The 71118-nt window shown below is 37.9% G+C and overlaps 6 protein-coding genes across 7 annotated transcripts; 4 read left to right on the top strand and 2 right to left on the bottom strand.

The window, feature by feature from the left end:
• Positions 1-36467: 36467 nt before the first annotated feature.
• LOC122036915 lies at positions 36468-38065 on the top strand. Its single transcript, XM_042596354.1, has one exon. It carries the CDS (start codon positions 36724-36726, stop codon positions 37807-37809), a length of 1086 nt encoding a protein of 361 aa, XP_042452288.1. The 5' UTR covers positions 36468-36723; the 3' UTR covers positions 37810-38065.
• Positions 38066-40622: 2557 nt separating this feature from the next.
• LOC122036900 (polycomb group protein EMF2B-like) lies at positions 40623-57284 on the bottom strand. 2 transcript variants are annotated; one of them, XM_042596336.1, is made up of 22 exons: positions 57119-57284; positions 54529-54728; positions 54212-54377; positions 54014-54069; positions 53357-53471; positions 53115-53274; positions 52925-52993; positions 51099-51235; positions 49494-49553; positions 49293-49411; positions 47772-47836; positions 46263-46315; positions 46001-46054; positions 45859-45918; positions 44440-44486; positions 44139-44341; positions 43774-44047; positions 43598-43646; positions 42362-42445; positions 42130-42209; positions 41324-41413; positions 40623-41008 (listed from the first exon to the last, which is right to left on the bottom strand). In XM_042596336.1, the coding sequence occupies exons 2-22, from the start codon at positions 54561-54563 to the stop codon at positions 40885-40887; spliced, it is 2100 nt and encodes a 699-aa protein (XP_042452270.1). In that variant the 5' UTR covers positions 54564-54728; positions 57119-57284; the 3' UTR covers positions 40623-40884. The 2 variants fall into 2 exon arrangements, with proteins under 2 accessions (XP_042452270.1, XP_042452277.1); XM_042596343.1 differs by lacking the exons at positions 54529-54728; positions 57119-57284 and having other exon boundaries at positions 53995-54069; positions 54212-54266.
• A 257-nt stretch (positions 57285-57541) lies between these two features.
• LOC122004371 lies at positions 57542-59118 on the top strand. The gene is made up of 2 exons (XM_042559271.1): positions 57542-58023; positions 58089-59118. Exons 1-2 carry the CDS (start codon positions 57542-57544, stop codon positions 58741-58743), a joined length of 1137 nt encoding a protein of 378 aa, XP_042415205.1. The 3' UTR covers positions 58744-59118.
• A 3120-nt stretch (positions 59119-62238) lies between these two features.
• Positions 62239-64029, top strand: LOC122004363 (alcohol dehydrogenase-like 3). The gene is made up of 6 exons (XM_042559266.1): positions 62239-62250; positions 63095-63157; positions 63299-63374; positions 63505-63566; positions 63686-63781; positions 63853-64029. Exons 1-6 carry the CDS (start codon positions 62239-62241, stop codon positions 64027-64029), a joined length of 486 nt encoding a protein of 161 aa, XP_042415200.1.
• A 245-nt stretch (positions 64030-64274) lies between these two features.
• Positions 64275-66920, top strand: LOC122036878 (alcohol dehydrogenase-like 4). Its single transcript, XM_042596314.1, has 10 exons — positions 64275-64428; positions 64502-64638; positions 64746-64795; positions 64881-65224; positions 65354-65436; positions 65564-65639; positions 65816-65877; positions 66041-66136; positions 66238-66405; positions 66498-66920. The coding sequence occupies exons 1-10, from the start codon at positions 64356-64358 to the stop codon at positions 66612-66614; spliced, it is 1206 nt and encodes a 401-aa protein (XP_042452248.1). The 5' UTR covers positions 64275-64355; the 3' UTR covers positions 66615-66920.
• Positions 66921-67047: 127 nt separating this feature from the next.
• LOC122036889 lies at positions 67048-67623 on the bottom strand. The gene is made up of 2 exons (XM_042596325.1): positions 67451-67623; positions 67048-67367 (listed from the first exon to the last, which is right to left on the bottom strand). Exons 1-2 carry the CDS (start codon positions 67559-67561, stop codon positions 67242-67244), a joined length of 237 nt encoding a protein of 78 aa, XP_042452259.1. The 5' UTR covers positions 67562-67623; the 3' UTR covers positions 67048-67241.
• Between the last annotated feature and the right edge of the window lie 3495 nt (positions 67624-71118).

Raw genomic sequence — 71118 nt, 5'->3', positions numbered from 1 at the left:
TATTAATGGACTTAGTGTCAAGTAATGGTAAACACTTAGACACATCTATTAGTATCCTCCCCAACGGAGTCACTGCTATTATTTGTGTGACCAAATGATACCAACTATTAATTTTATTTGTCAAAAAGTTAGGTTGACAAGATAATAAAATTAATGGGTTAAAACCCTCCTTTTACAAATGTTGAATTTGTATACGTCCACACTAACGTGGCATACAAAATTCACGGTGTTATGAGGTGTTGGTTAATTTAAAATAGTATTGTTTGAGGAATCAATATTATTCTAAATTTAGAGTTCTGACCAAAAGTTATTTGTGATTCTTAGGATGTCTTTCAACCCACTGTCCATCATACTTCAACAGAATAGACTTACTGGACCAAACTACATAGATTGGAAAAGAAACCTGGACATTGTTCTTACTGCTGAAAGCTATAAATTTGTACTGAATGAGTAGTGCCCTGATGCACCTACTGGTGAATCTACCCAAGAGGAGATTGAATATCATAGGAAATGGGTAAAAGTAGATGAGATGGCGTGGTGTTACATTTTGGCTTCAATGTCAAATGTATTGCAACATCAGCATCAAGATTTACCAACAGCCTATGATATTATGAACAATCTCAAGGAACTCTTTGGTCATCAGGATAGGGCTTCCAGGCAAGAAGCCATGAGAAAGATAATGACAGCCACCATGCAAGAGGGTACTCCTGTAAGGGATCATATCCTAAAGATGATGGCTTATCTGAACGAGATACAGATCCTTGGAGGAGAAATTGATGGGAAACCCGATCGATATGATTCTCCAAACGCTACCTAGAAGTTTTGAGCAGCTGAACTATAATATGAATAAGAGGGTTTATTCATTAGCGGAACCACCGACGGAACTTCAGCCGAAGGATTATTTCGTCACAATGCTCAAATTCACTATGTCGAAAATGGTTCTACTTCTAAACCGAAAGGAAAGAAGAAGAAGAAACAAGTCGGTTCAGCAAAGAAAGTGAATAAATCTCAGAGTACGGGATTTAAAGCTGAAGAAGCCGAAGGGCAAGTGCTTCATCTGTAAGCAGGCAGGACATTGGAAGGCGGACTGTCCTCGAGGAACCAAAACAAAGGTATATCTCATACTCTAGTTGTTGAAACATGTTTAGCGGTGTTATCTACCAACACCTGGTGTGTAGATACGGGAGCCACTGATCATGTCTGCAATTCCTTGCAGGGGTTCCAGGAAACCCGACGACTATCTGAAGGAGAAATTACCGTCTACATGGGCAATGCTACTAAGGTGGCAGCTGTTGCAGTGGGAGACGTCTACTTATCTTTTAGTAGAAATAGAAATTTGATTTTAAGAAATTGTCTTTATGTACCCAGTTTTAGAAAGAATTTAATTTCAGTTTCTAAACTGTTTTTAGATGGATATTCAGTTTCTTTCAGTAACGATGTAGTTATTAAAAGAAATAAAGTGATTATCTGTTCTGGTACATTAGTTGGCAATTTGTATACTTTAAATCCAATTTCTTCCACAAAGCAAAACATGGAAATTTATAACTCATCTTCTAACTCTAAGAGAAAAGAACCTTCGGAAATGAATCAAGCATATCTTTGGCATCTAAGGCTTGGTCATATTAACTTAAGTAGGATTCAGAGGCTTATAGCCGATGGACTTTTGAGTTCATTTGAGTTGGAAAATTTTCCAACTTGTGAATCTTGCTTGGAAGGTAAAATGACCAAGAGGCCGTTCAAGGCCAAGGGGTATAGAGCCAAAGAAATGTTAGAGTTGGTTCACTCTGATTTGTGTGGTCCTATGTCTGTTCAGGCAAGAGGAGGTTTTGAATATTTTGTCTCTTTCATAGACGATTATTCAAGATATGGATACATTTACCTAATGCGCCGCAAGTCCGAGTGCTTTGATAAGTTCAAAGAATACAAGGCTGATGTGGAGAAACGACTAGGTAAAAGTATCAAGACACTACGATCAGATCGTGGTGGCGAATACCTCTTGGGAGAGTTTAGGAATTACTTATCAGAGGCCAGGATTCAATCCCAATTGTCTGCACCTGGAACACCCCAATAGAATGGTGTAGCAGAACGAAGGAATAGGACTCTTATGGAGATGGTTAGATCAATGATGAGTTATTCAGAATTACCAAATTCGTTTTGGTATGATACGAAACAAAGAAGATATCGCTCGAACTTAGTACCTTCTAAATCAGTTTCTTCTACTCCCACAGACTTGTGGAATGGGCGAAAGCCCAGCCTAAGACATATTCAGATTTGGGGTAGTCCAACACATGTCGATAAGTTAGAATCCCAGAAGTTCATGTGTTTGTAGGATATCCCAAAGGAACGAAAGGTGGTTTATTTTATAGTCCTAAAGACCGAAGGTCATTGTTAGCACCAATGCCCGCTTTTAGAAGAAGACTATATAATGGATCACAAGTCCAGAGCAAAGTTGTTTTAGAAGAACTTAGAGAGGACATGTCTACTTCAGTACCAACAAGACAAGATGAAGTACCACAAGAGACGCAACACGTGTCACACATGATACACAACCACGACAGTGCCTAGTGGGAGGGTTGTCAGCAGCCTGAAGATTCATGTTTTTGGGAGAGTCTTCGACTTGATCCGTGAAAAATGAACCTGATCCACGAACATACGACGAAGCACTCCAAGATATAGATGCAGCATCTTGGCAAAAGGCAATGAATTCTGAAATAGAGTCTATGTACTCTAATAAAGTCTGGGAGCTTGTAGAACCACCTGATGGTGTAAAAGTCGTTGGATGCAAGTGGATCTACAAAAGGAAAAGAGGGACAGACGGGAAGGTAGAGACCTTCAAAGCTAGGCTTGTTGCGAAAGGGTACACTCAGAAAGAGGGAATCGATTATGAGGAGACCTTTTCACCGGTAGCCATGCTTAAGTCTATCCGGATACTCTTATCCATTGCTGCTCATATGGATTATGAGATTTGGCAAATGGATGTCAAGACATCTTTCCTTAATGGAAGTCTTGAAGAGAACATTCATATGAAGCAACTAGAAGGGTTCATTGAAAAAGGCAAAGAGCATCTAGTGTGCAAGCTCAATCGGTCCATTTATGGACTAAAGCAAGCTTCAAGGTCTTGGAACATCCGGTTTAATGAAGTAATCCATATGGATTTATTCAGTGTCCGGATGAGTCTTGTGTATACAAGAAGTGTAACGAAAACGTGGTGGTATTTCTTGTACTATACGTAGATGATATTTTGTTAATTGGCAACAATGTCAAGGTATTATCAGACGTAAGGGTATGGTTGTCCAAACAATTTGATATGAAGGACTTAGGAGAGTGTGCACACATTCTTGGGATCAAAGTGATAAGGGATCGCAAGAAAAGAATGTTGTGTCTGTCCCAAGCTTCATATATAGATACAATCCTTGCTCGTTTTAGCATGCAGGATTCCAAGAAAGGTTTCTTACCTTTTAGACATGGAGTAGCTCTGTCTAAAGAGATGTCTCCAAAGACGTCGAAAGAGATAGAAGACATGAAAGCAGTTCCTTATGCTTCGGCTGTAGGAAGCCTAATGTATGCAATGCTATGTACGAGACCGATATCTGTTTTGTCGTGGGCATATATCGAAGTAACCTGGACAAGGACATTGGACTGCGGAAAGCATATATTAAAGTACCGAGAAGGACTAGAAATTATATGCTAGTTTACCAAGCAGACGATCCGCTCCCTGTGGGTTACGGATTTCCAATCGATAGGGATAATAGTAAGTCTACATCGCTATGTGTTTACTTTAGGAGGTGGAGCTATTTCATGGAGGAGTGTTAAGCGAAAATGCGTTCGGACTCAACCATGGAAGTCGAGTATGTAGCAGCCTCTGAGTAAATAAGCAGTATGGCTCAGAACTTTCTAATGGACTTAGATGTGATTCCTGGTTTGCCCAAAATCATCACAATTTATTGTGATAATAGCGGTGCAGTTGCAAACTCGAAGGAACCACGAGCTCATAAGGCAAGTAAACATATAGAGCGCAAGTACCACCTGATACGAGATATCGTGAAGCGAGGAGAAGTTGTCATCGCCAAGATTGCATCAGCAGATAACCTGGCAGATCCTTTCACTAAGGCCCTTCCGGCGAAAGCTTTTGATCGGCATGTGGAGGGAATGGGAATCAGATGTATGGTAGAAGATATGGCAGCTTAGTCATTAGTATAAGTGGGAGATTGTTGGAGTGTATACTGAGGGCCTAAGCTTTGTAAACATTCATTATGAATAAAGAATCACATTTGGTCAAATTATCTACATTTGTTTGTAGTTGTTCAATTAATTTATATTGAAGATAACATAGCATGTGGTGTCACATGCAGAAGATAATGTTATCAGTACCTTATAAATTATAAACAGTAGCTCACGACTAAAATGGAAAGGAACAAACCATTAGAAGGTCGTAGTGTAATTAGGTATTAGTTTATCTTGACTATATAATTACACTAGTACACTCAGAGTGTATTGAGTAGGACCATTAGAGGTCGTTTCTTTTATACTGACTTTATAAAGGAACAAAGACCTCAGTTATTATGCAAGTGTGTGCTCTTAATCCTAATATAATAACAAGCACATATGTTTGATATTTATTTCTTTAATTTATCAATGGGTGAGATTTAGTTCGATGAATCAATAAACCCGATAAGTTGGAAAATGGTATCACTTATAGTGTGTGTTGTTGATTATAGAAGGAAACTGTGTCCTAGAGATACTAGGTTGATAATGTCCTCAAGAGGAGCTCATAAAGATTGTCATGTTAAACCCTGCAGGTGGACTTAGTCCAACATGATAATAAGGTTGAGTGGTACTACTCTTGGACTTAGATATTAATTAAATGAGTTGTCAGTAACTCACTTAATTAGTGGACATTCGATATCTTAAACACAGGGAGACTAACACACTCATAATAAGAAAGAGCCCAAAAATGTAATTTGGGATTGGTGCGGTAGTTCAATGATAGTTCTCTAGTGGAATGAATTATCATTGATAAAATTAAGTTGTGTGTTCGGGGCGAACACGGGATGCTTAATTTTATCGAGAGACCAAAACCAATTCCTCCTCTCGGTCCCTATCGTAGCCTCTTATTTGTAGAGTTCTATACCCACCTATACCCACCTTTTATACCCACCCAATAGGGGTCGGCCAACCTAGCTTGGGAACAAGCTAGGGTCGGCCTAGGTATGAATTTGGGTGGCCGGCCCTAGCTTGAACCCAAGCTAGTAGGGCCGGCCAAATTAAATTAAAAAAGAATTTTAATTTTAATTTTTATTATGTGGAAGAAATAATTTATTAAAGAGAATTTAAATTAAAATATCTCTCTTATAAAAGATCTACAAAAGATTAAAGAAAGAGATTAGATCTCTTTCCTTATTTGTAGATTGGTGAGATATTTTATTTTCTCTTTAAAATTATTCACATGTTGATAAAATTAAAATTATAGAAATTTCCTTTTATCAACCATGAAGAGATTTTTAAAGAGAAATTTTATTTTTTAAAATTTCCGAAAACAAATTAGGAAGTTTTAATTGTTGATTGAAACTTGTCCAATTTGTTCTCCAATAATGTGGCCGGCCAATGTAGGTTTATTTGGGAAATTTTATTTTATTTTTCTCAATTAAATCATGTCAAGGAAATTGAGGAAATTTTATTGTAATTAAATTTCCTAATTTGCCTAGGCCAAGGAATATAAAAGAAGGGGTGAGGGTGCCTTCATGAGACACAACATCTATTATTTTCTCTCCCTCTTTTCCTTGGTGTTGTGGCCGGCCATCATCTTTTCTCTTCTTCCTCTTTGTGGTGGCCGAAACTTTCTTTTGCTTGGAGTTCTTGTGGAGGCCGGATACTACTTGGAGAAGAAGAAGAAGAAGGAGAGGAAGCTTGCATCTCTTAGAGCTTGGTTGGTGTTATTTTCTTCTTCCTTGGTGAAGCTTTCTTGTTTTGGCCGAACCTAGCTAGGAGGAGAAGAAGGTGCTTGGTGGTTTCTCATCTCGGAAGATCGTTGCCCACACAACGTCCGAGGTTAGAAGAGGAATACGGTAGAAGATCAAGAGGTTTTTCTACAAGGTATAACTAGTAATTTTTCTTTCCGCATCATGCTAGTTATTTATGGAAATAATACCAAATACAAGAGGCTTACGTTCTAGAATTTCGAATATGTTTTTCGATGTTGTGTTCTTTTGTATTTTCTTTTCCTTGTGATTTGATTGTTCTCTTTGGTTAACCTAAAGTTATTTTAGGAAATTAAATATTAGCTTTCTATAAAAAGTTTTGTCTAGTCGGTGGTGGTTGCTCCCATATCCAAGAAGGCCATGTGCCTCGTCACGTCAGTACTGGGAACCAATTATGGAAATTAATATTTAATGGAATTAATAACTTAAGGAGACTTGGGTCGAACGTGTTAAGTTCCGCAGGAGATCCAAGTCAAAACCTAAAAGAACAAATAGATTAAGTTTTGGATCAAACGTGTTAAGTTCCGCAGGTGATCCAAAATTTAATTTAAAAGAACACATGGTAGCTAGGAAAAAGGTTCAGACCTTTGTGCAAAATTTTTGTACAGTAGAACCTATAGGTTTTCCGTGTAGCAACCAACAAATGTCCCCAAGATGAGCTCATAATGATTGTCATGTTAAACCCTGCAGGTGGACTTAGTCCGACATGACGATAAGGTTGAGTGGTACTATTTTTGGATTAAGATATTAATTAAATGAGTTGTCAGTAACTTACTTAATTAGTGAAAATTCGATATCTTAAACACACGGAGACTAACACACTCATAATAAGAAGGAGCCCAAAAATGTAATTTGGGATTGGTGCGGTAGTTCAATAATAGTTCTCTAGTTAAATGAATTATTATTTATAAAATTAAGTTGTGTGTTCGGGGTGAACACGGAATGCTTAATTTTATCGGGAGACAAAAACCAATTTCTCCTCTCGATCCCTATCGTAGCCTCTTTTTTATAGAGTACTATACCCACCTATACCCACCTTCTATACCCACCTAAAGGGGGCCGGCCAAGCTAGCTTGGGAATCAAGCTAGGGTCGGCCTAAGCTTGGTTTATGGGTGGCCGGCCCTAGCTTGAACCCAAGCTAGAAGGGGTCGGCCATAATAAAATAAAAAAGAATTTTAATTTTTTCTTATGTGGAAGATATAACTTATTGGAGAGAATTAAAATTAAAATATCTCTCTTAAAAGGATCTACAAAAGATTAAAGAAAGAGATTAGATCTCTTTCCTTATTTGTAGATTGGAAAGATATTTTATTTTTTCTCTTTATAAAATTATTCACATGTTGAAAAATAAAATTATAGAAATTTCTTTTTATCAACCATGAAGGGATTTTTGAAAAAAAAAATTATTTAAAATTTCCGGAAACAAATTAGGAAGTTTTATTTTGTTGATTGAAACTCTCCTAATTTGTCTATTTGAGGTGGCCGGCCATGATTAATAGATTAAGAAATTTTATTTAATTTTTCTTAATTAATTTTTGTCAAGGAAAGTTAAGGAAATTTTATTATAAATAAATTTCCTTATTTGCCAAAACCAAGGAATATAAAAGAAGGGGTGGGGGTGCCTTCATGGGTGACAACCTCTATTATTCTCTCCCTCTTTTCCTTGGTGTTGTGGTCAGCCAACCTCTCTCCCTCTCTTCCTCTTTGTGGTGGCCAAAACTCTTCCATTGCTTGGAGCTTTTGTGGTGGCCGGATACTACTTGGAGAAGAAGAAGAAGAAGAAGAAGGAGAGAAAGCTTGCATCCCTTGGAGTCTTGGTTGGTGTTTTCTCTTCATCTTTGGTGAAGCTCTTGATTTGGCCGGACCTAGCAAGAAGGTGAAGAAGGTGTGTTGGTGGTTTCTCATCTTGGAAGATCGTTGCCCACACAACGTCCAAGGTTAGAAGAGGAATACGGTAGAAGATCAAGATGTCTTTCTAGAAGGTATAACTAGTAATTTTTCCTTTCCGCATCATACTAGTTATTTTTAGAAATAATACCAAATACAAGAGGCTTACGATTCTAGTGTTTCAAATTTATTTTCAATGTAGTGTTCTTATGTTTATTTTTTTTTCCTTGTGATTTGATTGTTCCTTTCGGTTAACCTAAAGTTATTTTAGGAAATTAAATATTAGCTTTCCATAAAAGGTTTTGTCTAGTCGGTGGTGGTTGCTCCCATATCCAAGAAGGTCATGTGCCTCGCCACGTCAGTACTGGGAACCAATTATGGAAATTAATATTTAATGGAATTAATAACTTAGGTGATTTGGATCAAACGTGTTAAGTTCTGCAGGAGATCCAAGTCTAAACCTAAAAGAACAAATAGATTATGTTTTGGATCAAACGTGTTAAGTTCCGCAGGCGATCCAAAATTTAATTTAAAAGAACACATGGTAGCTAGGAAAAGGTTCAGACATTTGTACAAAATTTTGTACAGTGGAACCTCTAGGTTTTCCGAGTAGCAACCAACAGATACGATCCATGACAAAATAGAATGTTACATATATCGATTCTATATTCCTCAAAGGAATGTACATAAAGTCTAGATCGAACAAAAATATAAAATCCTAAAACCAATACAACTCCTGCTGTATTTAATAAGTATAATCATGCACACACATAAAATGCACTCGATATGTCCGAGGGTCCAATCACACACAATCACAATAGGTCATAATAGTTGGAGCCTGCAATCACAAAGTTAATCTATTTGCACATCCTACTATTATCCTGCCTAAAAAATGTATGACATATGCATAATTAAACTAAAACCAAATACACAGAGGCTAACCCTAGCTCTGATACCAATTGTTGGTTGCTATACCTGGAGACCGCTCTAGTTCTCCTGTACAAAAATTTTGTACAAGCATAGAACTTTCCTAGCTACCCTTGTGCTCTACTGAAGTTCAACTTGGATTGCAAACAGAACTTAACATTATTAATCCAAATTGTCCTTCAGAAGTTAAATTTGGATTAGGAACGATGCTTAACATTCTTACTCCAAATTTAACCGATGTGTTCTTCTTAAGTTAAACCATATTATAAAAGTTGATCAAATATCCATTTCAAGGATCGACTTCCAGGTCAAACGTGGTGAGGCATATGACCTTCTTGGGTATGAGAGCATCCACCACTGCCTAGGTAAAGCCTTTGAAAGAAATCGGATATTTAAACTTCTTAAGTAACCTAGGTTTAACTATGAAGACCTCAATAGAAGCACAATATCGAAACATGAAATTGAAACGAAAAATCGATTACAAAAATGATAACTAAAAAACCGATAGCCTCTTGTGTTTGGGTTTTCAAGATCTATACAAAAGATGAACTAGTTATGATGCGGAATTAAATAACTAGTTATACCTTTTGTAGCTTATAGACCTCACGATCTTCTATTGTATTCCTCTTCTTATCTCGGACGTCGTGTGAGAGACGATCTACCATGACGAGACTCCACCAAAACCTTCTTCTTCCTTCCAAGTTTCGGCCACCAACAATCTCCTAGAGATGAGGAACTTCGGCCACCAACCAAGCTCCAAGGGATGCTAAGAAACAATGCCTCCTATCTCTCCTTCTTCCTCTAACAAGATCCGGCCACCAACAACTCCTAGAGATAAGATGCCGCCAACCACCAAGGAAGAAGAATAAGGGAAGAAGAGGGTCGGCCACCACCAAGGAAGAGAGGAGAGGAATAATAGATGTGTTGTTATGAGGTGAGGCATCTCTACCCTCTTTTTTATATTCCTTGGTCTTGGCAAATAAGGAAAATTTTAAACATAATTAAAACTTCCTTATATTCTTTTCCAATGTCTAAGAAGGAAAATTTAATTAAAACTTCCTTATAAACCTTTAATGGTCGGCCCCTACCTTGTTCTCCAAACAAGGAAAGTTTTAAACAAAAAAATTAAAACTTCCTTAATTGTTTCCAGTAACAATTTTTAATTAAAAAAATTCTTTCTTTAAATCTCTTCATGGTTGGTTATAAAAGGAAAGTTTTATAAATTAAAATCTCTCTTTTAAAACATGTGGATGGTTACAAAAAGGAAAGTTTTATCAAAAATTAAAATCTTCCTTTAAACTACAAATAAGGAAAGATACCAAACCTTTCTCTTAATCCTTTGTAGAAAGCTATAAAAGGAAAGATTTATAATTTTAAAACTCTATTTTAAAACCATGGCTTCCACATAAGGAAAGATTTAAAAATTATCAAAAAATTAAAATCTTCCTTTTAACTACAAATAAGGAAAGATATCAAATCTTTCTCTTAATCCTTTGTAGAAAGCTATAAAAGGAAAGATTTATAATTTTAAAACTCTCTTTCAATGTGAATGTGGTCGGCCACCCTTGCTTGGTCTCCAAGCTAGGGTCGGCCACAACTTGAACCCATCTAACCTTGGTTTGGCCGGCCCTAGCTTGGGCTCCAAGCTTGGCTTGGTCGGCCACCTTAAGGTGGGTAAGAAATTAGGTTTGGTGGATATAAGACTTTATAAATAAGAGGCTACAATAGGGACCGAGAGGAGGAATTGGTTTTGGTCTCTCGATGAGCTTGAGCTTCCCGTGTTCACCCCGAACACCCAACTCAAGTTCATCAATAATATCTCATTCCACTAAAGAGTTATTATTGTACTACCACACCAATCACATATTACTATGTGGGCTCCTTCTTATCATGAGTGTGTTAGTCTCCCTGTGTTTAAGATATCGAATGTCCATTAATTAAATGAGTTACTGACAACTCACTTAATTAATATCTAGCTCCAAGAGTAGTACCACTCAACTTCATTGTCATGCCGGACAAGGTCCACCTGCAGGGTTTACATGACAATCCTTATGAGCTCCTCAAGGGGGCATCATCAACCTAGATTATTAGGACACAGTTTCATTCTATAATCAACAACACACTATATAAATAATATCATTTCCCAACTTATCAGGCCTATTGATTTAACGAGCTAAATCGCACCCTTTGATAAATCAAAGAAATAAATATTAAGTATACGTGGTTGTTATTATATCATGATTAAGAGTACACACTTCCATAATAACAGAGGTATTGTTCTTTTATATAGTTAGTATAAAAAGATACTACCTCAAATAGTCCTGCTCAATACACTCATAGTGTATTAATGTAATTTATTAGTCAAGATAAACTAATACCTAATTACACTACAACCACTCCAATGGTTTGTCCCATTCCATCTTGGTTATGAACAACTATTTATAATTTATAAGGAACTAATAATATGAACTTTTGTGTGTCTCCTCACACCATTTTATCTTCAATATAAATTCAATAGACAACTACACTTCGCATAAATATAGACATTTGACCAATGTGATTCTTAAATGTTTATACAAAAAGCTAGACTTTTAGTATGCTAACAACCTTTTCGCCGGTAGTTATGCTTAAGTCTATCCGAATTCTTTTATCTATTGCCGCTCATATGGATTATGAGATTTAGAAAATGGATGTCAAGACATCTTTCCTTAATGGAAGTCTTGAAGAAAACATCCATATGAAGTAACCAGAGGAATTCATTGCAAAGGGCAAAGAGCATCTTGTATGTAAGCTCAATCGGTCTATTTATGGATTGAAACAAGCTTCGAGATCTTGGAACATCTGGTTTAATGAAGTGATCTAGTCTTATGGATTCATTCAGTGTCTGGATGAGTCTTGTGTATACAAGAAAAGTGACGGAAACGTGGTGGTATTTCTTGTACTATACGTAGATGACATTTTGCTCATTGGCAACAATGTCAAAGTATTGTCAGATGTAAGGGTATGGTTTGTTGGGACCGAAAAGTAGCTAGAGGGGGGGTGAATAGCTCGTCGCGTGCTTCGTGGTTGGCGTTGCTTGTTTCTTCAAAGATGTGCAGCGGAAATGTACAAGAAACAAAGTACAATGCTAACAAATGGATTTTACTTGGTATCCACCTCACAAGAGGTGACTAATCCAAGGATCCACACACTGACGCACCCTCCACTATGAAACACACTCCTCTACGGTAACTACCGAAGGCGGAGAAGCCTTTACAAACTCTCAATACAAGAAGAAAGGAAAGGATATGAAATACAAGCAAAAGCTTACAATAAACCCTAACCCTAACTTCTCTTCTTGCTTTTGATCCGCCTCTTGACTTGGAAGAATCTTCAAGAACTGGCGATCTGAACTTGAGAGGGAGCTGTGGAGTCGCTGGTGAAGATCGGAGATGAATCGTATGAGCTATGGAGTTCTCTACCGAAGGAATCGAGCGCCTGCAGCTTAATACGATGCCAACGGTCGAATCCCGATCGATTGGAATGCTCCCAATCGATCGGGGAGGCTTTGGATCGATCGGTGGATCGATCCAGAGTGCCTCTGTGCTCTGCGGGAATAGCCTGGATCGATCGGTTGATTGATCCAGGGCTTATCGCGCGAAGTCGCAGCTTCCCAATCGATCAACTGATCGATTAGGACCTCTTGATCGATCCAGCAGGCTTCTGTGCGCTCGCGACTGCCTCCCAATCGATCCACTGATTGATTGGGACGAAGGCTTCTCGCAGGGACTCCCCAATCGATCGGTCGATCAATTGGGCTCCAGCCAATCGATCGGTTGATCGATCCAACTACTGGTTTTTGCCCAAAGCCAAGTCCCAAGCCCCTAAACCAACATCCAGTCAATCCATGACCTGTTGGTTCATCATGCCTAGCATCCGGTCACCCTTGACCTGCTAGGACTCCCTCACCAAGTGTCCGGTCAATCCCTTTGACCCACTTGGACTTTTCCTCATCGTGCCAAGTATCCAGTCACTCTCTTGACCTACTTGGACTTTTCCCTTCTTGCCAAGTATCCGGTCAATCCCTTTGACCTACTTGGACTTTTCTTCCTCATGTCAAGTATCCGGTCAATCCCTTTGACCTACTTGGACCTTCACCAGATGTCTGGTCAACCTTGACCCATCTGGATTTCCTCGTACCTGGCTTCACTCACCAGGACTTCCCTTCTGCCTAGCTTCACTCACTAGGTCTTTCACCTGACTTCACTCACCAGGATTTTCCATCTGCCTAGCTTCACTCACTAGGTCTTTCACCTGGCTTCACTCACCAGGATTTTCCTTCTGCCTAACATCCCAGTTAGGACTTCCCAGTCAAGTATCTGGTCAACCTTTACCTACTTGACTCTTCTTCAACCAACCTGATCAGAGGGAAATTACACCAAACAATCTCCCCAAATGAACAACTACACATGCACTTGTCCATATCATCGAAGTCTTGTATTGTCAAACATTGAAACCCAAACCAAGACTCAAGCTTGGTCAACCGGGACAACCTTGACCTGAGGTATATTGCACCAATAATCTCCCCCTTTTTGATGTTTGACAATACCTCATTTAAGTTAGGTTAATCTCATAGCCTAAACTTCCTTCATGCCACTAGGTAATGAAGACGTAAGTTAAACCCTACATTTTCCTACTAAGAAGGCAAACTCCCTCTTAGATAATGCAGGCCTAACTTAAACCCTACATTCTCCCTCTATTGGCACACATCAACAAATTCACTTGTTGAAAATTTTCCCTTTTGAGACTCTCCCCCTGAAGAGTTGCTCATCGTTGTTCACAACTTCACTCGTTGTGATCAACATGATAATGAAGGTCTCATACCCTTCATTATCAACCCTACATTCTCCCCCAATGTAGTCAAATGCCCAACCTTGAGCATTTTTAATCACTTGAATAACCCAAATGAAAGTCTCATACCCTTCATTTGTATCGAATGCTCATCCATGAGCAAACACCACTTAAATAATGAGGATATCCACTCCCCATTAATTGCAAATGCTCACCCTTGAGCATTTTTACTAAAAAAAAAGGTTAACCACCTTCCAAGGTTCATGAAAAATAATTTTCATGACCTTAAAGAGTAACTCCCCCTAAAGACATGGTCGTACCTTCTGTCATTGCACCAACAATGACTTGGAATCCCTAAACCTTTAGGAAACCTAAATTTAGAAGTTTTGAGGTTCAAACATTCAATATTGAAACCAAACCTCAACCTAAACTTCAATTTAGTCTTCCCCAACCAATCCATCTTTGTTTTCAACATGAAAACACCCTTTTTATGTATATAAATGTATTTTGATGGGTTTGGAATGGTTACCTCGACTAAACCTGATTTGGAATGCTGAAATCAGGCTTTCCCAGCCAAAATTAGCTTCCTCAATCGATTGGAGTTGGGTCCCAATCGATTGAACTGCTTTGAATCGATCCACTGATCAATTCAGCCAGTCTGGATCGATCGACTAATCGATCCAGTGAGCTTCTGCTCGCGAGAATAGCCGATCGAGACACTCCAATCGATCGGGTGATCGATTGGAGTTCCGATAGCTACTGAAATTCCATTTCAGTCAACTTCAGAAACCCCTAGAAAAATCTACAAAAATCCAAAAATTGTGAAAATTTGTGTAGACATTATTTAAGGCATATATTATAATGGAAAAATAATTTTATAAGAAAATACTTCATATTTTCCAAGATTGACATGAACTAGAGAACTTGCAAAAACTTTAGTGTTTTCTTCTAGTTTGTGCTCAACTATTCAATGATGATTACTATCAAAAGATAATCTTCATCAAGGTTTGCCAAAAGCATTTTAAAATGATTTTCAAAACCAATATCCCACCATGTTCCTTGGGCTTAATGCACATGACTTGTACATTAGTTTTTCCAATGATGGGAAAACACATACCTATGTGTTTTGATGAATTTAAAACTCAAAAGAATACACTAAATCAACATCTTGAGTTTTGTTCATCATCCTTACATCTCACTTGTATCTAATGTTCACTAAAACACATACAAGTCATCTTATAGGTCTTTGTGAGATGTAAATTTTGGTTTTGCCCTAATCTAGGGATCATGCTTATCTATTTAGGCATTTTGAGTGGTAAACATCCACCAAGGATGTTACTTGTTGATTCCACTTGTTTATAAATGTCATTTGTCCTTAATTTTAAGGAAATAAACATAATGCATGATAATGTTATGACATACATCAAAATGAAATAGCTTTCAAAAGAAAAATTCCTATAACTACATGATGTATATATGTCATGACATGGTATTTTTGTATTTTTTTTCATAGGAAGTCATGAATGCAAAATACAAAACTAAATATGATGTCATGGCATATGATGAGCAAACAATCATGGCAAGATTTAGCATAAATAAAATACCTAGATTATCTATCTAAGTATCCTTAATCTTAGCTAATCCTAAAACTTTAAACCCTAGATTGCCCAAAGTGCTTCAAGAAAGTGCCAAAACCTAAATTAGCATTTCTAATTCTCTTGATTAATTAATGCCAATTGAAATTAAGCATGTTCCTCAAGTGTTGGCATATTTCATTTTTCCACAAGAGTAGCACTTTAAATTAAGGCTCAAATTGCCTTTAATTTCCTAAGAACATACCGAACTCCCAACTTGGTAGTTCTTATGATTTTCCAATATGTGCCCTTTTAAAATAAAACCGCAACTTCTCAAATTTGGCACATTTTACTCTTTCAAAGAGTAAATCATAAATCCATTTCATTTTTCAAAGGTTGATAATAACCTTGAAAATGCTCTTTGAGTGTCAATTTCTTCAAAGTTGGGTTAACTACCCTTCTTCTTAGAGTTGACACTCTCTAACCCATCTATGGGGTAGAGAAGATGCTCCTAGGAACTCAAAATCTATTGGTGCTCCTTGGATGCTCTAGGTATTCACTAGGGATAACTTCCCTAGATACCTTCCTAGTGACCTTGTTTGGCTTCTTAGAAGCCTTGGTCACCTTTTCTAGGTCAACCCTAGGAATTGCTTCCCTTGTGACATTCTTTATGACTTTCTTGGACTTCTTAGAAGTCTTAGTCACATTTGTTGCAAAAATACTCTTAGGGATGACCTCCCTAGTATTTTTGGCTTGACCACTAGACCTAGGATTTGTTCCATAACTATATGGAACTCTATGATAAGAAATTGCATCCTTCTTGGTTTTAGGTTTGTATCCCAAACCCTTATGACCATTGGATGACTTTGATACTTCTCGACCTAGGTTTTGACTCTTGGGCCCCTTGTGTCATATTTGTTATTTTTCGAAGAGTCCTCTCTAATTTGTCAAGTCTTGACTTCAAGACTTGATTTTCCTTCCATAATTCTTCAACCTTAGGTTTTTCACTAAAACCTTGACTTTTATTCTTCTTAGGCAAATACTTAGAATCCTTAGGGTTCTTGCCTAAATTCCTATCTATCTTTCTAGACCTAGGTTGAGAGGTTTTAGCATGATAGGCTACATGATTTTCCTTAACCATATTATGCCTCCTATTTTCATGGTAAATAGCATTGAAGTGATGTAAATTTGAACTAGCATGCTTTTTACCATGATTTAAAGGAGTAGGCTCAATAAATGTTACCTTCCTTTTTACCTTGGAGGCTCCCCCTTGAGTTGAGCTTCCTCCTTGAGCCTTGACCGCTTTCTTCCCCTTGGGACATTGACTCCGATAATGTCCCTTTTGATTGCAAGAGAAGCACACAATGTGCTCCTTGCTCTTCTTTGTTCCGGGAGCGGTCTCCTTAGGCTTCTCCTTGCCCTTTTGTGCCACTTGGTCCTTCTTCTTGACCAATTTAGGGCATTTGCTCTTGTAATACCCATGTTCCCTACATTCAAAGCATATGATATGATTTTTATTATTAAATGAACTATTTATACCTTCTTGTGTAGGGGTGGCTTCTTCTCCTTTGGATCCGGATGCGGAGGCTTCCTCTTGATCCGATGATGATTCTCCTCCAATAGATATGTCTTGATTTGTGGAGGTGGAAGCCTCTTCATCTCTTCTCTTCTTGACCCGGATGTGGAGACTTCTCCTTCTACTTGATCCAGTGTCACCAAAAGTTGCTCCCCCTCAATCCTAGAGGTGGAGATTTCTTCATCTTCATCTTGTACATGGAACAAGGAGTATGCTCCCTCCTTGCCCTCTTCATTGCATCCCTTTGAAGATGAAGCTTCTTCTTGGACTTCTTCTTCGGAAGTTGAGCATCTCTCAACTTCGGAGTCCTCCTCTTAGTCTTGATCCAATGAGTCGCCCTCTTTGGATTCCTCTTGATTCGGTACAGTGGAGGGGATCTCATGGATTGATGCCAATTTGCTCCAAAGCTCCTTGGCATCCTTAAACTCTATAATTTTTCCAAGAATGTGGCTAGGCAATAGATTGACCAAAAGCTTGGTCACTTTATCATTGGTCTCACATCTTTGGATTTGCTCTTGGCTCCAATTGCTTTTCTTGAGGACTTTTCCCTTTGAATTTCTTGGAGCCTCGAAGCCTTCCATTAGAGCAAACCATTGCTCTATCTCCACCATTAAGAAGTTTACGATCCTTGATTTCCAAAGATCGAAGCTAGTAGATGTGTACGGTAGAGCCACCCTTGTGTCAAATCCAACTCCATCTTGGAATTGCATCTTAAAGTTGAGCTTCTTGAATTCTTTGACTTTGATGAATTTGCTCCAACTTCTTCACCCTCTAGCTTTGCTTGTTTTGTTTGCCCCTTCCGGCGATGATTCCGGTGAAGAGCGGCCTCGCTCTGATACCACTTGTTGGGACCGAAAAGTAGCTAGAGGGAGGGTGAATAGCTCGTCGCATGCTTCGTGGTTGGCGTTGCTTGTTTCTTCAAAGATGTGCAGCGGAAATGTACAAGAAACAAAATACAACGCTAACAAATGGATTTTACTTGGTATCCACCTCACAAGAGGTGACTAATCCAAGGATCCACAAACTCATGCACCATCCACTATGAAACACACTCCTCTACGGTAACTACCGAAGGCGGAGAAGCCTTTACAAACTCTCAATACAAGAAGAAAGGAAAGGATATGAAATACAAGCAAAAGCTTACAATAAACCCTAACCCTAACTTCTCTTCTTGCTTTTGATCCACCTCTTGACTTGGAAGAACCTCCAAGAATCTTCAAGAACTGGCGATATGAACTTGAGAGAGAGCTGTGGAGTCGCTGGTGAAGATCAAAGATGAATCGTATGAGCTCTAGAGTTCTCTACCGAAGGAATCGAGCGCCTGCAGCTTAATACGACACCAACGGTCGGATCCCGATCGATTGGAATGCTCCCAATCGATCGGGGAGGCTTTGGATCGATCGGTGGATCGATCCAGAGCGCCTCTGTGCTCTGCGGGAATAGCCTGGATCGATCGGTTGATCGATCCAAGGCTTATCGCGCGAAGTCGCGGCTTCCCAATCGATCCACTGATCGATTGGGACCTCTTGATCGATCCACTGATCGATCCAACAGGCTTCTGTGCGCTCGTGACTGCCTCCCAATCGATCCACTGATCGATTGGGACGAAGGCTTCTCGCAGGGACTCCCCAATCGATCGGTCGATCGATTGGGCTCCAGCCAATCGATCGGCTGATCGATCCAGCTACTGGTTTTTGCCCAAAACCAAGTCCCAAGCCCCCAAACCAACATCCAGTCAATCCATGACCTGTTGGTTCATCATGCCTAACATCTGGTCACCCTTGACCTGCTAGGACTCCCTCACCAAGTGTCCGGTCAATCCCTTTGACCCACTTGGACTTTTCCTCATCGTGCCAAGTATCCGGTCACTCTCTTGACCTACTTGGACTTTTCCCTTCTTGCCAAGTATCCGGTCAATCCCTTTGACCTACTTGAACTTTTCTTCCTCATGCCAAGTATCCGATCAATCCCTTTGACCTACTTGGACTTTCACCAGATGTCTAGTCAACCTTGACCCATCTGGATTTCCTCGTGCCTGGCTTCACTCACCAGGACTTCCTTCTACCTAGCTTCACTCACTAGGTCTTTCACCTGGCTTCACTCACCAGGATTTTCCATCTACCTAGCTTCACTCACTAAGTCTTTCACCTGGCTTCACTCACCAGGATTTTCCTTCTGCCTAACATCCCAGTTAGGACTTCCCAGTCAAGTATCTGGTCAACCTTGACCTACTTGACTCTTCTTCAACCAACCTGATCAGAGGGGAATTGCACCAAACAATCTCTCCAAATGAACAACTACACCTGCACTTGTCCATATCATCGAAGTCTTGTATTGTCAAACATTGAAACTCAAACCAAGACTCAAGCTTGGTCAACCAGGTCAACCTTGACCTGAGGTATATTGCACCAACATGGTTGTCCAAACAGTTTGATATGAAGGACTTGGGAGAATATGGGCATATTCTTGGGATCAAAGGAATAAGGGATTGCAAGAAAAGAATGTTGTGCTTATCTCAAGCTTTATACATCGATACTATCCTAGCTCGTTTTAGCATGCAAAACTCCAAAAAAGGTTTTCTACCTTTTCAGCATGGAGTACCTTTATCTAAAGAAATGTGTCCTAAAACATCAAAGGAGATAGAGGACATGAAGGCAGTTCCTTATGCTTCGGCTGTAGGAAGCCTAATGTATGTAATGCTATGTACGAGACCGGATATCTGTTTTACCGTGGGTATGGTTAGCAGATATCAAAGTAATCCAGGACAAGGACATTGGACTGCAGTAAAGCATATATTAAAGTACCTGAGAATGACTAGAGATTATATACTGGTTTACCAGGTAGATGATTTGCTCCCTATGGGTTACACGGATTCAGACTTCCAATCGTATAAGGACAATAGTAAGTCAACCTCAGGGTATGTGTTTACTTTAGGAGGTGGAGTCATTATATGGAGGAGTGTTAAGAAGAAATACGTTTCGGACTCCACCATGGAAGTTGAGTATGTGGCAGCCTCTAAGGCAACCAAAGAAGTTGTATGACTCAGAAACTTTTTAATGGACTTAGATGTGATTCCTGGTTTGTCCAAAATTATCACAATTTATTGTGATAATAGTGGTGCAGTAGCAAACTTGAAAGAACCACGAGCCTATAAGGCTAGTAAACACATTAAGCGCAAGTACCACCTGATATGAGACATCGTAAAGCGAGGAGAAGTTGTTATCGCCAAGATTGCATCAGAAGATAACCTGGAAGATCCTTTCACTAAGGCCCTTCTGGCGAGAGCTTTTGATAGGCATATTGAGGGGATGGGAATCAGATGTATGGCAGCATATAAGGCAGCATAGTCTTTTAGTATAAGTGGGAGATTGTTAGGATGTATACTAAAAGCCTAGCTTTTTGTATGAACATTTATTGAATGAACATTTATTTTGTAATAAAAATCACATTGGTCAAATGTTTGCATTTAGTTAAATGCAGTTGTCCATTTAATTTATATTGTAGATAGCATGGTGTGTGGTGTCATACAAAAGATCATGTTATCAGTTCCTTATAAATTATAAATAGTAGCTCACAATCAAGATGGATCGGGACAAACCATTGGAATGGTTGTAGTGTAATTTGGTACTAGTTTGTCTTGACTATAAAATTACACTAGTACACTATGTGTGTATTGAGCAGGACCATTTGAGGTTGTTTCTTTTATACTGATTGCATAAAAGAACATAACCTCTATTATTATAGATGTGTGTACTCTTAATCCCGATATAATAACAAGCACATATACTTAGTATTTATTTCTTTAATTTATCAATGGGTGAGATTTATTCGTTAAATCAATAGGCCTGATAAGTTGGGAAATAATATTATTTATATGGTGTGTTATTGATTATAGAAGAAAACTGTGTCCTAGTTATCTAGGTTGATGATGTCCCCTTGAGGAGCTCATAAGGATTGTCATGTAAACCCTGCAAGTGGATTTAGTCCGACATAACGATGAAGTTGAGTGGTACTACTCTTGGAACTAGATATTAATTAAGTGAGTTGTCAGTAACTCATTTAATTAATGGACATTCGATATCTTAAACACAGGGAGACTAATGCACTCATAATAAGAAGGAGCCCATAATGTAATATGGGATTGGTGTGGTAGTTCAATAATAACTCTTTAGTGGTATGAGTTATTATTAATGAACTTGAGTTGGGTGTTGGGTTGAACACAGGAAGCTCAAGTCCATGAGGAGGCCAAAATCAATTCCTCCTCTAGGTCTCTATTGTAGCCTCTTAATTAAAAGCCTTTTTATCCACCTGAAACCCAGCTTCTTACCCAAGCTAGGGGTCGGCCACATCTATGCTTGGTGCCCAAGCAAGGGGTCGGCCAAGCCTATGTTGGTGTCCAAGATGTGGCCGGCCAAACCTTGCTTGGTGCCCAAGCAAGGGGAAGGCCATAGCATGATAGAAAAGGAGATTTTATTTAAAATTAAATTTTAGTAAAATCTTTCCTTTTTTGAAGTCATCCATATTATTTTAAAAGAGAGTTTTAAATTTTAAAATATTTCCTTTTATAGCTATCTACAAATGATTAAAAGAGAGATTTTAATTTTGTTAAAATCTTTCTTTATTTGTAGTGTTTAAAAGAGATATTTTAATTTTGATAAAACTTTCCTTTTTGTAACCATGATTTAAAAGAAAAGTTTTAATTTTAATCTTTCATTTTTTATAGTCATCTACAATGTTTAAAAGTGAGAGATTAATTTTAAAACTTTCCTTTTGTAACCATCACAATAGGAAATTTAAAAGAGAGAGATTTTAATTGTTATTAAAATTTCCTTTTTTGCCATGACCAAGGATTATAAAAGAGAGGTAGATGGTGTCTTATGGGGTAACACACAACCTAAGTCTCCTCTTCTATTCCTTGGTGGTCGGCCCTCCTTCTCCCTTTCTCCCTTGAGGTCGGCGGCATCTATCCTCATCCTTGGTGGCCGGTTGTGTGGTGGAGAAGAAGAAGGGCGCCTCTTCGCCTTGTTTTCTTCCTTAGGGCCGGCAGCACATCAAGTGGCATCTGTTGGTGCAATATCCCTAGATCAAGGTTGACCTATTTAACTAAGCTTGAGTTGGCTCAAACTTGAGTCTTGATGTTTGGGTTTCGATGTTTGACAATACATTGAGACAATACATGAAGATTGCAGGTGCAATTGTTCATATGGGGAGATTGTGAAGGAGAGTCAAGTAGGTCAAGGTTGACTGGATACTTGACTGGGAAATCCTAGTGAGTGAAGTTAGGTGAAAGTCCAGGTGAGTGAAGCCAGGCAGATGAAAAGTCCTAGTGAGTAAAGCTAGGCAGTGGGAAAATCCTAGTGAGTGAAGCTAGGTGAAAGTCCTGGTGTATGAAGCTAGGCGGATGGAAAGTCCCGGTGAGTGAAGCTGGGCAGTGGGAAAATCCTGGTGAGTGAAGCCAGGTAAAGACCTAGTGAGTGAAGCTAGGCAGATGGAAAGACCTGGTGAGTGAAGCCAGGCACGAGGAAATCCAGATGGGTCAAGAGTGACCGGACATCTGGTGGAAGGAAGTCCAAGTGGGCAATGGAGGACCGGACACTTGGCACAAAGAGAAAGTCCAGATGAGTTAAAAGTTGACCGAACTCTTAGCGGTCGTAAGTCCAATAGGGAGTTGGCATGGAACTAGGAAGTTCGGACGTACTAAACTTCCGAAGAGCATAACTTTTGACTCGGATATCAGAATGAGGTGATCTCGGATGTGAAACAAAGCTAATTTCAAGCTCTACACAGATTTCTGCTTCCCAATCGATTGGCCAATTGATTGGAGGGTTCAATCGATTGGTTAATCGATAGGCTGACGTGATTTTGTGCAGAAAAGCTGTGGATCGATCGGTGGATTGATCGAAACTTCCCCAATCGATTGGGAGAGTTTCTGAGTGAACAGTAAGCCTCTGAATCAATCAATTGATCGATTGAAGCTTCCAAACGATCGGGCGATCGATTGAAGCCTCCAATCGATCGGGCGATCGATTGGAGCGTTGGAAATCGCACGAGAAGCCTTGAATCGATCGGGCAATCAATTTAGGACAATTCCAGAGAGCACAGAGGCGCTCTGGATCGATCGACCAATCGATCCAAAGCCTCCCCAATCGATTGGGATTCAACCGTTGGCGCAGATAAAGCCGTTGGCGAGCATTTTTCTGTACATGACTTCCTCTCTTCCCCACAGGCGATCACAGCAAACCTCTACAACCATCTTTTCTTCCTCACCGCCAGTTCTTGAAGGTTCTTGGAGGCACATCCAAGTCAAGAGGTGAGTTGCAACAAGAAGAAGAAGAAACTAGGGTTTCATTGTAATCTTGTAAGATTTACTTGTATTTTGCTTCTTTCTTTCTCATTGTTGTATTGTGAGCTTGTAAGGATTCTCCGCCTATGGTAGTTACCGTAAAGGAGTGTTTTCATAGTGGAGGGTGTGTGAGTGGGTGGATCCTTGGACTAGTCGCCTCTTCTTGAGGTGGATACCAAGTAAATCCCTAGAGTTAGCGTTGTTGTGTTGGTTCTTGTATTTTCCGCTGCATATCTTCACAAGAAGTAAGCAACGACGAGCACGAGATCGCGAAGAGCTATTCACCCCCCTCTAGCTACTTTCCGACCCTAACAAGTGGTATCAGAGCGAGGCCGCTCTTCAACAGAATCATCGTCGGAAGGGGCAACAAGGCTAGAGGGTGTAGAAGTTGGAGCAAATTCTATCAAGTTAAAGACTTCATCATCAAGCTCAACTTCAAATGGAATTCGGAGATGGATTCAGATTCGACACGAGGGTCCCTCCACCATATGTATCCACGAGTTTCGATTCTTGGAAATCTAGAATCAAAAACTTTCTTATGATGGAGATAGAGTAATGGTTTTCTCTCATGGAAGGCTTCGAAGCTCCAAGAAATTCAAAAGGTAAGATCCTCAAGAAAAGCAAATGGAGTCAAGAACAAATTCAAAGGTGTGAGGCGAATGACAAGGTAACCAAATTATTGGTTAACTTATTGCCGAGCACAATTCTTTGCAAAATTGGAGAATTTGAAGATGCGAAAGAATTATGGAGAAAGTTGGCCGAGATTCATGAGATCCCCTCCACTGTACAAAATAATGAAGAATCCAAAGAGGGCAACTCGGTGGATCAAGACCAAGAGGAGGAGAATTCCGAGGTTGAGAGATGCTCAACACCGGAGGGAGAATAAGAAGATCCATCCTCTATGGAGCACGAAGATACAAGCAAAGGAGTATACTCCTTATTTCATGAGCATGAGGATTCGGAAGTTGAGAGATACTCAACGTCCGAGGATGAAGAGGTAGAAGCCTTCACCTCTAGGTTTGAGGGGGAGCGTGGATCATCATTGCCGGATCAAGAAGAAGCCTCTACATTCAGACCAAAAGGAGAAGAAGTCATCCCTACAAGTAAGGTATACCAATTTTAATTGTTAATAATAAAGATCATATTATTTGCTTTGAGTGTAGGGAAAAGGGGCATTACAAGAGCAAGTGCCCTAAATTGGTCAAGAAGAAGGGCCAAGTGGCACCAAAGGGCAAAGAGAAGCCTAAAGAGACCGCTCCCTGAACAAAGAAGAGCAAGGAGCACATTGTGTGCCTTTCTTGCAATCAAATGGGACACTATCGGAGTCAATGTCCCAAGGGGAAGAAAGCGGTCAAGGCTCAAGGAGGAAGCACAACTCAAGGGGAGCCTCTAAGGTAAAACGTAAGGTATCATTTGTTGAGCCTACCCCTTTAAATAATGGTAAAAATCATGTTAGTTCTAATTTATATCATTTTAATGCTATTTACCCCTTTGGGATACAAACCTAAAACAAAAAAGGATGTGCCTTCTTACCATAGAGTTCCATATAGTTATGGAACTAACCCTAGGCCTAGTGGTCAAGTCAAAAATACAAGGGAAGTTATCCCTAGAAGTATTTTTGCAACAACAAACGTGACTAAGACTTCTAAGAAGTCTAAGAAAGTCACTAAGAAGGTCACAAGGGAAGCAATCCCTAAAGTTGACCTAGAAAAGATGACCAAGGACTCTAAGAAGCCTAACAAGGTCACTAGGAAGGTATCTAGGGAAGTTATCCCTAGTGAATACCTAGAGCATCCAAGGAGCACCAATAGGTTTTGGGTTACTAGGAGCATTTTCTTTACCCCTTAGATGGGTTAGAGAGTGTCAACTCTAATTAGAAGAGTAGTTAACCCAACTTTGATGAAGTTGACACTCGGAGAGCATTTTCAAGGTTATTGTTAACCTTTGAAAATGAAAAGGATAAATGAGTTACTCTTGGAAAGAGTAAGATTTGCCATAATTTGGGAAATTGGATATAATTTTAAATTGGCACAAAATTTATAAAAGTAAAAGAAATGTCCAAATTGGGTTTTGGCATCTTCTTGGGAAGTAATGGGCAATCTAGGCTTTAAATTTAAGTTAGCTAAGGTTTAAGGATACTTAGATAGATAGTTTAGGTACTTTATTTATGCTAATTTACCATGCTTTGTTTGCTCATCATATGTCATGACATCATATTTATTCTTGCACTCATGTCTTATTATGAAAAACACAAAAATATCATGTCATGTCATACATACATCATGTAGTCATAGGAAATTTTCTTTTGAAAATTATTTATCTTTGATGTATGCCATAATGCATCATGCATTATTTTAATTCCTTGCAAACTAAGGACAAATGACATTCATCAACAAGCAACATCCTTGGTGGATGTTCATAACCTCAAAATGCCTAGATAGATATGCATGATCCCTAGATTAGGGCAAAACTAAAGTTTACATCTCACTAAGAACTATAAGGTGACTTGTATGTGGGTTCGTATACATTAAATACAAGTGAGATGTTAGGATGATGAACAAAACTCAAGATGTTGATTTAGTGCATTCTTTTGAGTTTTAAATTCATCAAAACACATGTTGATTTGTATTTTCCAATCATTGGGAAAGCTAATGTACAAGTCATGTGCATTGAGCCCAAAGAATATGATTGGATATTGGTTTTGAAAATGATTTAAAATACTTTTGGAAAACTTTGGTGAAGACTATCTTTTGATAGTAGTTATCATTGAAAAGTTAGACACAAACTAGAAGAAAACACTAAAGTTTTTACAAATTTTCAAGTTTGTGTCAATCTCGGAAAATAGAACGTATTTTCATAGAAAACTATTTTTCCTTGATAATAAATACCCTAAATAATGTCTACATGAATTTTCATGATTTTTGGAATTTTGTAGAATTTTCTAGGGGTTTCTGGAGTTGACTGAAATGGAATTTCAACAACTTCAGAACTTCAATCGATCACCTGATCGATTGAAGGGTCTCAATCGATCGGGTGATCGATTGATAGTGAGCTTCTCGTGAACATAATCTCACTGGATCGATCAGTCAATCGATCCACGCAGTCTGAATCGATCAGTGAATCGATTCAGTAGGGTTCAATCGATTGGGACTCAACTCCAATCGATTGGGGATGTTGATTTTGGCTGGGAAAGCTTATGTTCAGCATTCTAAACCATTTTTAGTCTATAAAACATTTCCTAACCCCTCAAAACACATTTATATACATTTAGGGGGAGTTTTCATGATGAAAACAAGGACATATTGGTTAAGGGAGACTAAGTAGAGGTTTAGGTTGAGGTTTGGTTTCAGTATTGAATTTTTGAACTTCAAAACTTCTAAATTTGGGTTTCCTATATGTTTAGGGATTCCAAGTCATTGTTGGTGCAATGACAGAAGTTACGTGCATGTCTTTAGGGGGAGTTACTCTTTAAGGACATGAAAATTTATTTTTTTTTATACACCTTGGAAGGTGGTTAACCTTCTTTCGTGAAAATGCTCAAAGTTGGGCATTTGAATACAATGGAGAGTGGATATCTCCATTGTTTAAGTGGTAATGCTCAAGGGTGAGCATTAAGGAAAATGAAAGGTATGGGACTTTCATTATCGTGTTGTGAGCCACGAGTGAAGTTGTGAACAACGTTGGGTAACTCTTCAAGGGGAGAGTTTTTGATGTATGCCAATAGGGGGAGAATGTGTGGTTAAGTTAGGCCTTCATTACCTAAAGAGAGAGTTTACTCTCTAGGAAAGGGGGAGAATGAAGGAAACCGTCATTCATACATTGGCATAAAGAAAGAAGGAGGCTATGAGATTAGCCTAACTTAAAGGTATTGTCAAACATCAAAAAGGGGGAGATTGTTGGTGCAATATCCCTAGGTCAAGGTTGACCTATTTGACTAAGCTTGAGTCTTGATGTTTGGGTTTCGATGTTTGACAATACATTGAGACAATACATGAAGATTACAGGTGCAATTGTTCATGTGGGGAGATTGTGAAGGAGAGTCAGGTAGGTCAAGGTTGACTGGATACTTGACTGGGAAATCCTAGTGAGTGAAGCTAGGTGAAAGTCCAGGTGAGTGAAGCCAGGCAGATGGAAAGTCCTAGTGAGTGAAGCTAGGCAGTGGGAAAATCCTAGTGAGTGAAGCTAGGTGAAAGTCCTGGTGTGTGAAGCTAGGCAGATGGAAAGTCCCGGTGAGTGAAGCCGGGCAGTGGGAAAATCCTGGTGAGTGAAGCCAGGTGAAAGACCTAGTGAGTGAAGCTAGGCAGATGGAAAGACCTGGTGAGTGAAGTCAGGCACGAGGAAATCCAGATGGGTCAAGAGTGACCGGACATCTGGTGGAAGGAAGTCCAAGTGGGTAATGGAGGACCGGACACTTGGCACAAAGAGAAAGTCCAGATGAGTCAAAAGTTGACCGAAATCTTAGCGGTCGTAAGTCCAATAGGGAGTTGGCATGGAACTACGAAGTTCGGACGTAGAAACTTCCGAAGACCATAACTTTTGACTCGGATATCGGAATGAAGTGATCTCGGATGTGAAACGAAGCTAATTTCAAGCTCTACACAGATATCTGCTTCCCAATTGGGGGGTTCAATCGATTGGTCAATCGATTGGGCGACGTGATTTTGTGTAGAAAAGCTGTGGATCGATCGGTGGATCGATCGGTGGATCGATCGAAACTTTCCCAATCGATTGGTCAATCGATTGGGAGAGTTTCTGAGTGAACAGTAAGCTTCTGAATCGATCAATTGATCGATTGAAGCCTCCAATCGATCGGGCGATCGATTGGAGCATTGGAAATCGCACGAGAAGCCTTGAATCGATCGGGCAATCGATTCAGGGTGATTCCAGAGAGCACAGAGGTGCTCTGGATCGATCGACCAATCGATCCAAAGCCTCCCCAATCGATTGGGAGCAATCCAATCAATTGGGATTCGACCGTTGGTGCAGATAAAGTCATTGGCGAGCATTTTTCTGTACACTACTTCCTCTCTTCTCCACAGGCGATCACAACAAACCTCCACAGTGATCCTTTCTTCCTCACCGCCAGTTCTTGAAGGTTCTTGGAGGCACATCCAAGTCAAGAGGCGAGTTGCAACAAGAAGAAGAAGAAGCTAGGGTTTCATTGTAATCTTGTAAGATTTACTTGTATTTTGCTTCTTTCTTTTTCATTGTTGTATTGTGAGCTTGTAAGGCTTCTCCGCCTACAGTAGTTACCGTAAAGGAGTATTTTCATAGTGGAGGGTATGTGAGTGGGTGGATCCTTTGACTAGTCACCTCTTTTTGAGGTGGATACCAAGTAAATCCCTAGAGTTAGTGTTGTTGTGTTGGTTCTTGTATTTTCCTCTGCATATCTTCACAAGAAGCGAGCAACGACGAGCACGAGATCGCGAAGAGCTATTCACCCCCCCCCCCCCCTCTCTAGCTACTTTCCGACCCTAACAGCATCTTGTGGGCGGTTGCTTGGAGAGGAAGAAGAAGAGTAGGAAGTTTCCTATTTTGGTTTCCCTTGGTGGCCGAATTTCTTGGAGGAAGAAGAAGTTGTTTGGGTGGATTTCATCTTGGTAGATCGTCGCCCACACAACGTCCAAGAGAATGAGAGGAATACAATATAAGATCAAGAGGTCTTTAGTTACAAAGAAATGTATAACTAATTAATTGTTTCCACTTCAAATTAATTAGTTTATGCTCTTTGTATTGATCCTGAAATACCAACACAAGAGGCTAGCGATTTCGTTTTTGTGTTTCGGTTTAGTGTTTTGATCTTGTGCTTCTATTGAAGTGTCTGTAGTTAAACCTAGGGTTACTGTAAGAAGTTTAAATATCCAATTTCTTTGAAAGGTTTTATTTAGGAAGTGGTGGGCATACCCAAGAAGGTCAAGTGTCTCACCATGTTTAATTTGAAAGTCAATCCTTAAAATAGATGTTTAATCAACGTCTGTAACATGGGATGAACTTCGATTAATAATATTAAGTATCGTTTACAATCCAAATTTTAACTACTGAAGAACACATGAGTTGAACTTGAAGTAAAAATGTTAAATTCTATTTCCAATTCAAGTTTAACTCGTGAGGAACACAGAGGTTGTTAGGGAAGTTTTGTTCTTGTACAAATTTTTGTACAGGGGAAGCAGAATAGAATTCCGAGTAGCGACCAACATACCTTACCCTTTACCTTTAGAGCTCCCCCTTGACTCTTAGAGCCTCCATTCTTCCTCCACTTCTTCTCCTCCTTCTTCAAATGCACCAACTTCTTGATTTCTTTCTTCTTTGGGCATTTGGTGTGGTAATGAGCCCGCTCATCACACGTGAAGCACACTATGTGCCATTTATTCTCCTTCTTCTTCTTGGCACCATCATTCCTACAACCCACATTAGTATCTAAAATAACTTGATTGGGTTTAGGATTTACCTTCTTCTTACCCATAGGACATCTACTCTTGTAGTGTCCCTTCTCATTGCACCCGAAGCAAATTATATGGTCCTTTGACTTCACTTCGGTGGAGGTGCTTGCTAGGTTGACCACTTCCAAGACCTCTTCTTCACTCGTCTTAGATTCTTCTTCAACCCTTGAGGATGTTGATGATGCTTCATCTTCCTCATCCACACTTGTGGATGGCCTTTCTTCATCCTTCTCCCCCTTCTCCTCGGAAGTTGAGTGCTTGTCACCTTCCGGTTGCTCCTCCTCTACTTGAGTTTCTTCATCTGTTTCTTTGGATTTTTCTTCTTCTTGTGTAGGCATAAGTTCTTTACCTAGAACTTTCTTTACTTTGCTCCATAAATCATGCGCATTCTTGTATTCACCTACATCACTTAACACGTTAGAAGACAAAATATCTACCAAAATTGATATTACCTTATCGTTTGCCTTTGACCGTGTGGTTTGCTCTTCCGTCCAATGTCGTGGTTGGAGCTTCTTCCCTTTCTTGTCTTTTGGGGCTTCGAACGGTTCTTCCACAGCCATCATCGTGTCCCAATCCATGTTGAAGAAGTTCTTCATCTTCACTATCCAAAAGGTGATGTGTCATAAGCTCTCCTTCGAACTTTGGCGATTTTATTAAACCGGTCATCTTCTTGTATTTGCTTTTCTCGGCGATTAGTTTGGTGAAATGCGACCTTGCTCTGATACCACTTGTTGGAGAGGATCTTGCGGCCGACTTGAAGGGGGGTTGGATAAACGACGCCCCCAAATAATCGCTTCCTACGTATGTTAGTTTGCGTAGCAGAAATCTAATACTAACTACAAATATGAAAGCTAAAGACAAAGAATAAGAAAGACAAGCAAACCAATTGACACGTCGATGTAACGTGGTTCGGAGATAGCTTACTCCTACTCCATGGCTATCCGTAAGGTGGACGATCCCTCAATTCGTAGGTGGATTAGTCCCCGGCAAACTCCGGCTAGCTCAAATCTCCTTGTGGATGGAGAAACCTCACCACAAACTCAATAAGACCTCTTGGACACAAGGGAAACTCTTGAGCACTTGTAGACTACTAATTAGACTTTAACCAAGTCCAATTTTATCAGAGATAACCAAGCTTCCAAGCCTTGGTTATATAGGTCACGGGTTGAAAACTCCGCCTACCAGTCGACTGCTAAAACCATCAGTCAACTGCCCTCTATGGAAATTCGACCGTTACATCCCAACGGCTCGATACCAATCGACTTCTAAAACTAGCAGTCGACTGCTCCACACTGGTCGAGCGAATAGAAGCATTATGTTCGCTCCCAGTCGACTGGTACCCGAGTACAATCTCTCAGTACTCGGACCCTCACCCTTACGACTCATTTGACACTTCCTTCGCAGCCTCGACCTCTTGCCTTCAAGCCTACTTCCTTTGGCTCTCGTCCCTCAGATGCATTTAAGCTCGCGGCTCGTCCCCAATATCATCCTTCGTGTATGCCTCGAATTCACTTCCCTCGGCCCTTGTCCTTGCTGCCTTGTCCACGGTCTCTCGGATGCTCCATCCTTCATCGGACCCGAAGTCGTCAACCTAAGTCACATGTGTATCTTACAAACCTGCACACTCACATACACATATCAAATACAAGAGTGAACATAACTTAAACACTTTGCCAAAACATCAAAACACATGGTCGCACGGACCATTGGGATTGCTCCAACACTCATGTTTTCAAAAATCGAAAAAGAAACATTTTAAAAACCATGTGATTCACCCCCCCCCCTCTCACGTACTTCACGATCCAACAAGTATCTCTGGACAAAGGAGTAAAGTGATTTTGTAGCCAACAGCAGAGCCGAATATCACTTTTAAGTGTATTATCGCCTTAAAAAGTAAATCACATCGGAAGCACATCGGCAAAAGACATTTGGGAGAAGTTCCTGAAACTCCACGAAGAAACATCCAAAGAGAAACTTGCACGATGGGACATTCTTCGAAACAAACTGACGAACATTCGTCTAGAAAAAAGTGAGAAGGTAGTCGAATTACATGCAAAGATCAAAGAGCTGATCACCAGACTGGTCAACCTTGGTGAAACGGTAACCAACCAGGACTCGGTACGTTACGCACTCAACGCTTTTCCTAAGACTCCAGAATAGACCTCTATAATCGACGCATACTACATATCGAAAAACCTGGAAGTAAGCACTCTAGAGGAACTCTTTTTTACCTTAGAATTACATGAAACCGGATGTGCAAGTACAACAAAATAACCAAGCCAGAATCTGGCACTAAAAGCCACAAAAAGGGATGAACCCGAGTCAGAATCATATTTGGAAGGAGATTATGAAGCTTACATGGTAAGGAAATTTAGAAAAAAATTTAGATATAACAAATTTAATGAAATACAGAACAGGAAAAATCCAAGAAATAAAAGAAAGATTCGATGCTACCAGTGTCAAAAAGAAGGACACATAAAGGAGGACTGCTCAGAACTCAAAAAGGAAAAAGACAAAAGGACCAAGCAAAATAAGCACAAGAATCTCAATGATGAAAGCTCATCATCCGAGTCAGAAATAGAAGCATACGTTGGACTAGCATTGATGGCTAGCCACGGAGAACAAAGCACCTTAGAAGCCAAATTGAAAATGCTTAATAGAGGATCTAGATAGAGGATCTAGATAAGTTAAAAATTGAAAATGCTAATTTGAAAGAACAAATTGAAAATTTAAAATGTTCCAATTTTTTTGTTTCAAATTTTACAAACTATAAAGGATTCAATTGGTATTATAGATTTCACAAGAGTCAAATCAGAAAAATAATGAAAACATACATCCCTAGAAAATATTTAATTAACTAGTAGCAAGAAACCTATATTGGGTTCCAAAATCATACTTAGTTTAATTTGTGCATATTTCTAATTTTAATTTAATATTTGCCTTTTGATTGCCTAATATGCTAAAATAAATTCCCTTGTATAATGTTTGTTCAAAATTAATTAGTTATTAATTTTTCCGAAAAAGAGGATTTAATTCCCTCTTTGTAGAAAAAAATTCAAAAAAAATTTTAACAGTTATCTTATTTTTATGATTTATTATTCAGATATTATAGTTTTCAATTTAATAAATATTTTGTAAGTTATTTTTACAAAATATATTTTTCGATCAAAACTTATAATATTCTCTATCCAATAAAATATTTTTGAAATATCTTGATTAATATTTAATTTTCTATGAATTATTTATCTAAATACTAACTTTTAAAATAAAAAAAAATCTCGAATACCCAATTTTTGAAAATTTATTTTTTTTTACAAATATACATACATATTTCTATTCTCCAAAAATTTCTAAGAATTTTTAAACTTCTAAACTATTTTTGAGTATTTTTTTTCAAAATTCATCCTTCTATATAGTAAATAAATCATTACTACTTCAATTAATGTTATTTTCTTATGAAAATTTTATTACTATCGAATATCTAATTAACCTTTATAAACATTTTCATAATTTTTCAACAAATAAAACAAATTTTTAGAATTATTTTTTTTAAATTGCTTTTAAATCATAAAAATTAGAATTTCGAGTATAATTTTTCAAATTTTTCCTAAGTATAAGTCACTCTTCCTAATTTCGAGTATAAATTCCTTAGACTTTAATTTCCACTTACTTTGGTAAAAACCTCTATTGTTAATGTGATCAAAGGGAGAGACTTAGGTATATGTTTTTTAAAATATTGCATATCTACTGTTTCAAACTTGAATATGCATTTAATGTCTTTAATTTAATGTCTTGTTTTTCCCTAACTTAACTTGGGTTGATCCACATCAAAAAGGAGAGATTGTAAGTATCCCGTGATAATTTTAATGTGATCAACCAAGTTAAATTAGGTCCTATTATTATTTTGATATCATGTGTCTAAGTGTGCAGGAACTTAGAAGCACATGAAGTTGAGCGAAGATGCAGCTAACGAGATAGGAAACACGGGAGAGAGTTGACGAGCTCGGTGCGTCCGAGGAACGAGGTGCTCGGAAGAGTACGCTAGCGGGCGAGAAGGAGACGTGCAGCGTTTCCGAGGGACGAGAAGTCAGAGCGGAAGGATATTCGAGAATGCTAGAAAATAGGTTCGGGTGAGCCCTATTCCAGATGGCCGAAATCACCAAACCAAGTGGAGCCGGAGCGATAGCCCGGACCAGAAATTTTATCAAAAATTGACATAGCGTGATCCGTTACGAAGAGGATAAAATTCTATCCACGTCCAGGCGCTTGGAACCCTTCTAGGTGCCCCGATCAGGGCTATAAATACAATCCTGATCCCAGTAGCTTAGAACATCACTTGTAAAATGACTTCTATTCTTATTGTACTACTTTTGTAAGCTGTCAACGGTGCAAAGAGGCTACTCCACCTAAAAGAGACTTGAGTGAACTTCGTTTGTCTAGGATTAACAATCCTCTTATTGTAAATCTAATAAATCCTCTTGCCTCTGCTTTTTAATTTATGCATTTACATTTTGTTATTATACAAGTGTGTTCTTAATTTATTTTGATACATCGAGAAAGGTTAATTTTGATTTTCAGAGCAATTCACCCCCCTCTTGCCAGTCACTAGGGGACCAACAGTATCATGCCATGAACATTTGAATAACACACTTTTATAGATAATGCAGGATATTCAACCTCTATAATTTCATCAAGTCTACCATAATAATCAAACTCAGTATTACTATTATCAATATATCCTTTAAGACTCTTCATGATAGTACTAGTTGTAGTAATTTGAAATAAAATCATTTCTACATATATGTACTTTTATGGTATCCTCATCACGGAAAGTTAAATTTCTACATTTGTAATGATTACACAAACAACATATAATTCAGCATAATTCATACATTCTGGATGACTCTTAGTAAAGTCTACAAAATCTTCAACTTTAGTAAAAAAAATCATCTATGATAAATTTATTTTCTAATTTATTATATATCCAAATTTTGTTTATATACATAGGAAACAAAAATATGTAGAGAAAGCAACTTAGCATAAAGCACCTAGAAAATATCATATTTAACAATTCATTTTATAAAGCTCTGGCCAAGTGCAAGTTAGGGTGGTCGCGAGTAGCTTGGCCGTGGTCGGCCAAGGGGCGCGAGAAGCTTGGTTGTGGCTGGAGATGGGATGGTAGAGGAGAAGGGAGTTCTAGCTAGATTACCTAGGTGTCGGAGAGAAGATCGCGCTAGCTTGTGCCGAATAGGAGTAGAATGGAGATCGGAGAAGATGTCAAAGAGCCGAGATCGGGAAGAAGAGAGGAAACTCATTCATGCAAAGACCAAATTAAGGTTCTATCCTAATTTTGATCCCAATTTTAGTGACGTAAATACATTTTTGTTGTTATCGATTAGCGACGAAAGCCAGATTCAATTGTTAATTAACGACGGAAATGAGTTTTCGTCGCTAATCCTTCCCAATTAACAACAGATACGAGTGCCCATCGATGGAAAAGAATTCTTGTCCTTACTTAGCGACGAAACTCTTTTCTGCTGGTAATGTAACGACCCGGTCCTTTTTGCCTCTTGGGCGGCCCTTGCGGCGGTTTAGAGTTCGAATCTTGAGGGAGGCAAAAATCTACTATCAGGGGTGGAAAGTCCTAGTGAGTAACGACACGGCCAAGGGTCGTCGGTCGACGACCCGAAGGTCGCCAAATGGGCCGTCAAATGTACCAAGAGGATCAGGTCATTACATGTAATTAACAATGAAAATTCGTGTTCTGTCTTAAATTATGTCGTTAATATGGATTTTTTGTATAGTGAGTTACTTGCCAGCTACTAAGATTATATTCATATAGTGTTAATTTTACATGTGTCATGGAGTCTATTTATTTATTTTAATATTTAAATTATTGCTTTATTCAAGTCTTCACTCTTAACATAAGACAATAATACTGTTGTAGCAGCGATTATACAACAGATTATATTCAGATAGTATTAATTTGGTGGATCCTATGAAACCAGCTTCATTTGTTTTAGCATTTGAATATTTATTTTATTCGGCTCTTCATCCTCACCTTATCAAAATTAGCATAAGACAATGATCGTATTATAATAAGTAATTGCTATATATATTGTAGTAACTACTTGCTAATTGTTACACATTGTAATAATTATTTACTAATTTTTATCCAACCGATAATATTTAGATAGTGGTAATTTTACATCGGGTGGATGAATCCACTTTATTTGTTTTAGTATTTGATTACTTTTTTATTTAGATCTTTACCCTCATCATGTTCAAATACTTGCTAACTGCTACCTAGTGAATCATATTTAGATATTTTTTTTCAGTGAACACTGTATATCTACCCTAATTAATTTGGAGGATGACCTATCCAGTCCCATACCCTATCACTGCACCAGTATCCAGGGCCAATATCAATTCTATATCTAGTGGATCCTCTAGGTCCCTCAATTTGCTTTGTAATTTAAATGTCACCTAAGTTGACCAAAAATACCACATGATGAATACATTGTTGTAACAACTAACAGATAGCTCTACCTTGATCTTAAACTCGGTTCAGAAATATAGAGTTCAGATTGATCAGACAATTAAAGGATATTTTGAGCAGTTCGTATTCAATTTTTATATTAAAAAACACCCATGTTATAATTTGTTAAAATTAAGGTGCATTTTTACCAAAGTAAAAGTCTACGGTACTTTAACAGTTGAAAGAATCCCAAGTTTTAGTTTTGTAAAACTCCAAAGAGCCCCTTATCCGATTCCATCCGTCTATTTTATTCGATTATCAGCTCGAGAACCTATTGCAAGAAATCTCACCGGACACCTACCACACATGGGATCCCACTACAAAATGTCAACGTACAGTTTTGCCGGCTCTCATTAGATTCACGCCGACTAATACGGCTAACCTGCGCCGCTCCGAACCTCACCTGCTTCCGGTGTTCTGTTCCCATCTCTGTGAGGTGACGCCCCTCCCTCACCCGATCTGCACCCCTTTCCTTTTTACTGCCTCCCCAATCGGCTCTTCTCCTCTCCCTTCTCCTCCCTCCTCCGCCAGCTTCCCCCATCGGCCGATCTCCGTCGTCCCTCCTCCGAGATCCGACGGACGGGTGGGACGCGATCGTCGAGGCGGCGACCGCCTTGGACCCGTCTTCGATGATGGGCCCGGCGTTGGCGTCGCAGCTGGGCGTCCTAGCAGCGTGCATCGTCCTCTTTCTGCCCCTTGGCATGGCCGGATGGCACCTCAGCCGCAACAAGGTCCTCTTCTTCAGCGGCGCCCTCTTCATCTCCCTCGCCGTCGTTGTCCACCTCGCTCCCCACCTGCCCTCCCTCTCCGTCTTCCTCCTCTCCTCTCTCTCGCCCTCCTCGGACGCCGGCGCCAACTCCTCCTCCTCTTCTTCCTCCGATCCAATTCCCGCTGTCCCTTTCTCCTCCTGCATCCCTTTCCTCCACGACATCACTTGGCATCGAGAAACCCCTTCCTCCTCGGTGACATGGCAATGGGCCCCGGAAGCCCACGCTGCGGCTTGCGACTTCCAGCGGGTCCCCCGCCCCGACGCCTCCGTCCTCCTCAATGGTTCTTGGATCGTCGTCGCCGGGGATTCCCAGGCCAGGCTTCTCACCCTAGCCGTCCTCCGCCTGCTCCTGGATTCCGTCGCCCTCCCGCCCGTCGAGGCCGACCTTTTCCGTCGCCACTCTGATTACCACGCCTCTCTCTCCGATCGAGGCTTCACCATCGACTTCGTCTGGGCCCCCTTCGAATCCAACCTCACGGATCTCCTCCGCGTCCTCCGCCGCCGCAGTCCCGCCTCCCGCCCTGACGTCGTCGTCCTAGGTTCCGGCCTCTGGCACATGCTACATCTCGCCAACTCGTCCCTCTACGGCGAGTCTCTCGCCTCGCTCAAGCGGGCCGCCGTGGCGTTGCTTTCGACTGCGCCAGCGCAGCCACCCCATATGTTCTGGTTGGGGTTGCCGACTCTGGTCAATTCGATGCTGAACACCGAGGAGAAGAGGGCAAGGATGAATGATACGGTGTGGGATGAGTATGACCGGGAGCTTGGGGAAAGCACCATCCTGAGAAGCGACGGCGGACCTTGTTTACTGCTAGATATTGGATCCTTGAGCCACGGCTGCGGACGAGGATGCACAGCTGATGGGATGCACTACGATAGCGTGGTGTATGAAGCGGCGCTTCACATTATGCTCAATGCACTTCTGATCGAGTCTCAACAGCGAATTTGATACTTATCGAGGTTGATTGCTTCAAAGGCTCCTTGAGATTACTGCTGAACAGGTGTGTCCGCTGCTTACTGAATACTTGGATCTTGTGTACTGTTGAATATTTTCCTTGTATGTTTTTCTTTTCACTTTTGATTTTAGTGGTTGAAAACTGGGAGAATATTTTGTGGAATACAACATTCTTTTTTTTCCCTAGTTGGGCAAGATGTTTGATGTAACTTCTTTGCGATAATACACAATGAAAAAAATAGATTGTAGATCTTACTTGTCAAACATTCTTTTTTTCTATGCATGAAAATTTTTCCATTTTTTTCTAGAATTATCTTTCCATTCCTTTGTGTGGTCTTGACATCCTCAACATTTGTTATTTTCTTCTGAAAGTTATTCTTAGTCTCAACAGAATTAGGATATGCTGTAGGACAGCATTGGAACTCATTTCATTTGCCAAAGATCAGCACCTTCTTTCAAAACAAAATAAAAATCTTCTTCCTGTTGACCTCATGTATTAGTATTAGTGCTTTATCGGTCATTGTACTAATTTTTAGTAACTTTGATCTCTAGAACTTAAGCACCTTTACAGTCCAGTATTGGAAGTTCCTTGATTTTTAAAAAATAAAATGTTCAGCTGCAGTGTCTGCTACTCTTTAAAGATTTGCTATATAAGGTAGTATCGATCCCTCCTCTGAAAGTGATTCACTCATCATAGATAGAGGGCTTGTGATTAGCATTAGCTGCCGATGAAAGACCAACAAGCAGGATCATTTTATTATGCTCAGTGCATGTGCGGCTTTCCTGCCTCAGCCTAGTTACAATGTCATAAGACAGTTGAAAGAAATGGAATTAAATGTTAATAGCCAAAGACTAACATCCGCTCTATCAAAAGAAGATAAGCCAATCATCTATCTTGTTACTTCCTAGATTAGTATTAGTTTAACATTCAAGAAAGTTCAAAACAAATAGTCATCAAAGGATTTTAAATCTATTGTTTTATCTGTAAACCTAATATATTATTTACTCATTCCATCTTAAAATCCTGTGCACCTATATTGCCTAGCATTTAAAATTGCTTGGGTAGTATCAGAGAATCCTACCACTGGAACAGGCCAAGACAACATTTAAGTCGAATCTGTGTAAACAATATTTCTGATTCTATATGTTTGTAAGTTTGTGTAACTCCATTCTTATTGTAGTGTATTATGTCATATCCATTAAATCATTTTTACATGGTCCGTTCTTGTTGATTATACTGACAGAACCATACAAGATTAAAGTTGTTTCTTGATGTACTGATAAAACCATAAAAGTCTAAAATTGTCTTTGGCAGATTAACATTGCAAAATACTTTACATGGATTGTGTCTTAATGTAGCCAAATAGTTGGAACTATTCTTGAAACTGTAATTTGTAACATCCTAAAACAGCATTCACTGGTACACTATGTTCATGTTTCAAATAGTCTGGAAATACAAGTGACACACTGTGGTCCGGGAATTATTTTTATCCAAATTTAAATAGTTTCTATCAGGTTTTTAGGTTAATAAGAACCCTTTGTTGTGGTCCTTCAAAAGAGTTAAAAATATATACTTCAATATGAACAACTAAGGTAGGATGTGATTACCTTTTCCCCAGTTGACCATAAATTACAGGTGGTCAAACCTGTAATAACATAACATAGTTTCTTCTTGCATCAAACTTAACATGGTACCAAACTACAAAGGCAAGCTAAACCACATGCTTGCATATGAGTGATCCTTGCCTTTGGAACATGCTTGCATTATGTTATGGCAAGTTAAACCACATGCTGTAGACAATACGAATCAGATCCTACAAGATAATAATTCCACTGCTGAAGTCTAATGTTTTTGCTGATCAATGGCCTTCTTTTTTTTAGTTGTATACTCGTACAATTTATTTAGTGCCCTGAATTGTGAACCTTTGTTCTACCTAGACGTGAGCTAATGCTTTTCTCAAAAGATTTTGAGGTATCTCAGTCCTCTCTGCACGTAGCTATAAGAAGTCTTCTGTTGCTATGCAACTTAAAAACAGAACTCCAAGTATCTTAAATAATCTGGTTAAAGTTCAGTGCATGGATCCTCCTTTGGACCCAAGATTTAATATAATCAAATCTAGCTCTGCTGTAGTAACTTAACCGCATGGTGCACTTTTCATAATATTCAAAAATATTGTTGGTTTATCAGTGTTTTCTATTTTGTTAATTCTTTTTTTCAGTATTTTACAAAGTGTGAACCGAGGGATTTGCACCCAATAAAATGGTTTCATCTCTTACACGTTTACATGAACAGCGGTGCAAATTAGATGTCTACTTGGAACCCCAACTTTACTTTTATCGGAGAGTTTTACATTGTTAGGCACTTCATCAAGAAAGGACTGAATATTAGATGCAATAGAGACAATAGAAATGAAAGAGTTTGTTTATGTCCAACCTTTTACTTAAAACAATTATTTTTTTTCATCATCCTTTTACTTAAAGCTGCTGACTTAGTGGGATACCCACTAAAACTTGATTATTGTTGTTATCGTCCTCCTTTTACTTGAAAAGATGGAATGTGTTCTTTGATTCATATCGGCTTTTGAAGCAATTTCTTGAATTTTAATTGTTGATTCAATAATCAGTATTTATTCACATAAAGATTTGCAATTGTTAGATGAACATTTTCATAGTTCGATGAACATTTTCTATTCTAGAAAAAAAGAGGCAAAAGATGAAAACCAAAAAAGTTCTAACATGGTAAGCACAACTCAACCAAAGCTCCAGGCTTTGAACGGCAGCAATCGTGAACTATAATTGATAAAAGATTCAGAAAATAAAGTCATTGAAGCTTTTCATAATTGAAAGAGACCGCCTCAGAATATGTGGACAAACTTGACAATACTCCCCAACAAACAATCTACAGTTGAAGACAATAATACCCCAAATAATTACCCCAAAATAAAATCAACACGAGGAAACCCCCCAAAAAATGGTGGGGGTGCAACGGTCAGGATGTGGTTTGTTCGCCCCAAGTTGCTCTGGTTGTTTTACCAGCCACCCACTCTAACAAAAGAGGGTTTATATGAATCAGCTTTGCTTGGGGCCTGAGGTCTCATTTTGAAATCGCTCGAGTATTAGGTTACAATTGTTCATGGTTCGAGCATCTAAAAGACTCTGATTCCAGAGTTTGATCATAAATAACTTCCAACACCTGCAAGCGGAAAATGAAACATTGTAAGATATATCATCATCGCTTGGATTTTTGAAAATTTACAAAGATACTGGAACTGCAAAAGAAGCAACGGGTAAGAAACCCTTTCATTAGAATGGTTATCAACTAACTTGCAAAATACAACCCAGAAGTCGTCATTCAATATATTGACAGTAGAAATGGCTTAAAAATGAGATCTCGGGAAAAAATAACAATGTATCTTGAGTTAAGCGAATTTTTGTTGCATGCAATAAAAAGGAGTGAACCAGCATAACCATGTGGATTAATATTCAGCATTATCAATTTAGAGAATACCGCATTAAAGCAGGAGACTGCACAAGAGCTTGCCCATGGAGCTGGGAGAATGCCTCGCATGCCCATGGAACGTGGCCATCAGCAAGAACACTGCAAGGGCAAACAAATAATAGGCAGCTTAGTTGAGTCTGCACAATTTAAACAATCAAATTTCTTATCACATGAACAGATATTTTAACGAGGAAAAAATTAATAGGTTTAAAATTTCTATGGAACAAGGCTTGTGGCAGCCACTAATGTCTAGTTGGCTGGCAAAGATCAGAGTTCCCAACAATTAATGTTGTGACTCTGTTCCTCCCAAGCTCCAACAAAGTAGCCTAATTTTGTACCATCTAGAAACCATCATGGGTTCCTCCCTAGCAGATCACGTCTAGTAACTGGAGACATGACTCCATATTCAATGTGAGAAAAGTGCCAAAGACAGATGTTAACTCTCCCACTTCTGTGCCATTGTTTCCTTGTATTAATTCTCATCTGAATGAGATATTCACTCATTTCCATGATCCCAAATCATACTGTATCCTAAAGTTCAGATTTATTTTTCAGCTAATGCACAATGGATTTGGAACCCAAAAGTTTAGATATGGTAATCATCATACTTAACAAATATTCATAGAATTCCAAGGAAAAACCCATTCAATTATATATCTCCTTGAAGGGTAAGAAATGGCTTTTCCATGATGAGAATATTCAGTCAATTAAACAAGCAAATAATTAGTGAAACAAATGTCCTTTTGAGTTTTAAAAAAAAAAAAGGAAGGCATCTCTGCAAAAGGTATTATTTGGCTTAAGGAAAAAAGAATTACCGTTGCTTCCTTACAAAAGAATTCCACAAATGCATTATTTGTTTTTCATTCCTTGTCACATCCACAAAATCATCAAGCATCTGAATCATGTAGCATCATGGAAATGTTAAAATTTTTAAGTGCAATAACTAAATGGACAAGAAAATAAGAAACAATAATTCAGTTTCTTGTTTATTGTCACAAATTATTCATAAGGAAAGATAGTTATTCAGTTGGGACAATATAATAATACCCTTCTGTCTTCGAAATCTGCAATGTCATCATCAACTTCATCTTCGCTGTCCCGATCTGAAAATACTTGCTCCAGCGCCATTGGCTTCAATGTAATAACAATTACAACTCAACTTTACAATTAAACTGATCAAGTAATTGAAGGAAATGAAAATTATAGAGAAAAGGCTAAACAGCAATATTTAAGACGCACATCAATGTATATGCCAATTATCTCTGCTCTGAGAAGCATGTACACTGTTCTGAAGATATGCAACAATGTTCTGCAATCTCATTTTTCAATTCCAAATCATAGTCAAGAGGCAGTGTACATGTTCACTTCCCAAGGAGTCCCATCAAAAAAACTAATCAAGCAGGCTAAACTTCAGATCCTTTCTCCTGTGTTGAACCACGTAGATCAAGAAGCTCAACATTTCTTTGTTAAAATCTTATGGCCTCCACTCCCAATGGGGAATCTGAGGAGCTCTGATGCTAAAAAGTTTCAGTAAACCCCAAACCCAGTTATAACATATATCCAGAACAGAATTTTTGAATTGGGTCTGGTTGGATTTCCACTTTTGGGTTACTGTATTTAGGTTTTTTTTTTTGATCTTTTAAATTTCTTAAGTTTTATGGTTGCAAAATCATGGAAAGATTTACTCATTTAATAATACAGGTAAAATAGAATCAATATTCATTTCACTAGTAGTAAACATCCATTGGCATCTCAAAAGAGAGAAAATGATTATAGAACAAACAAAAACTGGAAACAATTAAACAAGAGTGATTGGTGTTTCTTTCAAAGGTCTATTTTGAATAATAACTAGATGGAATATAATTACATATTTTGATGTATTATAACTAACTAATTACACAACTGGTCTGAATTGGATTGTTTGATGTTTTATATAGAAACTCAAAAACAGATCTAAATCCTAAGGAATGTCTTACACCCTGAAACCTGAAAAAAAAATAGTTAAAACTTTTAGGTCGGTTCGGTTGGGTTTTCTGGGTTTGGTTTGAATTCCAATTTTTGCTCACTACCCATACTGACATGGCATGACCTTGGATAAGGTATCTAGTATTAACTACTTACATCCCTTGCCTCATGTTTCTGCTTGGTAATCTTGATGTGTCTGACATCTAGATCTATACTCACATCTCGTATATAGTATGAGTAATGTAGCTGAGTAATATCCTGAAAACACACATGCATATAACAATTGAAAGGAAAAGAGTGAGAGATATCGTGATTCACCTGAGCTCTGTGGGAATGAAAGAACTGCCTCTTTTGTAGAAGTGCGCGACTGTTAGATGATAAAGATTAGTAAGCATATTATAGAAACTGATATGGCACACACTACATAAAATTTTGCATCCCTCAGAAAATATCACTTTTCTATCAGTGCAGGTTAGAATGAGATGGAAACTAACTTTCTTGGATCAGCACGCTCATCAGATATCTTCCGTGTCTTTGCAAACTGCAGCATATTTTGTGAAGCTAAATTGGTTGCAGATGCTTGCTGGGTAAATTCATTACTGGTGGAAGCTTGATTTGTGGATGCACATATGCCAAAAGTGTCCGGGCTAGATAATACATGTCGTGTGTACTCTTCGGCATGACAATGTTGTGAACTGATCTCAGGTTTATGCCTCATAGGGAGCAAGTGAGCCCCGTGTAGGAATGATTTACAACCCTTTCCTTCATCTTTACAAGAGGTATCAAATGATAGTAGCATAAACAATTCCATTTCTTGTCTACTATTCAAATATGATAATAAAATCTGAACTCGACATACCATTATACCCATTTGTGAGTGAACCATCTATTGTAGATGCATAAGGCCTTTGAGAGTAGCATGTGGCATTATCTTTGTTACAATATTCTTTGCGAGAACCTGCCAATGATCCTTCAGGTGAACCTGATTCCAAAACATGTGGATGTACATGGCTTGCTGTCTGAACATTATTCTTGGATCTTCTACGTTTCTTGAAGTTTGAGCTGCCATTCAATTTTCACTTTCAGTTCAAGGAATCCAGTTCTGTACAAAAAAATAGTGCAAAGCCAAACAAGAACTGAAGTAACATAAACAGGACTACCGGTAGAAAAAAGTTTGCAGTCTTGGATCATTTCCATCTGATGCAACCTGACACATCACATAGATTAGAAAACATGATAGATACAGATATTCTGATTTTGGATAAGAAAACTCAGCAGTATACTTGGGAAGAGAGAATACCAGGTACTAAATCCATGCAATATACAACATTTGGAGTTCCCTAACTTTCTACTTCCTATTGAGTTACACAAGTTGGGATTTTTTTCAGCGTCTATGTCAACAAAAGATGCCAAAACGTCAAAGATTTTTCAGAATTGCTCACAAGTGTTTAATCAAATGTTCACACTGTGTGGCATACACTTGTTGTCCAGATTTTGATGCTGGCATTATTAATCAAAAATGGCATCTGCATCTTTCAAGAATGATGGGTTCCAAGGTCTTGGATTGGGGAAAAGAAGCCCCCTATCAGCTCACCAGAGGGGTTGTGCCGGCAACAACAGGAAAAGATCTTCACAGGGCAGATTCTTGGTGCGGCTTCTTCAGCAAGGAGGAATGGCAGCAGGGGAAATAGAGAATTCATGAAGGGATGGACCGTGACTGTTCAAAGAGGAGCTGATCTAGGTTATCTCAGGAAAAGTTGAGCATAGCAAAAATAGAAGGAAGAAGGCCAAATTCTCACAGGAAGAAAGAGAGGTAGGAGGCAGCGATATGCAAGGTATCTGCAGAGCCTACAGGAATTTGGAATTTGATCTAAAGGTTCGGCTGGATATGGCGCACTTTTTCACTTACCAACATTTAGTCAAGTGTGCACTTTTTGTAAAACCACAAATCCATTTTTCCTTTTTCTTTTTAACTTAGGTCCATCGCGCTATCCACACTCAGTGTAGCATTTTCTAGAATATAGGATAAGGTGATTTAGGTGTAAGCAAGGCCCTTGATAGAATGTGCTAGGTGACACAGCAAAAAGATACGTGGATCTTGGTTGATACAATCCCACAAGAGAGAAGAAAAAAAAATAGGGGTCATTTGATATGCTTTACAATAACCTGGTCTGATTAAGAGTACTAGGTGTACTAGAAGTGCAAATGCAAATAAAATCATATTTAATACCTAGTAGAAATAAATAAAAAATTGTAACTTAGATCCTGAATTGATTTATTCTATCAGACCAGTCATCTTTGAACTAGTAAAGTAGCTTTATTATATTTAAGCCAGCCTTCTCTACCACGAATAACTCAATGTCTGATGAGTCAGAATAGGTCTAAAGACCTTTCTGCCTGTTCATTTCCATACTTACCTACAATTATACGATGCAGCAAGTTTTATCAGAAGATAAATTTTTATCACAGTAAGTCCTACTTAGCATTTTCATAATAAGCAGGCTAATCAGCGCCAATGATTTTACTAGAAAAGTATAATCACAGAACTTCAAGAAAAGGTATGGATAATGGAATCTAACCTCAAAGCTCCATACATCAGTTCTCACAGAAACATTTACAGCTTGATACTCTTCAGTTACCTGAGGAAAGATCAGCCAAACAATACATGTTATGCTAGACACAAACCATATATGCAAAAAAGAATTCCAAAAGCTTACGAACCCAAAATTCAAAATTGAATAGGTCATGGGAAGAGTTCAAGTGGTATCTGAGACCCTGCAGAAAACACCACCACATATGAAACCAAGTAGTATAAACAACACCTCCCACCCCCTAACTAACTTGGTGGTCGGCTATAAGCTGACTCCGTAATTTACCCCCCTCCACGGAACTTGGAGACGGGTTGTGAAGGGTGCCTGGGATGAGCGTAATCACCTTTGCTACAAAAGTAGTAAAAACAATGCAGAAGCAGCATGTACATTACCTTAAAGCTCGCACACTTCACTAAACAAAAAGGACAAGAGAAGTCTTCTGTAACTGTTATTTAGAGTAAAGGTCAAAAACTTGAAATAAACAGAAAATGATGCAGTTACAGAAGAGCTAGAAACACAATTTTCAGGGCTAGTCTGTCACAAACATGAGACAAGATGCAAAGAAACCAAAACTTCAAACATCTTACAGGCCCTCCATCAGGCCAAATTTTGAATACGAAGGATTGTATGCATTGGTTAGTATCTATGATTCCATTGACCAAGCTAGCATAGTGAAAGTACCAAGCATAGCCCAGTATACCATTAATTTACATCATAACTACTATTCAAAAACCAAAAAAACATAGTCATGTATTCCTAAATCAATCTTTTTCACCCTTCTTTACTCAGTAGCCTCACAATCACATTATATGTATTTAGGAATAACTCCATAGTCCATATATATATATTAAACTGTCCAATTTCTATATGAAGTAGTATAAGCTATATTTACTTATTAGTTGGTCTAAACTAAACCAAAATAAAAGTTTCAGTTCAGTTCAGAAATCTTAGTAGTTTTGTTTGGTCTAGTTTTGGTTTGAAAATTTACAAACTGAAAACAGAACTGTGCTCAACCCTACTCATGGGTAAATGTCAAGCTTTATAAGAGATGAAGGGTAAATGTCAGTGGTTACAAAGAGAAGAGGGAGAAGAGGGTACGGAGGAAAGAAAGAACAAGAAGTCAGGGAACTGGAAAGAAGGTGACAATAATTAGGGAGAGAAGAGGCCTGAGGAAGGAAAAGTATACCAAAGCAATCAAGTAAGATGATGGAAAGTGGAGGAGAAGAGAGAAGACAAGAGGAATGCTGAGAGAAAGCAGAAGAGCATAGTAAGATAAACAGGGGATTCTTGCAAAAATATAACAGAATTTTCTTTTATATCAATATTACTTCCAGCAAATACACATTACATTAGCTTGTATAACGGCATATCTATCAATACATTTACAACTGAATTTCAATAAGCTTATTTAACCTATGGCAGTCCAAAATTAAAAAAAAGAGCTGATGTGTTAAATTGTGCACTAACCAAAATGATTAGGGATCTCACAAATTAGAAAAAGAAAAATGTAAGATTTTATGATGCTCGACTCAGATGGCTATCAGTATGGTTGCAAAATTAAGTCAATTTAATAGCCAGAGAGACATTTTCCAACATAGTGCTTAAATTCACAAGGTTAGAACTTTGTACTAAGAGTCTAAGACAAAGAACTGATATTATTAATAAGAGTAATAAAGTTGTCATGCTAGTAAAGCTAACACATAAAATAGGATTACACTTAGGTAGACGACATTTTAGATAACAAGCTAATTGCATATGAATATCAACTAAAATGGATTAGGAATTCATCCAAGGTGATTCTTGCTGTTACAATAAGCAGTAGAGAAACAGAAGCAAATATGTTTACTATTTAGAACTAGACTTGTGGAATATTAGAAAATAGTTGAATAAGAGAAACTCACCTTCAGTCTTTTGCAGCAAGTTGTTGTAGTATCTGTAGTTAAAAAGAACATTTCCTTTTCTCAATCTACAAAGCAAAAGAAACAAAAAAATAGACTAATTAGGAAAGGAAGATTAGCAGACAACTCGAAAAGTTCCTATGAACTGACAGACATGAGATATAATGATTGCCGAGACTATGAACTATATAATAAAAGCCAAACTGTTCATTATTGTGAAAAAGTAAGATAAGAGAATTAGAAAATAGAACAGAAGAAGCAAATGACAAGGATCCTGGTGAGTATTACTGTGATAACCTTAAAAGTTTGGTAGTGAAAAATTCTGAAGATAACAATGAGTGGGAGTAACCACAGTTTGATGGTTGTTAATGACACTAAATTTATTCTATTTAGGATTAGATTATTTGCGGTTACATGTGGACCCAGTTGATCTTAAATTGGGTTTGAGTCAGACACAAGTTGGAGTCAGTGTGATTGTGTCAAAGCTGAGCCAAACCAACATTTATATTAATTGGGATCTAATTTGGTGTGTGTCTAAAAGGTCGGTTTTGTCAAAAAACTTAATTGGGTGGTCTTTGTTAAAAATAAAAGTTCAGCAATAAGAAAGAGGAATTTATTGTACATAAATTGCACTACCTTTAAAGCTTTTTTCACAGTTATTCAATGAATGATAAAGGATTTCAGCTCAAAAAAGATGTCCACGTTAATATGAAGTAAGAGTATTGCTTAGACCATGAAGAAAGGCAAGCAATTACCAAAGGCAAGTTAAGGCCCAAGCAGATGGCTAGATACTGAACCAAATAATGTGACATTTGTATGGTTGGTGAAATTTTCCATTTTCTATTTATGGTTCTCATTTTCCAGAAAAAAAAATTGGAAAGTGAATAGAAATTTTTTAAAAATATATCAACACTTTGACATTCTCATGTAATAATTTTATTTTTTTACACAGTAGATGCTTGATCTTCTCAGAAAATATGAAAAATATTATGAAAAAAATTGGAAAGCGAAAAAAAAAGAGGAAATGTAACAGAAATCAGTGAACTGCTTCAATACATTCTTGTAAGATATGTTTTTTCCCCTAAACGAAAGGCCATTCAATAACCTAGTAGGGAAAGGCCATGCATAACAGTGATTACAAGACGATATATAAGGCCTAAAATTCAGGATTCATTGGTCATTATTGACATTGCACCTTCAAGCAGAAGTTTTTGTTGATCCAAGCAGGGGAACTAACATAATAACAGCTAGAGAGAAACTATAAATATTATCAACAAAAAAATAATTAGCACATGAAATTAATCTGATACAGATCTTTCCCATAAATTCAACTATAATAAACAGACATTCCAGAAATTTATGTATCGATGGGCAAACAATAACATAAGAAAATTAAAACTGGCAATTAGCAGAACAAAATTGGAAGTGTTGCAACACACTAAACACAGCATGAGGATTCTTTAGTGTTATGTAAGAAATAGGATACTGATTATTACTAGTTGTGGTACAACAACCCATAACAACCTGATAATGTGAGGTAAAGATGATGTTGGAATATCATCGTACGAGTAAAGATCATAAGGAGAAATCTCACTTGCTCCCACCTCTTGAGCAGATATGCTAACTTGGACTTGGCAAGTACTCTTAAACGAAGGAAAGAAGTTATCAATGTAACAGCTTTAGTCTTCAAACTCAACAAGCAATAATATAAGAACATGAACTTACTGCTGAATCCATATTTTGAGTTTGAAAAAATATGCTGCCATGGCTTTCCAAGTATTTTGGCTGCCGATAGCAAAGATGTCAGTAACATAACTAATACAGAAAGGAACATGATAGCAAAATTTTACTAGTTGCAAAGAGCTTACTTCTTTTAACTGAAGCAATACTACCATAAAAGGAAAATCAATGAATGTGGTCAGATATGACTTAACAGGGGAACAATACTGTGCTTATGGCATAGAATAGATTGGCAAAAATTGTAGCCTCATGTTGCAATGCATTCTTATTATGTGATCAGTTGAGATCTCAACCATGGTCAAAAGAACCAGCTATGCTGACCTAAGAATAAACTACATTGTCTACACAATGAAAGGTACATCGTCATTTCAACTGAAAAAAAAATATATAACATCCAATAAAATAACTTGGTTTTCACACATCTTGTCTGAGCACTGGAAAATGTCATGTGTTTTTTCAAAATGAATTCATATAATAGGAATGAAAATTGACAAACTTAAAAGAAGAGAGAGTAGGTAAAAAGATGACTTGAACTTATCAAGAAAGGGAGAGGAACAAGTGAGTCTTAGAAGAGCATGAAATAGTACCTGTCTCTTGCAGTAATCATGTATGAATTTAAAAAAAAAAACAAACAAATTCATGAGATTTTACTATTTCATCCCGCCCCTTTTCCATTGCCCTCCCTAGAGGTGGACTGGTTATTCTTGGACTTGGCATGTAAAAAAAAGCCTTCCATTGATGCACAACTGGTGTTGATTAGTAGAAGAAGAAGGGAGACTTACCTTTTTTGCACTCACCCTTATTGTTTCCCAAAGAGGAAGATGTTGAGGAGAAGAATCATATGTTATCAACCTGTTGTTTTTGTGTCCCATCTCAAAGGAGAAAATTGGCATGTTATCAACCTGTCTTTGTTGTCTCCCATCTCAGAGAAGAAAATTGGCATGTTGTTGACATGTCGCTATTGACCTACTGTGTCTCATCTCAAAGAAAGAAACAACTAGGAGAAGAATTAAGTCTAATGCCTCATCTCAACAAGGAAAAAAAAAGACTGAAACACTAGTCAAAACAGCTAGAAGCTAGAACAAGTAGTTGTGCCTCTTGACATCTTCGTCATTTCAAGTCGGTGTTGATTTTGATCAGTCAATAGAACAATACGACAGTTGCCGACTGAAACAACGTAATATTTTAATCTCTGGAAGAAACCAATAAGGTGATTTATGCTCAGAATGGCATGAGTCATCAGAATATTACTGTGCCTAGTGTGAGGTGCATATGTGGCCCATTACAAGCTCAAGCTAATGATTTTTTATGTTAAAATAAACTAAATGCCAAACACAAATATTAATATTATGACTAAGAAAAAATTTTACAGAAAAAATAATTACGAAAACAGATGTATAATTGGGATTAATTTTTAATATAAGAAATGCTTATTAAAATCCCTTCAAGAAAATTTTACAATATTCTGTAAGTCTTAAAATGATTGATGTTTTGAAAGTTTTCTATTATTTCAATCACTACCTTAATCATACAAGCACATTACCTAATTCACCTAACAAACTTTCAAGAACTGTATCATGTTTTGCATACCTGCAGAATGCTTGGTTTCATAGTAACAGCTGAAAGCATATCCATTCGATGCCCTAAGCTCAAAGTCACACATTTCTCCATTGATGAACAAAGTGAATTAACTGCTATTTTCCCCCAGAGACACTTTCCTTCACATTCTGAAAGCAGAACAGGAAACAACATTTAATTGCTTTATGTTCAAATAAAGATATCTTGCACATAGAAAACAATAACAGGAATTGATATCTATGCGATCAATATCACACTTTGTCCAGTGTTTACCCACTTTTGAAGAAGTCCAACTTCAAAAAGTAACATAGAAAAGAGGAATAGAGGATTTAAGAGGAACATGCAGCTCTCTACCAGATCCTGAAAATTTGGTATTTACATTGAAAGAAGAGTGTAGCAGATTCTTTCTCAGGATAGTTTTCTTTTTCTCATTTCAACTTTCCTTTTACTAAGAGAACTTTCATCAGTTTAGATTAAATTTTAATACAAAGTGATCTCAATCTTGATAAAGAAGAGATTAAAGATGCTGCATTATCCCTTTAAAGAGTCATTTGCAACATAATTTCAAGTGTCAATTGATGACAGTCAGCACAACCAAAACATATCATTCCAACCACCACCCGATACTGTAAATGTCACTGTACCACCTGGTCTGACACAGTTTCTTTAGTACTGATTGAAACGGATCCTATCTTTGGTACTTCATCCACAGGAATGATACGAGTTGAATCACGTTGAAATTGTCCTTAACTAACTTGGAGAAGTAAGCAAGTATGCTTAGGCAAAAATTTTCCTCCAAGGTTAAGTATCTCATATGCAAACATTAGGCTCCTGATCACAGGCATCAGGATGATTCAGTGTATTCATAAAGTAGAGAGATGCTCATCCCTATGGAGCTAAGCCTGCTTAGCTCCATCTTCGATTTTGTATATTCCATTTGTATCTCTTGAAAGAAAAAGAGAAGATTAGCAGATGATTCTTTGATAGCTTTTGCTACTATTTAAGTGATAATGCTGGGAATTGGCTGATTACAAGTTAGTTCCAACATACAAAAGGAATCAAAATCAATTTCTAATATGGAAGAGTAGTAAATCATGTTGGTAAGTTACCAATGCTTCCAAAATAGAATGATATTAAAATGCCAACGAGCCTAAGGAAAAATTCATAAGATCAATTCGATAGTCCAAAGTGCTTTGAATTTAAGAAATGATAGGTAAATATTCTATGAAGAGTCAAATTTTAATAGCATGGACAAAGTCAAATTTTGATAATGAAGAATGCAAGGTAAGAAGAACTTAATATGATTAGTTGCCTCATGTTTCAGAAAGCAATAGAAAAGAGAATCTAACAAAATCTCAGAAAGTAATTATGATAGACTATAAAACACTAACACCCCTTGAATCCTTCAATTTAGTTTTTAAACGACCAGACAAACTGGATATATCAAAAAACTTTAAGTAATCAAATTATCTATTCATTTACATACAGTATCATCAGCCTGCGACACTGTTTTTTCAGTTATAGAGATTAATAACATCATTACACTCTATTGTATTGTCTGATGAAAACTCCTGCCAGATGCTGAGTTCACAAGGAATCAACCTAAACTTTCATCACTGATTATTTTGGAACTATATTGTAGAATGAGGGTTCTGAGTAGCATTGTTACACAAGTAAATTTGTTATTGGGCATCTAAAATTACTTGTTCAAACATCAATCAACTCAATAAGCATGTTGAATTATTAAGTCAACACAACTAATCCGCATGAGAACAATGCCCACACATTATTCTTGAAAAAGCAAGAATCATACAATCCCACAATTAAGTATGACTTACTGAGAAAAGAGGGCCATTCTTCATGTTCTCTCGATGAAAGATATTCACCAGAACCACCATTTGATTCCCCTGAAAGATAAGACACATCATTCGAAGCAGCTCAAATATTGATAGATTGAATGTATATCGGTCAAATAACAAAGAAGACAAAAGGATAAATGCACATATGCATGAAATAAGCAACATTAACCCTTGCTGATAATGATAATATCAAGATTGGTAACTCTTGCATCAGTTGTCAGCTTCTTAATCTCTGGAATCAGAAAGCTAGCTTCAGCTTTGTCTGTGTTCCCAAACTCAGCAAAATTAGTTAGCACACGAGGATGACCAAGTCGGTACATTGCACAGTGCTGTTGACCATGATAGCAGGAAGAGTTTAGCATTTAATGAATAAAAAACACAAGCTCACAACAGAGTAAGAAACTCATATACCTCTGCAACTAAAGTATCAGCAATAGGCCTAGCAAATAGTACATAGAGTGGAAACACACATTGTGGCTCTATCTCAGCATTCAGACTTCCAATCAGAGAAATTGTTATTTGAATTCTACATGATAAGAAATCTGAGTCAGTATATGTTAAGAAGAGAATTAAAATATGTTTCAACCACTTAAGCACCATATCAAATCTCAAATACAATAAAGAAACTGAATATTAAAAGTTTACTATTATAATTGTCCATTCCTAGAGAAGTTCAGATGTGTGATGCCAATGGAAAAGAGAAAAAGTTTCAAAAAAAAGACAAGAAATTTAATTTTCAGTCACAGAAGCCCAATAATCTATATTCATAGGAAATGAAGTTTGTGTTTTAAATCAGGATGGAAATGGAATGTTCAATCAAACAGTGTGGCAAAATTGGTTTTTCATTTGTTATAGAAGCAATTAAGACAAGAGCAACAAGATTATTTTTTTAGTTCAAACATCAAAGGAACAACTAGTCTATAGAAGATTGGAAGGAAACCACATCCAGCAGTAGTATGAATGATTACAAAAAAGGGGGGCGAGCGCTTCGCCTTTTTGCCAAATAAATGATTACAAAAACACATGGCTACACCTAAAAGAGAAATTACTATATCAGAGAGTAAGAACCTCCTTTTGTGCTTTGCCTGTATTTTGTACAGCAAAGATCTGTGCAGAAATGAAGGCTGAATACAATGAAAAAAATCTGTTAGTATTTGACATTTTTTTCATAATAACAGGTAACCTAGTTGAGAATATACATCTACACTAAAGAATTTATCCACAAAGTCCAACTTAATTAAAACAAAACAATGTCCATACACTTACATTTTGTATCGCCCTACGTTGAAGTATATTGTAAAGTTCAACTGGTTTACAGTATACAGAAAGACTTTCTTCCGCTGCAATTTGCTCTTCTGCAGTCAAACGAACACGAGATTGCTGACGGCAAATTTGGTTAGTCCTTGATTGGCTACAACTGCAACCATGATTCCTACAAAAGTGATTGGCATGGAAAGGTTTCTCTTGTTCTTAATTTAGAATTGGTAACATACATGGAGCATAAAAATTAAAATTCAAGATTATAGGTGGGCAAGAATCTATCGAAGTTATTATCAATATGATTTTTTTAGAGTTAGGCTTACGTGGTATCTCGAACGGCCAAAGGTAAGCCTGGCATTTCAAAAGATAAGAGACCAACTACAAGTTTTCACTGCCTTCAACAATCTCACAGAATAAGTGCAGTGACAACCCACTGTGAGCAGCATTCATCCGTACACAATAAATAGGCTATCCAGGATTTAAGAAGTTTTATCTGTACATGATGCTATATGCAGCTTCCCTCCTGAAATGAACAAGCAATAAAAAGAATTTTTATACTCGTATAAATTAATGCAACAATATGCCCAAAGATTTTTTCCCTCTGTAAAACACAATAAAAGAATAATCCATTGAATAATAGTTATGCACTCACGATTCATACATTATGTAATGATGAAAAGATTGACCTCAAAGTTTGGTCAACATCAAATTATCTGCATTCTGCTGCCAGGTATCAAGAACATCAAAATCTCTATTATACAAGCAGCATCAAGTACTTAGATGTGGGAAAACTTATGAAATGTGACTTCCACAAATGAGACAAGAAGAAAAAAAATGATAAATATGACAGGAGAATTTCATGTGAAGCACAGGGAAGAGATTCTCCGCTTATATGTTCAAGACCTTTATGTTTGTTCCCTAGTAATTTTGGCTAACTCCAAATACCAAAACATTAGGATTGCTTTGTCTATTAACCATGGACATAAATACTCTTTATGTTGCTCCTCCTCCATATTAAGTCCTCTATATGTGCATTTTTTTGCATAAATTCGTTTTTCACAACCTATGGCACATCCTAAATTTTCATAAGCAGAAGAAAATTTTGTTGCGTACCATAAATATATTATAGATTCAACAATCCATCTTTCATTTGCTTACACCTTTCAAACATCTTGAAGTAAGACATTAGATATCTTTCGACAAGCACACTTTTAAAGATCACACTATTTTTGGTTGCCATGAGCAAAAAATATCTTTCCACATTGTTGACCTGAATAACTACTGTACCAACATAGGATTTTTGTGGTCTGCCACCAATGCCAACACATTATCGCCTAAAATCAATGGAGATTTGTCATGTCTCGTCCAGCATTGGCCAAGATGCAAAGAATCCAACAACCAAACAAAATAGGGTATTAAACAAGATAAGGAGAAGAAGAGAAAAAACACTCAAATGAGAATGGGAGGAAGTGGCAGCTAGAGTCGGAAAAGAGCAAAGAAACACACATTTCACCTAATCAAGTGCATGTCTCATCCAGCATTGGCCAAGATGCAAAGAATCCAACAACCAGAAAACAAAATAGAGTATTAAACAAGATAAGGAGAAGAAGAGAAAACACACTCAAATGAGAATGGGAGGAAGTGGCAGCTAGAGTCGGAAAAGAGCAAAGAAACACACATTTCACCTAATCAAGTGAAGGTGATCCATGTAGAACAGCTGCACAGAGGGGCATGAGTGTTCACCTAGGGGGTTGGAGTGGGTGGGAGGGTAGGATATATAACAAACTAATTAAGTAATTTAATTAACCTATAAGTTGTTAATTTAATTAATGTACATTATTATGGTACTTTCCAAATTAAAGTTAGGTTATAAAGCATAATGATTTAATTAATTTTAAGTTATATTACTACTAATTGTTATAAACTTATTGATTAATTGCTTATAAATTTCAGAAATAATTTTGTTAATAACTTATTAAGTTATTGATTAATAAGATAAAATTTATTAAACTTAAAAAAGTTATACAATTGAACCTACAGATTTAATTGATATACATTAACTTAAGAGGTTTATTAAACTTATTATTTAACTTATTAATTACTAACATATATCATCAAACATTAATCAGACTCATTACTAAAGGATTTTGGTCATTAACAAGAGGTACAATTATGAATAGTATAGTTAATATTAATTCTAAATTATAAGCTAACAATGTAGAATAATTATATTTTAATAATCAAAAGCTTGAAAGCTAGAGTTAAGGAGATTAAATGAACTAAATGAGTCAGAAGTCATCTCAGCATGCTTTAATACATATTAAAGTGTGTCAAGTGCTAACATGGCACAATACCTAAACTATGCCATTCCAGTAAAAAACTAATGCCCTTGCACCAAACTATCATTTAAACCTTGGAACCGGATCTCCTAGTAATTTATTTAATCTATTCCACAAGACAGTCAATCATAATGCAACAAAAACACTTTTTCAGTTTTCATTTAGGTGTATGAGTACAAGTACATAATCTAACTGAACTGAAATCACTGTTATTCCATTCTTATATAGGTAGACTTCAACTCATTTTGCTTTCACCTATGTTATTTGGAGCTGGGATTGAAAGCACAGCATAAACTTAGATGACCAACAAGGACTTTCAAAGAGCACGAAACAGCTACGGCAAAAACAATACGCACGGGAAAGAAGGGGCTTGACGATTAAAGAAATTAAAGATGGTGCAATTCAGCCAAGAGAACGAAGCGGAGGACAGAAAGGTTCATATTTTTTTAATAGAACGACAATAAAAGTTTCGAGTTTTTTCACATTTTCATTTGGGAGAACGAGCATAAAAGGAAATCTGAAGAAGAGTGGAGAGAAGGAAGAGCAAGGAAGGAGAAGCGAAGAAAGCAAATACCATGGAAGCTCCGCCTACCGTCCGCCGTAGCCGGTCGACGGCCGTCGTGAGCGATTCTTGGGAGCGATCAGTGAGGGGAGAAGGGGAAGGAGAACGAATTAGGGATTACAGATGGGCTGAGCCGGTGACGTCCGACTGGGTGTTTGGTCGAATCTAATTAGATTACACAAATGCTTGATTTTAGCGTCGCTTGTAACTAAATAGCCGATAATAATTTTTATAAAATACTGAAAATGTTTTTTTTTTAAAAAAAAAAAAAGTAAAATCAGCATTTTTAACTAGTATAGTTACCCGGCCACAGCCCGCCAATTTAAATTTTAAAATAAAATTATATATAGAGAGAAAAAAAAATAACTTTTTTATAATTTTTCTATTTAAAAAAAAACTATTTTTTATATTTCAAAATTTCCTGATAAATTTAGTATGTGGGTTGTGATTAGCTCGGCCCATGGGCCGAACCATCCTGATGCTCCAAACGATCTGACTTATCGGATTGGATCTGACTTAGAGTCAGCCCGGGCCCCCCCTTGCATTTCAAGTCCACATCGAAACGACGTAACTTTTGTGGAGTCCCCGTCGACTCGATCCATCGCAATTTACCCATCCAGACGCATTACAGTTCCCGCCTCCGTCCTCCTCACCGTCGCCGCTGCCCTACTCCTCTTTCTCCTCCTTCCTTCCCTTTCCCCTCCACCCTCCGCCTCCCTATCCTGCCCTCCCTCCGCCGCCGGCAGCACCAGATCTTCCGATCCTGTCTCCCCTTCCTCCGACGACATCGCCTGGCTCAAATCACAGCTCGCCCGTAACTCCATTCAAGAGCCTTCCTCCTCGACCTCTACCTGGCATTCCCTCCGCAAGGGCATCAATCCTCGCACCCTCGCCCAGCAGCTCGAGGACCTCGGCCGGTTGGTTCTGCAAGTCTTTTGGGGATGACCAGAATAAAAATTTGATCTAGATTCACGTTGTGCAGGTTCAAAGGTATCTCCCACTATGAGGGCGATGAGGGTAGCAATCACACCGCCCTCCCTTGTCCCGGAGAGCTCTTGGTGGAGGAGCACCACAGCAATTACGGGGAACCTTGGGCCGGCGGCCGCGACGTCTTTGAGTTTCTAGCCTCGACTGTTGAGCTCAAGCCATCCGATGATGTCCTTGAGATCGGGTGCGGCACGCTCCGCGTCGGCCTCCATTTCATCCGTTACCTCGACGTAGCGCGATTCCACTGCCTCGAGCGCGATGAACTCTCACTCATGGCCGCGCTCCGGTACGAGCTCCCTTCTCAGGGTCTCCTCCACAAGCGGCCTCTGATTGTCCGGGGAGATGACATGGTGCTCGATAGATTCGGATCTGACGTTTTCTATGATCTTATTTATGCAAGCGCAGTGTTCCTTCACATCCCTGACACTCTGGTGTGGGTTGGGCTTGAGAGATTATCTACCAAGCTAAAACCTGAGAAAGGTCGGATCTTTATTTCTCACAATATCAAATTCTGTTCTCGATTAGGCGGCGAAGAGTGCACGAAGAGGCTCACAAATTTAGGTTTGGAATACGTCGAGAAGCATACGCACGACAGCTTGCTGTTCAGTCATTATGAGATATGGTTTGAATTCCAAAAACTCAGAGCCTAGAGCAAACGAGATTGCTGGAGTCTAGGGGGTTTTCATTGTAGAACAAGCAGAATGGCGTCTCTACAGATCTGGAGCTTGTTGAACATAGGAAAACATGGTTGTGGAAAATGAAGGGTATGCAGATAAGCTTTACGATTGCTGAACTTTGGCGAGGTCATTCGAATCTTCCTTTTCACATTTCCAATTCCATTGAATTTCGCAAACTGTTCAGGATTTTACTTCTTCTCGAACAGTTTTGAGACTGCCTCGAGGTAGCTATTGATCATCTTGTTTTTTTGTTTTTGTTTTTTTTTCTGTGTGTGCTTATCAAATATCTTTACCAAACTGTTTGATGGGATTTTGTGATTGTAGTAATCATTGAATCTTTTTGGTTAATGGATTGGTCGATCCTCTTTAGTAAAATGCTCACGCTGTTTTGCCTTGCGTTTCATGTGCTTATATGTATAATTCTTGAAATTTTACTTGGAGTTGTTCTTGGCACATAAAATAGGATATGTCTCATATATTAGCCTCTTAATGTTTTCGCTGATATTTTTTTGGCAAATAAAATAGGATATGTTTAATATCTCACTGAATTTATCCATTCACAAGTGTTTGAACATCACATGGTTAACCCATTATATAGTGCATTAAGTAACAAGTTGGCATTTCATATCATTTGTTTAATTTGTTTGTCACCCTTATTAGAATGTGTAAATTCACTTGTGGATCTGCTTTTTTATAAATGAGTATTTTATGCTGACTATCTCTCTTATCTACTGCACCTGAGACAATTCCTTTGATGGTACTACTGAATGATAACATGTGATTTTTCACTACATTAGTTTTGTGCTTCTTCAGGTTTGATTTATCCAATGATGTAAATTTCAGTAGTAGTATATCAATTTGAGAGGATGTGATTCAAGTTTCTGACTTGTCACCCCTCTTGGGCACACTTTCAAGCCACATCTGCTATCAAAATAGGCATATGCATCCATATTTGTAACGCAACCCGTATTCATTCTCATTAAATCTGATGAAGAAAATTGGCATCGGGTGTTCCTAAAGTTGGGGCATAAAGCAAAGTTGAACACATCTTTGCAGGGACTGCCAAGCAATATAAGATCATATTAGTTACTACATTTTTCTGCAATACTTTTATAACTGGCACATCAGTGACTTGTCTGTTCTAATCTTTTAATGTGGCATATGCCATGCTTCGAAGAATACAAATTCCTGTTATTTTCATTATGCTTCGTTTTCTAATTAATTGCTTGGTAATTTTGTCTTAGTTATGAGCTCGGCTTGTGGAATATTTGCATGTTTAAATTGAATTATTTAAATTTAGACAAGAAGGAAGTTCATCCTTGCACAAACAATAGTGCTCGTAACCCATCTGATGCATACATACACTTTTTCTCATCTATGCCATTTGTGTTTTGGCAGGTAAATTCATGTCTCTACAATCTAGAAATAACAATTGTTCATAAGTTCTTTAAACACTCTACAAAGTCTGAAATTGATTCTTCATATAACTTTTATGCTTTTGTAATAATTTTTTTGCTTTATCAGCTGTTTCAGTCCCACTTGTATGTGGTCAGTAGAAATGTTCCTCTGTTCTTTAAGCACTCTACAATGCTATAGTTTGAGTAGTATTTTTCTGAACAAGTTTAGAATATACATTTTTAAAATGTCAATCTAATTGATATATCTTATTGTTTCCCATTCCACATATTTATGTTAATAGTAATATTATATTATAATTTTCTTGGGCCTATTATATGAAAATTTATTGTAGTTTCTGAACTAAATTGACATTGATTTTACCTGCTTGTTTTTGTTTTTTCAGTTTGAGTTATAGAGGTTGGAAGGTTTCATTTAAATAGCATGTATTATGGGTGATTAATAAATTAAAGAATATAAATATAAATAATGACAGAAGTAATTAGAAAATAACATACATATAAGATACTTAATAGGGGAATATTTGTTTCGGATAATGATATAGTGGTTATGTTTTTTAAATGGTAGTTGAATCTTAATTGCGGGTTCTCAGCGTCATGGTGTCGTTGTAGAACATTCAGATTGTCTCCTAGGTATTTGTAGTTCGAATCTCAGTTATGACGTATTTGTAGGAATTTTTTTTTCAAATAAGAGATGTAATCAAAGGACGCTAGGCTTCTGGACTGGCCTACGCTTCCTGATTTATCCTGGTGATTGATAGGAAATTTTAATGATGTCAAATTGGTCACTTGATTAATCATTTATTTTAATTACAACACACTTTATTAATTTATCTTCAGTTGAATGATAACTTTAAAAATATTGTCCATTTTTATAAGCGCTTCTTAATTAATTTATGTGGATTAAAATATTATATTGGATCGGCGATTAACTCTAGATTAGAAGCATTGAATATCTTAGATAAAAAAAATAATAAAAAGATGAATATTTAATAAAGGGGCTCATTGTTCTAACTTTTGACGGTTACTTAAACCGGCTAGGAAGGGAGGAAATATCATTAATTTTCTTTTTTATTTTCAAGTAAGTGGAAATAAAAAAAATATTTAACTCCATTTACTTTTATATTTTATTTTCATTTAATGGAGGGAAAATAAGGAAATAAATTCTATATTAAAATAGTGACGAAAATGATAAAAAAAAAATATTTGTTTGACCTTGATTTCGTCTAAGTAAAAGGTAATGAACATGAGCAAAATAAATTTAATTATTTTCATTTTAATTTTAATCAAATCAATAAAATAATAATATAAAATAAACCCCCTTTTTTAGATTCATTTTTCTCATAATTTTTAAATATTAAATTTAATTATTTATTATCGATGATCCTCTTCTCCTCTTTACCCAACTTTCTTATTTACTTTTGAGTATATTCTGAGCTATGATGTAGCGGTAGGATATATAGATTGTCACTGACATTCATGATTCGATCCTTAGCTATGATAAATTTATAAAAAAAAATTCTTCATTTTTTTTCCAAATAGGGAGTGCAACTAAAGGATGTTGGACTTCTTGATTGTCGAGGGCTTTCCGATTTACTTTGATGGTCTATGAAAAAATTCTGTGGGATTGAGCCAGTCAACCTTGGGCTAGTCAATGAGAATAATTAAGTTTATTAATTTTTTTTTACTTTTAAGTGCAATGGTAGAACATTAAACTTGTCATCAAGATATTCATGATACATTTGTAAAAAAAAAATTCTTTAAATAAGATGTGCAATTAAAAAATATTAGACTTCTGAATTATTTGAGTATATCTTGATTTACCTGATAATTTATGAGAAATTTTATAAAATCAGACTGATGATTTGAGAACTAGCTGAATTGAATTTATTATTTTTATGTTAACTTTTGAACTCACTTCAAAAGGTCCACTATAATCTCTATCATCATCATCTCAATGAATATCTTTTCCGTCTAGCCCAAGCAAAATTTAAATATCTTAATTATTAAAAAAAAAACATATATATATTTATATATATATTGTAGATAATAAATGGCTATTACGGTATTAAAATATTTAATATATCTTCTTGTCACAAATTAAATATACAAAAATAAAATACATACGTTTTTTGCACCTACCATTTTTAACGCCAAACAATGGTTAAATGTTTATGATCATCCTCCATATATAGAAATGTGACATTCAACTAAGTAATAAAATTTCGTAAGAGTTAATGATCTCCCTGTTTACTTGCCAACTCTAATTTTAGATTTTTTTTTAGACTAAATTTTTATAGTGTCGGATGTATTAATGGGAGAAAAGATGATATAGAACACGGATCCTTTGGACTATAAAGTATGATCCAAAGATTAGTTCACTTATAGATGAACTTTTATGGCTTTCACATGTTATCTAGGTAGGGTCTATGGAATTTCACCTATAAATCATCTCTGATTTAGAAGAGGATCAAAGGTTACAATATAGAAGATCCGGACTGACACGATTATATAATTATCCTAAATTAAATTTTTACTTTAAATTTTTTATTTTATTTACATTAATTATCCTAACTATTTTTAAAATATATATTTTATAAATAATAGTTCTTTAAACTCGGATCAATATTTTATTTTCTAAATATTCAAAATAGTAATTTTCTTTTCTCATGCTAATAAAAAATTTCTGAATATCTAAAATTTTATCTTAAATTTTAATTTTTGAATGAGAATTCTAATATAATATTCTAAATATAGATAAATCTGGACATCTATCAGAAAATTTATTTTTATATTAGAAATGAAGAGTGTCTCTGTCTACCCTGTCGATATATAACTCCTCTGTCCTGGCACAGGACCAGGTGCTGTGTTCCTGCAGGCAGCGATGGTTTCTGAATCCGGACTGATAGGACTGCAAATGTTACCCAACGATCACTGTCGCTGTGTTTGGAGTCGGTGCTGTGGGCCTGGCGGTGAGAAATCATCAAACACGCTATTTGCAAAATTGCTGTCAGTTTTGCTCGATTGAGTCAATCCAAATTTTCAAAATACTGCTTTATAATTCAGAATTTTTAATCTGCTTTTAGACCTCTCTAATGGGAAAACAAGCGCAGGTTGCTGAAGGGGCCAGGTATAGAAAAGCTTCCAAAATTATAGGCATTGACATCAACCCAGACAAGTTTGCCTTAGGTCAGTTTTTCTTTTTAATTTTTTAAATTTTATTTTAATCGGATATATGATTTTACATTTATTTTCCAAAATATTTTTTTTATGGAATTTAAGACAGTAAAACTAAATTAGCGAGAGTTGCTTTCTTCAGGAAAGCCAATGGGCATCACAGATTTTGTCAACCCCAAAGATCACGAGAAGCCGACGCATGAGGTAATCAATTATATATACTTCTCAAAACAAAAATAACTAGACACTCATCTATTTCTCCACAATCGAAGATTTTGGTCAAGCCATTTGGCATTTTTGTGCTTGAATTTGAGTGCAAGCAGGTGATAAGGCAGTTGACCGGAGGAGGAGTTGACTTCAGCTTTGAGTGCTCTGGAAACCTTGACGTCCTGCGTGAGGCTTTCCAATCAACCCATGACGTATGCGTGTGTCTATGAGTTAAAGAACAATATTTGATGAGTAATTTTGTTGTTGGTGGTGGTATGTGCAGGGATGGGGTTTGACTGTGATGTTAGGCATCCATCCCACCCCAAGAATGCTCCCTTTGCACCCCATGGAGTTCTTCGACGGCCGGAGGTTGGTCGCCAGTATCTTTGGAGACTGTAAGGGCAAGTCGCAGCTACCTTCGTTTGCAGAGAAATGCGGGCGTGGAGTGAGTGAATCTTAATTTTTTTAATGATATCTCTATTTGAGTTACATAATTTGGATTTCTCCTCTCTGATGAATCTGGCTAAAATAAATTTTGGATAGTTAGTTGTTTTTCCCTTTTTCCTGTGGTAAAAGTGGCAACCTTTGAATTTCAGTAGCAGTGGGCCAATTAGATTTCGACAGTCGGCTCAGAATTGGCAGACTAATTTATTGTTCGCGAAAATTACGCACAGGCATTAATGTGTTGCCGATTTAAGATTCCTCCAAATTCTTTATATACATATGAAAAACCAAGTGTTTGACGAACATAGTCGTCGGCTTTCCTACCCCGCCGCCGACTAATAAATGGCTTCTGAATCTAATGGCTTCTCCGCCGCCGCTGCCGCCGCCGCCGACAGAAAAATCATCACGTGCAAAGGTAAGCAAGAGTAAGGCTCATGTTTTTTCCATGCCAAAGCCCTTCTTGTATCCGTCTATCTTTTGATCTGTAGCCGCTGTTGTGTGGGCTCCTGGAGAACCTTTCGTGATCCAGAAGGTTCAAGTCGAGCCTCCGCAGAAGCTCGAGGTTCGCATCAAAATTCTCTTTACTTCCATCTGCCACACCGATCTCAGCGCATGGAAGGGCGAGGTAACCTTTTTTTTTTTTTTTATTCTTTCACATTCATCTTTAATCTTCCTCTGTTTTTTAATGATTTCAGTTTCTGTTTTTTTTTTTTGTTTGTTTGGATCTTCCAGAATGAGTTGCAAAGAGTGTATCCTCGAATCCTTGGGCACGAAGCAGCGGGGTGAGGAATTTAACATCGTTTATGACGACGATTTGGAAGAGGGAAGTGTTTGGCTTTGATTTGAGTTGGGCGTTTCGTCGAACAGTGTGGTGGAGAGCGTGGGCGAAGGGGTGGAGGACCTGCGCTCCGGCGACCACGTCGTGCCAATCTTCAACGGCGAGTGCGGAGACTGCACGCACTGCCGCAACCCCAACACCAACCTCTGCGCGCGCTACCGGGTGGACCCCTTCAAGAGCGTCATGGTGGCCGACGGCGGCACGCGCTTCTCCGCTGTGGACGGCGCCTCCGGCGTCCGCCGCCCCGTGTACCACTTCCTCAACACATCGACCTTCGCTGAGTTCACCGTGCTCGACGCCGCCTGCGTCGCCAAGATCCCGCCGGCTGCGCCGCTCGAGCGCATGTGCCTGCTCAGCTGCGGCATCTCCACCGGTACTGGATCCAATGTTTAAGATCTTAGGCTGGAGAAACTTGCAAAAAAAAATTCTTCTCCTTGATCGAATCTCCGTAGAAATTTTTCTAGTGCTCGCCGAATTTCTTATTTTTCTCACAAATGCATAGGAGTTGGTGCAGCATGGAACACCGCTCAGGTCACCAGCGGCTCCACCGTCGCCGTGTTTGGACTCGGTGCCGTCGGCCTTGCGGTGAGAAATTGTGCAAATCATTATTTGCGCACTTTCCTTTTCATTTCAAAATTTTCAAAATGTTGCTGTACAGTTCAGAAACCTTAAATCCGCTTTAAAGTCTTTCTAATCGGAAGAACAAGTGCAGGTTGCTGAAGGAGCAAGGTACAGGAAAGCTTCCCAAATTATTGGCGTCGACATCAACCCAGATAAGTTTGTTTTAGGTCAGTTTTTAAATCCTTTTTTTAAATTTTCTCTCAGGATTTATTTAGTTATATAATCTAATGTGATCCATGAGTGTTTAAATTAATTAGCTGCCGTGAACATCTGATTAAATGTTATCTTACAATAAATTAATGATCGAGGAGAGAACATATACCCATTTGTTATGGCCATTCAGGAAAGCAAATGGGCATCACGGACTTCGTCAACCCCAAAGATCACGACAAGTCGGTACACGAGGTAATTACATACAAACAGGGAAACTTTCTTATGGCTAATCTAAGCAATTACTTGTCTGTAGAATTGTAGAGTTAATCTGTCATCTATTTCAAAGTAAAAAACTTTAGACGCGTGCTAATATGATACACAAAATTAAATTAATGGACGATGACTGAGAAAGCAGGTGATAAGGGAGTTGACTGGAGGAGGCGTAGACTACAGCTTTGAGTGCGCCGGAAACCTTGACGCCCTGCGCGAGGCTTTCCTATCGACCCATGACGTACGTATGCATTCTCTTCCAAAATTTCACAAGGGGTGAGTTTTTTATTTTTAATCAAAAAAAATTCATAAAAGTGGTTTCGTTGTCGATGGAATGGGCAGGGATGGGGTTTGACTGTGATGCTGGGAATCCATCCCACCCCGAGAATGCTCCCTTTTCACCCCATGGAGCTCTTCGACGGCCGGAGGTTGGTCGCCAGTGTCTTCGGGGATTTCAAGGGCAAGTCGCAGCTGCTTTCGTTTGCGGAGAAATGCATGCATGGGAATGGGGTCAGATTTTTTCTGTAGTGCCGATCAACAAAATGATTCGGTCGTTTTTGAAGATTTGAGTGATTTAATTTCACATCTTTTGGGTGGTGCAGGAAGATAAGATTAATCTGGACGGGTTCATCAGCCATGAGCTGCCATTTGAGGACATAAACAAGGCATTCGAGCTGCTGGAACAGGGAAAGGCTCTGAGGTGCATGCTGCACTTGTGATCGTCGCGTGAAATTATTTATGTCAAATGAATAATGTCTTTTCTTTTGCCTTCCTCTCCTAAACTTGTCGATGTCTTCGACTTGAATAAGGTGTTCAGTTCTTGAGAAAACGCTGTCGCATATGTTAAAACGCTGCCAGAAATCAACCTTCATTTACTTGAGAGCAAAAAGTAATAAAGCGAACAAATTACATACGTATCTCATTGTTCTTGTATTCTCTCAAATAGATAAAAATTGTTAAAACTTGAGAGGTAAAATATTTTTTTAAAAAAAAATAGAAATTTGAATTGGTCTTTTGATATCAAATGTGTAACAGCTACATGATTGATGATGAAATCTGTAATGAATTCCCCTTGTTCGCGATAAACATTCCGAAAGATTTTTCTCTCTCCAAAAAGATCAATCGGTTCTCAAGATTTTGGAGTCGGTCACGGAGCATAAATAAAACATAATTAGCCACCTAAAGCCGATGAGCATTTGGATCGAACTCCAGAAGAAAAATAAATCACGGAAAAAGGATCACCATTCCTTCGAAACAAAACTGGTAGCAATCCCACGCTAACAATGAAAAAGAAAGGAAATAAACGCAGGGAAGAGGGCTGCAGCCATCGCCTAAACGGGAGGAAATCATCGATGCGCCGTCACCAGGGTCTCGATGAACCTGAGCCCGTCGAATCTCGGAGCGAATTTGTTATCAGCACCCTTTCCGGACCCCGCTCCCGCGGTATCTCTCATCCTCGACGATCCAGAACCCTAATCGACAAAATCCATATCATCAATTAAACCGTCAAAACGGATCATCTCGTTCTTCCCGATTCGAGACGAAAAGGGCGTACCTCTTTGGATGGAGGGATGGAGCAGGCGTCGCGACAGTCGGACGTTGCGGCGGCAAGAGCGGCGGCAGACGCGGCCGCGATGGACGCGGCGAACGCACCAGCCTTCTTCATTACCACAGCGACGACAACGAGACGGTGGAAGTCTTCTCTTCTCTGGAATGACGTCCTCTCTACCTCCGCTGTCTGTTTTATAGCCTCAAAATCGACCCGTGACCGAAAAATATGTACCCGATTGAAGTCTGCTTCGGTTCCGAAGGCTTACGCGTGCATCTCACGCCAAAGTGTATCAGAGCCGTCGAAAAATAGTTTTCAACTCATAAAAATAAGTAATAAAAAAAATCCAATAGCTTTCGGCGGGTGCGGACGGTTTTGAATTCGCAGACACTATCCGAGGCGGAGATGCAATTGGGTCCCACTCAATATCTAGAATTTTCTAATACATCAATGGGAAATTTTAGAAGATAAATGCACATACACAAATTATAGGGGATATTTTATCTTAATACGGATAAAATATTTTATATTTATTAAAAATTGATTATAATATTATTTAAATAAGTACTCATAAATATCAACCGTATCAACACATAACACATGATATGAAAATCTAACCTCCTCGATCTATCTTCTAGAGTTAGAATATTTTTTCCCCATGAGATTATAATGTAACGGTAGAATATTTAAATTATTATCTAGGTATTCGTATTAAATTTATAAGAATTTTTTCTTTAAATAGGGCACGTAACTAAAAGATGTTGGGCTCCTGGACTGCTCGTTGCGAGTATTTCCTGATTTACTCTGATGGTCGGTAGAAAACTTTCGTGGCACTGGACCAGTCATCCCAGTTTCAATGTTATCCAGTCTGATTAATTATTTTTTTTAGAGTTAGAATATTTTTACTTTGGGATAAGATTAAGTTGGTTAATACGGAATAGAGTTAGGATAAGAGTTCGAATCTCGATAAATAAAGTTGATGAAATTTTTTTTTCTAATTATAATTTTCTAATTTACCTTCTCCTTTTGCCACATAAAGCCGATCGTATAAAACTATTGAGATAACGAATTCCATCTTTTTACTACAGTAGAGTTAGAATATTTTTGTCCCTATGTATTAGCACAGTTAATATACGTATAGATGTTTATTTCAATACGTTTTGTGGTTCTCATTGGACATAAAATATCTCACGTGATTTATGTATTTGTATCTTGTCATCATGCCTATTTATGTATTTGTATCTTAGCATCATGCCAAAGATACTGAGCTACTTTAAATGAGTAATATCATGTTTTACTCTAATAAAATTAGAATAGTTTATCCCTATGGAGAGGACTTGCATAAAATATTTTTTATAATTTATCTATTTATATTTTGATAGGGAGCCGAAGATACTAGATAACTTCAATAGAATTGAAATATTGCAACTTATATTAAATTTTACAAATTATCATAGATCACTTATTTTCTTGTACCATGAGACTACCAGAAATGATAATAGGGATTTTATAGTTAGGCATGCGTCAAACTGGTATTGTAGCCAGAAATTTGTTATATGGTGCAGGCAAGGCATGACTCAACACACAACAAGAAAATTTTGGTTGACACTAAATATAACTTATTATTTCTTGATTGAGATGATTATCTTGTTGGTTTCGAATTCTCACAAGATCATAAAGATATAAGAGTCTTCTCCATAGCTCCTCGTTTCAAACACCCTAGGGATTTGGTGGTGATGTCTCATAAGAGAAGTCTTGTACTCATATGATAAAGAGAGAAAGGGAGAAAAGTGAGAATCTTGCATCCCTCAGGAGAGAAAACTCTTTTCTTTTTATACACATGAGAGGGGTGTCGTTTGCCTCTTTCCAAAGGTTGCTTTGGCATTGGTCATGGGTTGCTTTGGCAACCTTTGGTGTGGGCAATAACCGCCCATATTAACATCTCCCACTTGCCCACCAAGGGCACAATAAAAGGTCAGTTGCTCACAACGAGCAATTCATCTCTCGACACTTGCTTCTTAATCTAACATACGGTGAAAGGAATGAGCGACCTTACGAGAGTCGGCACAACAAATGAGTAGTGATCTATTAAGTTATCACTAAAACTAACAAATCACAATACTCTAAAGGAATCCCGTGATACCCTAGATATCTTCAATATTCACTAGTTTTGACATCCCGGATCTCGCCATCATCGACCTAACCATATCCAACAATGTTCTGTTCCATCTTTCAGCAACACTATTTTATTGCGGTGTATTTAGAATAGTTAATTGTCTGCGTATTCCTTTTTCTTCGCATAAAATTCGGAACTCATCCGAAAGATATTCACATCCTCGATTTGTTCGAAGAACTTTTATGATTTTGCCTAATTGATTCTCAACCTCTGCCAAAAAGTAATTGAAGCAATCTAATGCTTCATAGCAGTGAACGATCAAATAGACATATCCATATCATGAATAGTCATCTATAAATGTGAGGAAGTATGAAGCCCCTTAACGGGTCTTCACACTCATAGGTCCGCAAATGTCAGAGTGGATCAATTGTAAGAGTTCAGTAGCTCTCTTAGCCTTTCCGAAAGGCTTGCGACATGCTTTACCGGCTGAGCACGATGCACACACAGGAAGATTGACTTTAGCGAGTGAGCCTAGCAAGCCTTCTCGAGCTAACCTTTGTTGGAGCAATCTAGTGACCCTAGGTTGGATGTTTGGGTAATAATTTAAGTTAGGTTGTTTATTATTGTATTTGATATGCATTGTGAGTGTACAGGATACAGATACAACAAGAAAAATTCAAGTGTGACCTTGACAAATGAGGAAAGTCCAAGAATGAGTCTTGGCGGTGTAAGTCCAAGCATATAGTCTTTGCAACATAAGTCCAAGTGTGACTTGGCAATGTATGAAGTTCCGGAGGTGCGACCTCTTGTCAAAGGAAAACCTGACAATAATGACAAGGCCGATGGAAGCTCCAGAAGGCAAGACGTGAAGGATGGAGAGACATCCGAGGGACGCAAGGCTGATGGAGGAGGCTAGAAGGCTAGGTCTAAGCTGGTCGAGCGAGGATGAGTGCTGAGTGAATGCACTCGGGGGTTAAATCCTAGGATTAGGGTTCTATTGTAGCGTTACTGTAGTAGCACTATAGCGTTACTATAACAGTACGATAGAGTTACTGTAACAGAACTATAGTAGCCGATTGGTGTTTTCATCAGTCGACTGGTAGCCGACTGGTGTTTTCATCAGTCGACTGGTAGTCGACCGTTAGCTTGTAATGGTCGAATTTCACTTAGGACCAATCAATTGGTGGTTGTACCAGTCAACTGGTGGCGGGAAAAATAATAAGTGTTTTCCTCCCGAGTTTTATTTAATAAAGCTCGGGGTACTTGGCCAAAGTTGACGAAATTAGTGATGATTAACCCTAATTAGAGTCTCCAAGTGCCCAAGTGATATAGCTTGCTTGTACGAGGTTATGACGAGTTTCTCCACCCACAAGGAGCTATGGGAGCTAGCTGAAAGTTCTCCAGGGAATCATCCACCGACGAATCGAGATCTTCCACCTTACGGACAGCCGTGGAGTAAGAGTTTTATCTCCGAACCACGTTAAATCAACGTGTTAGGGTTGCTTTCTATTGTTAGTATTTATTTTTGTATTCCGTTGTGCGTACTAACTATTGTAGA

The sequence above is a fragment of the Zingiber officinale genome, chromosome 1A, assembly GCF_018446385.1.
Source record: "Zingiber officinale cultivar Zhangliang chromosome 1A, Zo_v1.1, whole genome shotgun sequence".
Lineage (NCBI taxonomy): Eukaryota > Viridiplantae > Streptophyta > Magnoliopsida > Zingiberales > Zingiberaceae > Zingiber > Zingiber officinale.
Note: the sequence above shows the minus strand (reverse complement) of the source record. Positions and strands in the feature narration are given on the sequence as shown.

What these genes read in the sequence shown, in the direction of transcription:
- LOC122036915 (XM_042596354.1), top strand. Translation starts at nt 36,724, where the DNA reads ATGATGGGCCCGGCGTTGGCGTCGCAGCTGGGCGTCCTAGCAGCGTGC.
- LOC122036900 (XM_042596336.1), bottom strand. Translation starts at nt 54,563, where the DNA reads ATGCCAGGCTTACCTTTGGCCGTTCGAGATACCAC. An exon ending in TTGGCCGTTCGAGATACCAC is followed by an intron (nt 54,378 to 54,528) that starts GTAAGCCTAACT and finishes TCACTTTTGTAG; the next exon opens with GAATCATGGTTGCAGTTGTA. An exon ending in CTGATGTATGGAGCTTTGAG is followed by an intron (nt 44,487 to 45,858) that starts GTTAGATTCCAT and finishes GTGATGTGTCAG; the next exon opens with GTTGCATCAGATGGAAATGA.
- LOC122004371 (XM_042559271.1), top strand. Translation starts at nt 57,542, where the DNA reads ATGTGGGTTGTGATTAGCTCGGCCCATGGGCCGAACCATCCTGATGCT. An exon ending in CAGCTCGAGGACCTCGGCCG is followed by an intron (nt 58,024 to 58,088) that starts GTTGGTTCTGCA and finishes CACGTTGTGCAG; the next exon opens with GTTCAAAGGTATCTCCCACT.
- LOC122004363 (XM_042559266.1), top strand. An exon ending in TCGGTGCTGTGGGCCTGGCG is followed by an intron (nt 63,158 to 63,298) that starts GTGAGAAATCAT and finishes AAACAAGCGCAG; the next exon opens with GTTGCTGAAGGGGCCAGGTA. An exon ending in CCCAGACAAGTTTGCCTTAG is followed by an intron (nt 63,375 to 63,504) that starts GTCAGTTTTTCT and finishes TGCTTTCTTCAG; the next exon opens with GAAAGCCAATGGGCATCACA.
- LOC122036878 (XM_042596314.1), top strand. Translation starts at nt 64,356, where the DNA reads ATGGCTTCTGAATCTAATGGCTTCTCCGCCGCCGCTGCCGCCGCCGCC. An exon ending in CCCAGATAAGTTTGTTTTAG is followed by an intron (nt 65,640 to 65,815) that starts GTCAGTTTTTAA and finishes ATGGCCATTCAG; the next exon opens with GAAAGCAAATGGGCATCACG. An exon ending in CTTTCCTATCGACCCATGAC is followed by an intron (nt 66,137 to 66,237) that starts GTACGTATGCAT and finishes TGGAATGGGCAG; the next exon opens with GGATGGGGTTTGACTGTGAT.
- LOC122036889 (XM_042596325.1), bottom strand. Translation starts at nt 67,561, where the DNA reads ATGAAGAAGGCTGGTGCGTTCGCCGCGTCCATCGCGGCCGCGTCTGCC. An exon ending in CCATCCCTCCATCCAAAGAG is followed by an intron (nt 67,368 to 67,450) that starts GTACGCCCTTTT and finishes TTTGTCGATTAG; the next exon opens with GGTTCTGGATCGTCGAGGAT.